The sequence below is a fragment of the Hordeum vulgare genome, chromosome 5H (assembly GCF_904849725.1).
Source record: "Hordeum vulgare subsp. vulgare chromosome 5H, MorexV3_pseudomolecules_assembly, whole genome shotgun sequence".
Lineage (NCBI taxonomy): Eukaryota > Viridiplantae > Streptophyta > Magnoliopsida > Poales > Poaceae > Hordeum > Hordeum vulgare.
The window spans coordinates 394,166,252-394,238,340 of record NC_058522.1 but is presented as its reverse complement, the minus strand read 5'-3'; positions in this window follow the sequence as shown (position 1 = coordinate 394,238,340).

Genomic DNA, 72,089 nt, shown 5'->3' with positions numbered 1-72,089 from the left:
GAGTTTATGTTCAGATCCTTGATGCTACTCATTACACCTCTGATCATGATTATGATTATGCTTTTTGAGTAGTTACTTTTGTTCCTGAGGACATGGGATAGGTCATGCTAATAATAGTCATCTGAATTTGGTATTCGTTCGGTATTTTGATATGTTGTATGTTGTTTTTCCTCTAGTGGTGTTATGTGAACGTCGACTACATAACACTTCACCATTATTTGGGCCTAGAGGAAGGCATTGGGAATTAATAAATAGATGATGGGTTGCTAGAGTGATAGAAGCTTAAACCCTAGTTTATGCGTTACTTCGTAAGGGGCTGATTTGGATCCACTAGTTTAATGCTATGGTTAGACTTTGTCTTAATTCTTCTTTCATAGTTGCGGATGCTTGCGAGAGGGGTTAATCATAAGTGGGATGCTTGTCCAAGTAAGGGCAACACCCAAGCGCCGGTCCACCCACATATCAAACTATCAAAGTAACGAACGCGAATCATATGAACATGATGAAACTAGCATGACAGAAATTCCCGTGTGTCCTCGGGAGCGTTTTTCCTCCTATAAGACTTTGTCCAGGCTTGTCCCTTGCTACAAAAGGGATTGGGCCACTTTGCTGCACCGTTGCTACTTTTGTTACTTGTTGCTTGCTATGAATCATCTCACCACACAATCACTTGTAACCGATAATTTCAGTGCCTGCTGATTTTTCCTTGCTGAAAACCACTTGTCGAAAGGACTACGATTGATCCTTCTGCTCCTCATTGGGTTCGATACTCTTACTTATCGAAAGGACTACGATTGATCCCCTATACTTGTGGGTCATCATGTCTATGATGGAATATTAATGAGAAGTCTATTGGTTTCTTTGCTGCACTTGGTATCCTCTTCATGCAATCCATCTTATATGTTGATTCTTATGGGATTATTGATCTTACACATCACGTATGGCTTTGAAAATTTTACTTAATCTTGGCAAACATAGCATTGGTAATAATAACAAGCATCAGTTTTTGTAGTAGCGATATAGCCAAAACCTTTATGTTCTTATGCTTGAAGTGTTATGCTGACAAGGAAGACAACTTGATGTTTTATGCCAATTCTTTATGTTAAACTTTATATTGTTTTGCATCCAAGTCAACATTATTTTTCTGCTGTCAAAAGCCTTTGCTAGCCAACCCTTGCATTAAGCGGGAATACTGCTTGTGCATCCATACCCTGAAACCTCAACCTTCCCAAGAGTCCACCATATCTCCCTATACGTGGCATTTCACCGCCACTCCTAAAGTATATTACTCATGTGCCATCTTTAAACCTTCAAATATTGCTCCTTGTTTTGTGCCTCTGTTTAGCTCATGAGGAAGTAGTAGATAATTCATGATCTTCTCATACTGGACAAGTTTTATCTTGGGTTTGCATGTTATCTGCGAACCACTAATACGAGGAGGGACTGGCATGAGCGCGCCCAGCTCGTAAAAGATAATAACAACAAACAAAACCTCCTTCATGCTTTTTTGATGAGAAATCAGAAAACTTTGGTAGTGATAAACAAAGGAGACTAAGGGGATGTGATCGTCCCCACTTTGGGAGCCGTTCCTCAAAACTTGTCCAGCATGAGAAGTATTGGGCTATCTACTAGCATTCGTTGACAAATCATGCACCTCTCAAAAGCTTGTTTTACAATCTTGTTGATCTCCAAAAAGCTCTAGCACATGAGTTTTCCATACCTCCCTCTGCGAAGGGCCAATCTTTTACTTTTATGTTGAGTCAGTAAACCCACTTCTTTCTATCCTAAAAAGAGCGGACACCTTATGTTGACAAAGATGCATGCATTTATATTGACCCATTGAGAGTTGTCATATCACACCTTTGTTGATGTTATCATTAAGTTAAGTAAATTGTTTGTTAAAGCCTAGATAAAGCAAATATCTTCCTTTGTGTTAGCATTTTCACTTCTTGACTAATAAAATGTTATTTCAAAAGAGCTTCAATTGATCTCATCAAAATATAAGAGGAAGAACAAAAGGTAAAAGTTATTAGTTGTTCTTTGACCAAGGACATGTTTGCCATGGTTTGATGAGTTTTCTTAGCTCTACTTTTGATTCTAATTGATATTACTCTTTCATAAGGGCCTTATGAGTAGAGATTGTTGTTGGGGATTGTTGAGTTTAGTGGATAAATTATGATGCTTCTTGTGTGTATTCTTGTTTATCGACACTTCACTCTCTAAACTTGTGGACAGGTTTACCGAGCTTAGTATTCGCTTGGGGAGAAGCGAGGTCTAAGCTTGGGGGAGTTCATACGTCCAAAATGCATCACTATTTTGTATCATAATTTGTCTTTATTCATGGATATATTTCACATTATGATGGCGTACTTATAGTGTTTTGGCTTATTTTACATAGTTTACAACTTACCGGTGCCGAAACAGCGGACGCAAGATTCAGCGGAGAAAATAGCACGAAGAGTTGCAATATCAGAATATCTCCAATTGTGCAGAAATTTTGAGGGAAGAAGTTTCCGAACAGGTCCTGAAGATAGGCCAAACAAGAGCCGGAGGGGGGCCACAGGTCACCCATGCGACCTGCTGGCGCCCCCCTAGGCCACGCCAGGAGGCCGCCTAGGTGATGGGCCCAGCCTCCGGTGCTTTCCTTTGGCCTATATGTCCCTCTTGACCTAAAAATTCTGTGAACAGAAGAGTTTTCGCGATTCCGCCACCGCTCCGTGAAAGAAACCTACAAAGAAGAAAAGACCTTTCCGGCGGGCAGATTCCGCTGGGGAGAACTCCTCCCCGAAGGGGATATCGTCCTCATCGTCAACACCATCGTCACAGGCATCATCAAGATCATCATCACCATGATCAACAACACCAACACCATCTCCATCTACTTCATCATTGCAATCGGAGTTGTACCTTGCACTATTCATCCCTTCTACTCTACCGGTGTTGATTACTCTTTTGTGGTGAATGCTATTGACTTTTGTTGGAGGATTATTGCTATGACCAGATTGTTAATCATATTTTCGTCACCTCTGATCATGATCTCTTTTATGTCTTGTGAGTAGTTCAATTAGTTCTTGAGGACATGGGAAAAGTCTAGATTTTAGTAGTCATATGATGTTGAAGTAATATGTGTTGATTGATATTTAACTTATGGTGTTATTCTTCTAGTGGTGTTATGTGAACGTCGACTACATAACACTTCGCCTTTTTAAGTAACTAGGGGAATGCATCGTGTATAAAGAATGCTTATGGTGGGTTGCCGGAGTGACAGAAACCTGAACCCGAGTTTGCATACTTTTGCATGAGGGAGTATTGGATCCTAATTCTTATTTCTATGGTTAGGCTTTGCCATAATTTCTCTCTTGTATTTGCAGATGCTTGCAAGAGGGATTAATCATAAGAGTGTACTTGTCTTAGCCTAGACGGTTGTAACGCCCCGGACACACCCGCCGGCGGTCCTTACTCCTGGCGGGATCTAGACTGGACCCACATATCAATACTAGTCTTTTCTGCGCACTTTGTCCTCACTCATGCGCACCCGGGATCAACTTCTCGGTCGGTCACCCATCCTAGAAATACTCCAAGCCAAGCACGCTTAACCTGGGAGTTCTGTTCGAATGGGCTCCCGGAAAAGAAGGAATTCCTTATTGATATGAGTAGTCTATCATCCCTAATAAGTCAGGCTATCACATACACCACCACTCAGAGGAACCGACGTCCTCGTCGGGCCACAGGAGCGTTCCCTCTTGGTACAAACGTCTGTGCATCCGGTCCAGTACATGTACCATGTAGTGTGCCACGACGGGTCACAAACGTAATGAACAACATGACCGCACACCTGTCCGCAAACACCCGTGTAACCGCGAGGGTCGGCTTTGATACCAAATTTGTAACGCCCCGGACACACCCGCTGGCGGTCGTTACTCCTGGCGGGATCTAGAGTGGCCCCACATATCAATACTAGTCTTTTTTGGGCACTTTGTCCTTACTCATGCGCACCCAGGATCAACTTCATGGTCGGTCACCCATCCTAGAACTACTCCATGCCAAGCATGCTTAACCTGGGAGTTCTATTCGAATGGGCTCCTGGAAAAGAAGGAATTCCTTATTGATATGAGTAGTCTATCATCCCTAATAAGCCAGACTATCACAACGGTGCACTAGTTAAGATCCACCCACATAACACTTACAATACAAACCATATTAGTAGACAGAGTATGGCAAAAACACTAGACTATCTCTCCCGTGTGTCCTCAGGAACACCTTAGTCTTCATAAGTTTGGTCCCTCGGCTTATCCTTTGCGTTCAAAAGGATTGGGCCACTTGCTGCACCTCAGCACGATTTACTTTACTTGCATTTATTTCCTTGTTGCTTATACTAGAAAACCCATAAAAAGTTACCTTTCAGTACTTGCAGTTATTCCTTGCTCAAGATCACTTCTCAATACCTTCTGCTCATCGTTGGGTTCGACACTCTTACTTATCAAAAAGTCTACGATAGATCCCCTACACTCGTGGGTCATCAGACACCGATACCCAAACTCGGAAATTCTGATTTTGTGTACCGAGGCAACCAAAAGTTGGTCACCTAAACTCGGTAGCACCGATATGGTGGGAAATGGCTAGGGTTCTGTCTCAGATCAAACTCGATGAGGTCGAAATGGAAAACTTGGTGGCATCGATTTTGAGTATGTGGTGGCTAAATTAGACCACTTGAGAAATCACTTCATTTGAATATCTCATGCCCTTTTAATAATATTTTCTTTCGTATGGACTCAAAAGTGATTTCTTACAAATATGAAATGAAGAGTCTTCTACCTTGAAGCTTGAGCCAATCTTATTCCTTTCTTGCATCAAGGGGCATCTCCACATAAGCCTTTACCCACAACATCTTGTGAACTCTTCTGAAATATGCTTAGATAAACGTATTAGTCCAATGATGCATATGTTGTGATCAATTATCAAAACCACCCTAGGGAGCAATTGTGCTTTCAATCTCCCCCTTTTTGGTAATTGATGACAACATATGGATCAAAGCTTCAACAAAAGACATAATCAACGATTAGCATGAATGCTTTGAGAAGTATGTGAAAAGCAAGAGCTCCCCCTAAATTTGTGCATTATTTAAAGTTTGTGTTTGAATGCAAATGCACAATCAACTAGGATTATGGGTCACTCTTCCATGTCACATACATCTTGGTGGTGTGCAAACAAGATAAGAGTGAATAGTAATGCACATGACACCAACAAGATAATTGTATGATCACATACAGGGAATTGGATAAAGTTATCCAAAAGATCAAAGTTTTAAAACCAAATGAGAGCAAATAAAGTCAAAAGCTCTCTCTCACTCGAAGCCCTATGATCTACACATTTCCCCCCTTTGGGAACAAGTTACCAAAAACTTCAAAAGTATAGAGCTAATCGTCTCTCTCGGCAACTGATGACGGAGTTGGCAGGAGAGCGTCCAGGAAGTTTTTTGCTGAGTGTCCTCGAGCTGGATGAGTGGATACTGGAGGTGCTTGAGCTGGAGGTGGAGGTGAAGGTACACGTGCAGATGCTTGAGCTGATGAAGTCTGTCTTGTCTCCGGAGCAGGTACAACAGCTGACCTACACATAGTGCTGAACTAAATAGTAGTGCGAGTAGGTGACTCTTCATCATCCTCATCATCATCTGAGCATGGAATTAGCAACGAGTCAGCTTCATGTTGAAGCTGTTTGACTATAGTGGTCAATTCTGTAACCTTCACATCCATGTGATGGAACATTGTTTACATGTCCCCCTCTAGGCTTTTCTGATTTTGCGGAATCTCCGTGATTTTCTTCTCAATGCTTTGGACAGAGCTAACTAGAAATGAAATTTTCTCAGCTTCAGTTCTTAGTTGTGGTACTAGTGGTGGAACATTCCTAGCAGCCTCAGCTTCTACTGCCTCTGCTGCCATTCTGCTTGCAGCTGAGCTGGAATCATTATCATCCATCACCACTCCACTGTCTTCAAACTCTGGCTGAAAAGGTAAATGGGGACGATCAAGGAGATATACATGCTTGCCTATCTTGGCATTGATAAGCATCTGAATGTATAGGGCATATACAAATGGTCTCTTCTGATCAGCAGCAGTCGTTCGGATAGTCTCTACTATCAAGTCCATCACTCGGAATCTGGTGTGAGTGTCCAAAAGGTGCAGCAAGTTGATGGAGTGACCTCTGATCATCTTATCATCACATGATTTAGGCATCAAGGTGTGTCTCAGAATGGTGTTAGTGGTGGGTATTCCTGCTTGAAAGAAGTACACTGAGTCCATCTTGTGAGTTGCCAAATACTTTTGAGCAATTGGCTTGTACATGTTGGCCATAGAGTTGTGATTCTTCTTTGCTTCAGAATACACATCAACATCACTCTCTTTCTACTTAGGGGCACCAATGAGAGTGGCCCACTCATCAATTGTTGACTCATATTTGTGACCATCAATCATCGAGACAATAGAACCATCTCCATAGAAATGAACAGTTGGGTAGAATTGCATGATCAGTTTATCATTCCATGGGGTCGTCTCTTTTCCAACAAAGTCTTCAATATCCATAGACTTGAAGTTGTCTTGCACATGGGGAAATAAATCTTCATTCGCTTTGATGTAAGACCAGTCAACATATGTCATGTCTCAAACCTGCATCTTTTCTCATCTTCATGTCTTCAGCTACTGGATGAGCATCATTATGAAGTGGCAGATTTTGTCGGAGCTTTCTGAGAATGGGTGCATTCTCATCTGCTTCTTCCTCTGCAGCAAAGGCAAACGAAGCAGGGCCTTTCTCCTTAGCGTCTGCAGAAATGTCCTTTGTAGTCCTCTTGGGAGCTACAGACTTCTTAGCCTTAGGAGGAGGCTTAGAAGCACGCTTCTTGGGCATGGCATCAGCCATGAGCTTCTTCTTCTTAGGAAGAGGACGGGCATCAGCTGGGATCTCATCTTCTCCAGCAGGATCTTCCGGGTCCTCATACATGGAAGTAGGTATTCCAACAACATGAATCACCCTCTTCGTGGCTCTCTTTGCACCAGCCTTCTTAGGAGCATTGTCAATAGAAAGTGTTGTACTTTTCCTTGCAGAAGCAGGTGCTCTAAGATCAGCAGGATTAGCATACTCCTTTCTGACAGTCTTCCTTGGAGCCTTTGGAGGAGCTGAAGTTTCCTCTAGCACAAAATGTGAGTCCTCTACATCTGGGACAAGCTTCTTTCTCTACTTGGTGGCTACTTTGGGCAAGCGATGGGAGCTAGGAGAACTTGGGACTTGTGCGTGAGTCCATCTCAACACTATGTTCTTTGTAGTCATTGTGCATATCATCATATCCTCACATCATGACAGACAACACAAGCAACCAACAGACCAGCAGACAAGCAGACCTATGAAGCAGATATAGAAGAGCTGAAGGGGTTGCGCATCACAAAACACAAAAGTTTTTCAAAAACTTTAACAAAGGAATCCTTAGTTTTAACTTTCTGCAGATCACATTTCGGTAGCACTGAGTTTCAACTTTTGGAGTAATCGAGACAAATGAACTTCTTCACAGAAACTTTGCCATCACTTCGGTGGAACCGAAAGTGACAACTCAGTTTCACCGAGTTCATTCTCACGAACCCTAGGTTCAAAATCGGTGGAAACGACTTTTGCAAATAGGTGTCACCTAGATGAGTTGTGCGTATGGCTAAATATAAAAATTTCGTGTTCACTAATCTACGGGAACTTCTAGTGGAAGAGGAGGTTTGCACATCGTGGCTCATAGATAAAATTTCTAATGCATGTGAGATTAATCCATGGAGCGCAAGAGAAAAATGGATCCGCACCCTAACTTGGTGGTGGTCTGTCTATGAAGGCGATGGCGGCGAAGATTCCATCGACGGCGGCAAATCCCAGCGGCGGAGGTGCTCGAGGAGGTAAAGGCGACGACCAGGGGTCCTATGACGGCAGCTTAGAGTTTAGGAACAAAGTGTTTGAAGAGTGGATTTCAAAACGTTCGGTCTGCAAGACTTTATACCCGTCGTTGTCGGTGTCACCGAGTTCCTCTACTATCAGCTCACACGGAAACTCGGTGTAATCAAGTTGGTGATTTCGGTGGTACCGAGATTGAAAACTCAGATCAACTTTGGAATTCGGTAGAACCGAGTTTGTGGAGTTGGTTTCACCGAGATTCACAAAGAGGTTTTGGAAGGCATCCTTTGACGATACGGAACTCCGAGTACTCCTTCACACACAGGGATCGACAAGTGCTTGTTCAAGTTTTGTGATGAAGCATGAATAGAACTTGATATGATAAAGCATAGATAGCTCGAGGACGGTCCTAGGCATTCTTGTCCATCCAATTGGCAAAAGATAAATCAAGAGCCAAATAACAACAATTGGATGTCCTCGAATGAGCAAGAACATGCAGACCAACATACTCACACAATAAAATGATAGATAAAATATGGTGAACATGCACAAACATCCTATCATCTATCAAGGACTAGGGCTATGACAAAGTGTAAGTGCATCTAGTGCCCCTTAGTGATTTTGGTGGTTTGAAGACTTATAGGTTAAGTATCTAATGTGTTCATAAGTGTACACAGGATCTATAAGTCATTGAGGAGTTTGTGATATTTGAAGAATATTGACCCCTAAAAATGTATATCTTCAGTTGAAGAAATTTGTCTGAAGCTGAAGAAATGAATCGCGAGGAATCTGCGATGAAATTGATATTCCTCATGAAGATATTGATATTGAGAAGATCGGTGGTTCCTGATGAAAATCTTTCTGAAGAAATTGAAGCGTGAAGATTTACGTTTTCTGTTTTACTTTCTTGGCAATTGATGAATAGGAACACCGTACTGTTAAAGGGGGTCAAAGTAACACTATGGAATGGATTTCCTCATGATGCTCAACCCATGCCAAATCCTACCAAAAGCCTCAAGTGAGGAATATGAGTGACATGAGGACTCTCACAGTTGAGGGTCCCGACCGTTTCGATAGCCACGCCAAGTCACTGGTCTTATCCACTCCAACGGTCATATTATTTAAGGGCATTAATGTCAAATCATGTCGGGATGCTCCTAGGCTATAAATAGCCGCCCCCACAACCACTAGCTGGTTGGCTGCTCCGTTAGAAACTGACACTTGTCATAAGAGCAACCCAAATTCCTCAGAGCCTACGAGAGTAAATCATCAGTGACGAAATACACCACCCACCGAAACCACAAACCAAACCTAGTGATTGAGCATCACTGAAGAAGTTGTTCCTCTGTGGGACTGAAGCCTTTTACCTTTGAGGACTAAGCATCCGCCAGACGGTTAGGCGTCATGGTCTAGAGCAATCCAGCAGTCAATTGTGGATCGCCGGGTGACCGAGTTTGTGAGGGTTTGGAAGTCTGCCCTGAAGACTTACCACGAGTCTTGGGCAAGGACTGTGTGTCCTTAGCTCAAGGAGAATACGGTAGGGACTGTGTGTCCCGAGACTGGGTGTCCTTTGGTTTCAATACCAAGCCACTCCAAACCAGATGTACAACTGTCATAGCAGTTGGAACTGGGTCATCAACAACAGTCTTCACCAAGAATCGGGTTCTAATTCCTCAACTCTTTACATTCTCTGTATTATGTGTTGATGACATTCACTGTGACTGTTTGAAGAATTTGCTAAAGACTTTCTCTGAATTTCCTCAACCCCAAATTCTTCACTTGAGTTAATCATCATCTGTATTCTGCGTGCCTGCTTACTGTACAATCTGTTTTCACAATCTTCACTCTATAATACTACTGTTGTGAACGTTTGCACGACTAATACTTAATTGTTTCCGCTGTAAGTTAGTCATCAGTGAGGAATTTCCTCAAAAGGAATTTCCTCAGTGATGAAATTCTAAAAATCTCCTATTCACCCCCCTCTAGTCGATATAACGCACTTTCAATTGGTATCAGAGCAAGGTACTCCCTTGTTCTGTGTGATTTTGGTTTAACCACCTGGAGTTTTAGTTATGTCGACTCCACGCATGTTTAAGGTGACTGCAGCATGTCCTACCTATGAGGGAAAGAACTTTCCCTTTTGGAAGAACAAAATGCAAATGCATGTACAAGCTATAGACAATGATCTCTGGTATATTGTGAAAATGGTGTCCCCATCATTTCTGCCAGTGTCACTGCAGCTGATGTGAAGAAATTGAAGCAACTCGATTCTCAAGCGAAGAACGTCATCTATGGTCATCTGAGCCCTGGCCAGTTTGGAAGAGTAAGTGCCTTAGGCTCTCCAACACTGATCTGGGAGAGATGTGCAAGGTAAATGAAGGAGTATCAACCCAACGTGACTCTCGTGTTGATATTCTTCACAATCTCTTCAATCGCTTCAAGAGACATGACAATGAAACCTGCCAAGACACCTTTGATCGCCTCACTGACATATCAAATGAATTGCAAGCACGGGGAGCTCGTGACATCACTAATCACGAAGTTGTGAAGAAACTGCTGAGATCTTTGGATTCTTCATTTGACACTCTAGTTCTGATGATTCAAGAAAGACCAGACTACAAGATGCTAGATCCAACTGATATCCTCGAAAGGCTAAATACTCATGAATTCCAGCTAGAAAAAAAGAGAGATCTATATGGACAAAGCTATTCCAGACCACGTGCACTGAAGGCAAGAGCAATTTCCTCATCTGAAGAAGAAGACACACATGGCAGCAGTTGTGACCCTAAAGAATTTGGTCAGGAGCCTGCAATGCTTGTGAGGAAATTCCAGAGATTTACACGACGAGGCCAGTTTGGTAAATCATCAAGAAGAGACATGAGGAAATCAGAATCTGCATCTGAGGACTACAAGAAACGGACCTGTCACAAGTGCAAGAAATCAGGTCATTACATTGCTGATTGTCCCCGCTGGGAAAGGAATCAAAGAAGAAGAAATACAAGGATGACAGTTCTGATGACTCAAAGAAGAAGAAGAAATCTTCAAAATCCTCATCTTCAAAGTCCTCCTCACACAAGAAGACTAGCTTCACAAAGGCTTGGGCACTTATTGGCAAGGAAATGGATTCCGAGGCAGAATCAGAGGAATGTGATGAAGAAGAAGGCTCTGGAGAAGACTCAGAATCCGGACAGGCTAGTCTTGCACTAGCAACCAATTTCGTCAGCAAGTCAATCTTCCATTTTGAAGAAAATGATTGCACCATCCATACTGATGACTATGCTGATGACTTCGCTCCAACCTATTGCTTCATGGCAAAAGGTTCAAAGGTATCTAATAATGCCTCCTCCTCTGATTCAAGTGACTGTGAACATGATGATTACAAAAAACCCAGTTACAGTAAACTTGCCATCATTGCCACTAAACAACAAACTGCTCTGGAAAATCTTCAAAAACTGCTAGACAAAAGTGATGATCTGTTGAATGATGAAATGAATCTTAATCAAATCCTCGCTGATGACATGAAAAATCTTCAGTCTAGATTTGATAATCTTCAGGATAGTCATGATACACTCCTCACTGATCATGAGAAGCTTTCCTACGAATTCCTTCAAAGAAAGCTTGATCTTGAGAAGCTGAGGATGTCTCATGATGATCTTCGTATGGAAAATGATTCATTACTAGCTCACCAGATTAGCGCTAGTCAAGTTGAATTTATTCCTCCATGCCTTAAATGCATTGAACGTGAAACTGCTAATTCCTCACCAGAAACATCAGATGCTACAAATTCTTCAACTGCACCTGCTGTGTCTATTTCCTCACTTGAGGAAAACACAAATGTTACTGATGAAAATGCAGGGTTGAAGGAATTGTACGTGACAGGCATGTACAAAAGCCTCAAAGGACACCAAACCCTTTGTGATGTGCTCAAAACGCAGATCTTGAACAGGAACCCGAGGAAAGAAGGAATTGCCTTTGAGAGGAAATTGAATGCTGATGGATCTTATTGGAAACCTGAGCAGTATCACAAAACCTCATGGGTTGCTGCTACTGGGCGTCCTTTTGATCCAACTAATCTAACTGGCTTCTCATGTGAATTATCCTATTCCTCGTATGAGTCATTTGATTCCAACTATAAACTGTTCAAAAATCAATCTGGTGAAGTATTTGCTCGATATGTTGGAACTAACTGCAGGAATGGCCCTCCTCTGAGGAAAATCTGGGTTCCCAAAAGTTGTCTTGAAAATCTTCAAGTGAATGTCCTCATGACATCAACTCTGAAGAATCTGAACACCATATCAAACTCCTCAGGAGCACCAAAGTCTTCAAGAGGATCAAAAATCCTCAGCTGATCAAAACTATGCTCATACCCATGCTCATGCGTCTAACATGCAGGGAAACTACAAGGAATATGATTATGAGCGCTACTCCTCAAATCATTATGTTCATAAATCCTCAAACCAGTTCTCTGCATACTCATATGAGTACTTTAACCCCCCTACTGTTAAGAGAAGTGCATTAGCTTCAATGTCACCTTTCTCATATGGTGCTCGCAGGATGATGAACGCTTTGCCACCCCTTCAGATGTGGGTGGTGAAGAAATCAAACTAATCACTCTGCAGGTCAGGTCTCCAGATGAAAATCATCATTTGAAGAATTTGCTGGAGACCTGAGGAAATGCTTGATAGGACGCAGGCTAATGATTGATGAAATAGAAATATTTCACACGTCCTTACATTTCTGTTATGATGAAATCACTGAACTGATGAAATTAGTATCATATTCTTCAAATCTGAAGCATATGAGATGGTAAGCTGTACTAATTCATCTGCAGGATGACAAACCCAAAAATACTGAGTGGGTTCTCGATAGTGGCTGCACACATCACATGACTGGTGATAAAAGCCTACTGATGAATATGCCACTAACTCCATCACCTCTGAAGCAAATCACATATGCTGATAAAGGTAAAAGCAAGGTATTGGGACTTGGCAAAGTAGCTATTTCCAAGGATAGGCATATGGACAAAGTGATGCTTGTTGAATCCCTTGGTTTTAACCTCATGTCAGTCTCGATGCTTTGTGATCTTGATATGATTGTTATCTTTGGTAGATATAGATGTGTAGTCATCATGGAATCTGACAGATCCAAAGTCTTCGAAGGTGTAAGAAGAGGGGATTTGTACATTGTTGACTTCTCTACAGGTCCTCAACCAGCCACTTGCTTACTAGCAAAAACTTCAGAAGGATGGTTGTGGCACCGAAGACTAGGTCATGCAGGCATGAGGAATTTGCATACACTTGCAAAGAAGAAGCATGTCATTGGCATCGAATCAGTCAAATTCCTCAAGGATCATCTCTGCGGTGCTTGTGAATCTGGGAAAATGACCAGATCCAAGCATCCCTCCAAAACCATCAAGACCACTACACGTCCATTTGAATTGCTTCATGTGGATTTATTTGGACCTACTCACTATGAAACACTAACCAATGCAGCATCTCTATATGGCTTTGTCATAGTTGATGATTATTCCAGATACACTTGGGTGCATATTATAGTGTATAAAACTGAAGTGCAGGAAATCTTCAAACGATTTTCTTCAAGGGACTCGACGAACTTCGGCATCAAGATCAAACATATCAGGAGTGATAATGGAACCGAGTTCAAAAACATTGGTCCTGATGATTATCTTGATGAACTTGGTATTACTCACGAATTGTCTGCTCCTTATACTCCTCAGCAGAATGGTGTCGTCCAAAGAAAGAACAGGACTATGGTTGAAATGGCAAGAACTATGCTTGAAGAATATCAGACTCCTCGTTGCTTCTGGCCTGAAGCAATCAACACTGCATGTCATATCATCAACAGGGTATATCTTCACAAATTCCTCAAGAAAACCTCATATGAACTCCTCACTGACAAGAAACCCAATGTAAGTTATTTCAAAGTCTTCGGTGCAAAATGCTGGATTAGAGATCCTCATCATAGCTCAAAATTTGCACCTAAGGCACATGAAGGTTTTATGCTCGGTTATGGAAATGACTCGCACACCTACAGAGTCTTCAACAACTACCACAACAAAGTTGTTGAGACTGTAGATGTGCGGTTCGATGAAACTAATGGCTCGCAAAGAGAGCAATTGCCTTCTGATCCAGATAAGCTGTCTCCTGAGGAAGCAATAAAGCTTAAGCCTACTGAAGACATTGTCCCCACTGAGGAAATTGGTGAAGGAACGATCCCCATCGCTGATGAAAACCAAGAAGATGCTCCTGAGGGAATTGCAACAGCACCACTTCCTCAGCCCAGACAAAATCCTCAACCAGCTCATCCGAGGATTGCAAATGAAGTAGAACTTGATAAAATCCTCAACGACATCAACGCGCCAGGTCCTCTCACTCGCTCAAAAGCTTCACACTTAGTTAACTTTTGTGGGCATTTTTCCTTTGTATCCATCACACAACCCTCAAAAGTAGCCGAGGCTTTTCTGGAACCGGAGTGGATCCAAGCCATGCAAGACGAACTTCTTCAATTCAAGCTGAATGACGTATGGGAGCTCGTCAAACGACCAGATCCTCGCAAGCATAACATCATCGGCACCAAGTGGATTTTCCGAAACAAGCAAGATGAGGACGGTCAAGTGGTGAGGAACAAGGCACGACTTGTAGCCCAAGGCTACACCCAGGTTGAAGGAATAGATTTCGATGAAACTTTTGCACCTGTTGCTAGACTTGAAGCTATTCGAATTCTACTTGCTTATGCTAATCATCATAACATCACCTTATATCAAATGGATGCGAAAAGTGGATTCCTCAATCGTAAGCTTGAGGAAGAAGTATATGTTGCTCAGCCCCGAGGTTTTGAGGATCCAAAGAATCAAGACAAAGTCTTCAGACTCAAAAAGGCTCTGTATGGCCTCAAGCAAGCCCCTCGGGCATGGTATGATACATTGAAGGAATTCCTCATGAAGAAAGGCTTCAAACCTGGTTCACTCGATCCAACTCTTTTCACAAATCTTATGATAATGAGTTGTTTGTATGTCAAATATATGTTGATGATATCATATTTGGCTGTACTGACAAAAGATACAGTGATGAATTTGCGTACATGATGAGTGAAGAATATCAAATGTCCATGATGGGGGAGCTGAAATTCTTCTTAGGTCTTCAAATTCGTCAACAAAGCAATGGAATCTTCATATCACAGGAGAAATACCTCAAAGATGTTCTGAGGAAATTCGACATGCACGAATGTAAAGGTGCCAAGACTCCAATGCCTACCAACGGTCACCTCGGCACTGATGAAAATGGTGAAGATTTCGATCAGCAGGTATACCGTTCTATGATTGGCTCTTTATTGTATCTATGTGCATCTAGGCCAGATATAATGCTTAGTGTTTGCATGTGTGCACGTTTTCAAGCAAAACCGAAGGAATCACACCATAAGGCTGTGAAACATATTCTTCGATACTTAGCTCACACACCAACACTAGGATTATGGTATCCCAAGGGCTCCAATCTTTATCTGGTAGGGTATTCTGATTCAGACTATGCTGGTGACCGTGTGGATCGCAAGTCAACTTCTGGCACATGCCATTTCCTCGGAAGATCACTAGTTTGCTGGTCCTCAAAGAAGCAGAACTGCGTATCACTCTCCACTGCCGAAGCTGAGTACATTGATGCTGGTTCTTGCTGTGCTCAATTACTATGGATGAAGCAAACCCTCAAGGACTACGGCATCAACATGAAGAATGTGCCTCTCTACTGTGACAATGAGAGTGCTATCAAGATTGCATATAACCCAGTACAACACTCGAAGACCAAGCACATCCAGATTGGTCATCATTTTCTTCGGGACCATGTCCTCAAGGGCAATATCCTCATCGACCATGTGAAGACTGATGATCAACTAGCTGATATCTTCACTAAGCCCTTGGATGAGAAAAGGTTTTGCAAGTTGCGGTGTGAGCTAAATATCTTAGAGTCTTCAAATATTTTGTAAAAATATGCACACATCCTAACACTTATGCAAAGTTGATGACTTAGATGTGCAACACATGATGAAACGATTTTCTTCAACTAATGAAGAAAGTCACTCTAAATGTGAAGAAATTAACGAAGAAATTGATTCTCAGGGCCCTACGACAATTGTACGCGGCGTCTGTAATCAACATTCTTATATGGTGGGTAACGCCACCGCCCAATGTGAAATTCCTCAAGTTGATTTTCTTCAAATGATCAATTACCTCACAATGCATTTTTTTCAAAATAGTTATTCTTCATTGTGATGATCTATTACAAAATCTTCAAAAACACTTGATGACTTTCATTTGCCTAGGTAGACTGTGATTTCTAGTCCTCAACAGCATTCACTTATTGCTATTTCTTCAAGTTGATGTTTCTGCTAAGTGAATGTGATCGGACCCTACTTTCCCTCTATGCTATACTTATCCAGTCTATTCAATTCTTCATATGCGTTCTACTTGAAACTTTGTTCAAAATCCTCACTACATCCTTGTCAGCTGATGATTTTGTAACAAAAATCCTCAAATCTTCAAAAATTGTTTCCTTCAAAGGAACAGTAACTGAACCCCCACTTCCCACGATCGGATAACCACGATCTCCACTATCTCCACCGCATCGTACGGGAGCTACACGTATCCTGCGGAGACGTAGAGGCAAGGGCTATTCGCTCCGAAACTTTCGAGCCAAACAGTAACTTTCGGGCTATAAATAGGTCCTTATCCCCCTCGCTATCTTCTTCTTCGCCTCATCGCTCTCCTGCCATCACACTCTCCATCGAACCTTAGCGCCACCGCTGGTTGTCTTGTCGCCGGCAAGGAAGAGCTTCACTGCCTCAACCTTTTCGCCGCCAGGAACACGCCAGAGTCGGAACATCTACGTCCGCCGCCGCCGTAGACGTCCTCTGCTGCCAAGTTAGGGTGCATTGGACACTCGACCGAAGAGCCTCTCCAACACTACTTTATGTGTTCTTCGTTCGCACCTTCCAGGGTAAATATATCCCATTTTTACAGCAGATTAGATCTGAAATTTTACCTCTCCCATGTGAAATCTGTTTTTCCTCAAGATACGATGCGCACATGATTCCTCAAACACTATCTATCACCACAATCATTGATGAACTAGCTAAGCATCTAAGATTTTCACGAGATTCCTCAATTGTGCGAATTTTCGGATCTGTACAACTCTGGAACCCAAGAACAGTATGCTTAGGCAAATTCCTCAACCACTGGTTATATTCCTCAAACTGTCAAACTTTTTCATTTTCTTCAAATCTAAGAACGCATATGACCTCTCCAAATTCCTCGCAACTATACTCTGTTCACAGGTACACACATGTCAGCTGATGAATCTCTCGGTTCTCATCACATTAACTCATTTGCAGCGTTTCTGGAAGAAACTCTTCAAGGCTCATCAGAATCCTCAAGAGTTCAAAATCATCAGAAAATTCCTCGTCTGAAGAAAATGGAGGAAGAGAGGAAACAGAAGGGAGGAAAGAAACTGGAGCAGAACACAGCTGCTGATATTCCTGATGACATATACTTGGACTATTGTACGCCTGATGAAGAACCTGAGACAATGGCCAAGAGAAAGATTAGGCTGCAGAAAATTGAACGCAGATGGGCAAAGGAGTGGAAGGAGTACAGGTTTGTGACTCCAAAATATGCGAAGAAATTCGTTTTGAAGCCTCCTGGCAGAAGGGCTCCACTTGAGGATCATCAAGTAGCACATCCCTCAAGTCTTATGACACTTGATGACTACCCAGATGAAAAAGAAAGGCATATGGCCAAGCTCAAGAAGCAAGCTGAAACAACAGTGAAGAAATTTCATGAATCCTCAGCTGCTGCCTCCGGTGCTGCTCATTCCTCAGCAGCAGAAACTTCAAGCTCAGAGATTCCTCAAAAGCAGTATGCGCCCACAAAGCCAAATGCTTCAAAGCCTCAAGAGAAGTCTGCACCGGCTTCTGTCACAAAACCCTCAGCTTCAAAACCCTCGGTTCCAAAACCGTCAACACCAAAACCATCAGCGCCAAAACCCTCAGCACCCATCTCATCTACATCAAAGTCCTCAGCTCCACCTCCAAAGCCAGTACAGAAGAAAGTCGTGAAGACTACGACAGCCAGCTCCAGCTCCTCACTCCCAGCTGCAACTAGCTCGGAGACAAAGTCTTCAACACCACTTATGAAGACTTTGGCAACTACTGAACGTGCACCTCTGCCAAGCCCCAGCAAAATCATCACAGTCCCGTCTGCATCAGAGGGAAGTGATGAGTATGATGATGAAACCCTGCAAGCCATCATGAGAAACAAGCAAGAACGGGTAGCACAAGCATCAGGCAGTGCTATTCCTCTGGCCACGGACCCCAAGGTCCTCCTCGACTTCATCAATGTGTGGTATAAGGACCCAAACACACCCATTGATGATTTGAAACTTCCTCCTGGCATCAGCCACATGGTGGCCACCTTCATAAACGAAGCCAAGTGGAAGGAATAGAAGGCCAAGCAGGCAAAGATTGCAAAGGTCAAAAAAAAGAAATTCTCAGGCAAAATCTCCTCAAACTGACGCCTGAAGCACTGGTGTCAACCCAGGCAGAGCTGCAAGTCTTGACTGACAAGTGTGACAAACTGTCAGACCACAAAGGAATCAAACGCAATTTCATCAAGCTAGCCACTAGTGTTGTTGATGACTACAACAAACGACACCCACCACCAGCACCAACTCCTCAGCCCCTGGTTGAGCAGCCAGAAGATGCATCTCCTGATGAGGAGGAAATTCCTCAAGCTGAGGAACAACACCAAGAGCGCCGTGCTGATGAGCCGGCCATTGAAGAAATCATCACAGAGATCGCCACTGATGAAATTACAACCCCTGATGCAACTGCTCCTGATCCAGCTGCTTCTCCAAAGCAGGCTGAGGACTCTGTTCCAGCTGGTTCCTCACTATCAGTTGAAGAATCTGTAGAGAAAACACCTTCACCAAAAGCTTCAAAGGTGAAGAAGTTAATCCCGTCTGCATCAGGCGCGAAAAAGACAAGAGCTGCTGAGAAGGAAGCGAAGAAGAGAAAAAGCTTCCTCAGCAGAAGAAAAGATTGAGGCAAAACGCCTCAAGAAAACTGAAGAATCTGCCCCTCTGGACCCGGTGCCTCTAAATGTTGCACCTTCATATGAAATGGTCGTCATTCGTGACCAAACTACAAGGGCAGATGAGGAAATGAAGGATGTTGCCTCTAAGGAGCATACTGATGAGGAAATCCAGATTGATGACAGTGCTCAACCTCATATTCCTCAGACAGAGACTACTCAAGCTTCAGCTGCAGCAGCTGATGAATCTTCTTCTGCAACAAAGCCAGCTGAAGAAGAACAAGCTGATGAAAATGCACAGTCTGAGCAGGCTCCTCACTCTGAACAGGCTGATCAAACTCCTCAAGCTGAGAAGGAAGCAGAAATTCCTCAACCTGAAGCTTAGCCAGAGCAAGAAATACCAGCTGATGAAATTCCTCAACCTGAGGAAACTGCTGAATAAAATGTTCCCGCCCCTGACAATGACTTCATTGTGCTCAACCCAGAGACTGCCATGGTTGTTTCCCCTCCCATTCCTCAGCACAATATCAAGCTAGTTCAACGCCAACCATTCTTGAAGCGGCCAAAGTTTCAGAAATAAAATTTCTTTGAGGAACGCATGTATTTCATCGGAGAGAATCCTTATGACAAGCCTCAAATGAGGCATCTGAAGTTTTGGACAAGGACTCAGATGAACTACTATGCTTCTATGCTCTGTGGACGCAACAAGATATTCTAGCACAGGCACATTCCTCATGATGAGCTTGAAGAAATTCCCTGCATGGAACCAGTCCTCAGTGTACTTCATGATGCAGGTTTGCTCCCTATGTGCTCAGATATATCAGACTGGAATAGTTAACTTATTCTTCAGTTCTATGCAACTCTGCACATCTTGGGCAACGCTGATGACATCAACACTTGGGTGTTCGACTGGATGACCCAAAACACTCACTACAAGGCTCCAGCGTCTGAACTCCACAGAGAACTGCCCGTACCAATTCCTTCAGACGGGGCAGTGAAGCTTTATGGTGAGCGAGAGCTGCCAAATGGAATGATGGAAGTCCTCATGAAGCCTTTGGCTGCAGGCAAACCCTCAAGAACCACATTCCTCGTCCATGAGCTCAAGTACACACCCCGGTCTGTCTACCGCATTCTCTGCAGTGTGCTCGCGCCAATCAAAGGCCATGACGATGAAGAAGATGTCATCGGCCTCATGAAGAATATCCTCTTCAACATCATTCACGGTATTCCTATGAATATCCATGATTTCTTCTTGAGGACTTTGGCTGACAATGCAATGTGCCCCTATGATCACAAAATTTATGCACCATGGATCATGAGATTCCTCAGGACAAGGACAGGCATCAACTTCCACGCAGATTTCTAGAACCATGTTGGTCATATGCCTCCTATCCGGGTCAACAAGAAGACTTTCGAGCCCATTGAGGGAAAAGGAAAGTCTTTGATTGATGAAGGCAGCAGGCCTCTTGATGGTCAGTTTAAAGAACCAGACGCTTATTTTTCATGGGACGATACCGAGACTCGTCCACCCAGCCCTATTCCTCCTCGCGTGCTAAACACCAGAGAGCTTCTCCTCAGTCTTCATCAGAAGGTGGATCACAACCACAAATGGGTCAAACGCCAGTTTGGTGCCATTGTGAAAACCCTCACTGAGACACAAAACTCTGTGAAACTTAATCATCACTATCTGCATGAGGTTTTTGATCGCACCTGGGCTACTCTTGCACATCTGAAGACCCAGACTGAGCTTGAAGAAATGAACTTTGAGCAAGACTTTGAGTGGTCGTGGCCTCCCAAGAAGAAGTTCAGGCCCATTCCAGTGCCAGATCTTGAAGACAGCTCCTTCTCATCATTCCGCACCGCCGAATCTGATGAGGAACAACTCGACACCGCAACAGGCCCAAGGAAGAAGACTACACCCAAGAAGCGTCAAGGATCTTCATCAACCGCCAAGAAATGAAGTCTTCATGGGCGTTAGTCCTTAGTTTGTCCCTTTTTTGTCACTTGATGACAAAGGGGAGAAACTTGAGAGTTAGTCTTCAAAAGGGATTTATTTTTGGGGCCTATGAACTATATTTAAGTTACAAACTCTTGGCTCTTCTGAAGTTTTTTATGTAATGAGTTGTAACTTAAGCCCGATGGTACTCTGACGCTTTTTGAACGTTTTTCTTTGCATGCTTATTCCTCAAGTTTTTAATGCACGCATGCTGGAATTCGTCAGATACCATTTGCCATCATGCATCTTCATTTTTTTCATATGATATGTTATATGTATGCATGATTTACAAGATTCAGGGGGAGATCTCCATGATATAAATCATCAATGTGCATCTGCTATAAAAGCAAAATCCTCAAGGTATGCACATCTTCAGGGGGAGTCTCTGTGAATCTTGTTTTCAAATTCCTCAATTGAGTATTTACACTTCATATTTTTGATCCCTGTTGAAGACTTAACCTAATTGTCATCAACCACCAAAAAGGGGGAGATTGTAAGTGCATCTAGTGCCCCTTAGTGATTTTGGTGGTTTGAAGACTTATAGGTTAAGTATCTAATGTGTTCATAAGTGTACACAGGATCTATAAGTCATTGAGGAGTTTGTGATATTTGAAGAATATCGACCCCTAAAAATGTATATCTTCAGTTGAAGAAATTGGTCTGAAGCTGAAGAAATGAATCGCGAGGAATCTGCGATGAAATTGATATTCCTCAAGAAGATATTGATATTGAGAAGATCGGTGGTTCCTGAAGAAAATCTTTCTGAAGAAATTGAAGCGTGAAGATTTACGTTTTCTGTTTTACTTTCTTTGCAATTCATGAATAGGAACACCGTACTGTTAAAGGGGGTCAAAGTAACACTATGGAATGGATTTCCTCATGATGCTCAACCTAAGCCAAATCCTACCAAAAGCCTCAAGTGAGGAATATGAGTGACATGAGGACTCTCACAGTTGAGGGTCCCGACCGTTTCGATAGCCACGCCAAGTCACTGGTCTTATCCACTCCATCGGTCATAATAATTAAGGGCATTAATGTCAAATCATGTCGGGATGCTCCCAGCTATAAATAGCCGCCGCCCCCCACAACCACTAGCTGGTTGGCTGCTCCGTTAGAAACTGACACTTGTCATAAGAGCAACCCAAATTCCTCATAGACTACGAGAGTAAATCATCAGTGAGGAAATACACCACCCACCGAAACCACAAACCAAACCTAGTGATTGAGCACCACTAAAGAAGTTGTTCCTGTGTGGGACTGAAGCCTTTTACCTTTGAGGACTGTGCATCCTCCAGACGGTTAGGCGTCATGGTCTAGAGCAATCCAGCAGTCAATTGTGGATCGCCGGGTGACCGAGTTTGTGAGGGTTTGGAAGTCTGCCCTGAAGACTTACCACGAGTGTTGGGCGAGGACTATGTGTCCTTAGCTCAAGGAGAATACGGTTGGAACTGGGTCATCAACAACAGTCTTCACCAAGAATCGGGTTCTAATTCCTCAACTCTTTACATTCTCTGTATTATGTGTTGATGACGTTCACTGTGACTGTTTGAAGAATTTGCTGAAGACTTTCTCTGAGTTTCATCAACCCCAAATTCTTCACTTGAGTTAATCATCATCTGTATTCTGTGTGCCTGCTTACTGTGCAATCTGTTTTCACAATCTTCACTCTGTAATACTACTATTGTGAACGTTTGCACGACTGATCCTTAACTGTTTCCGTTGTAAGTTAGTCATCAGTGAGGAATTTCCTCAAAAGGAATTTCCTCAGTGATGAAATTCTAAAAATCTCCTATTCACCCCCCTCTAGTCGATATAACGCACTTTCACAAAGTCATCTATATATCAGTATATTAACATAGGATCCAAGTAAGAATACTTGATCATAGGTCATACTCATCGTTCAGCACAAGTGGGGATTACCACTTTTACATAAGCATTAATGTGTTCATATCCTTAGAAGGTGCTTATACTCAAGATTAAAGTAAATATCCCCCTTGATATGACATCCCCCCTAAGAGGGACAAACTAGCCTTGGGTTTTGTCGTAGAAGACTTCAAGTAGGTGAAGTAGTGGTGGATGCTCAATGTTGATGAAGTTCATCTTGATTTGGGAGCAATTCTTGTTGTTTCTTACTCTTCTTGCCTACATGGGTTAGTACCAAAGCACGAGGAACATATGCAAGCATATCTATGGACATGGAATGAAACACAAATGTGATGATGTCCAAAGATGCATTAATTACCTTGTTCCTTGATTACCTTTGAGGGAATGTGTGACTCATTGAACTAATGCATATGGTTGAGGTTGATTGCATATAGTTCTTGCCAAAATGAATGAGAGTAAATTTCATTGGCGGAGTCACCCCTCAATAACTTTCAAGTTCTTCCTCTTGGGAATCCACATCAACTTCATGGGGATCCTTGGAGTTGTGGTAGCACTAGATGAGGTAGGGCTAGAAGTATCCTTGGGAATCCACTTGACCTTAACTTGAGGTTCCTCTTCAAATAAGTCAATGTATTCTTGAAGTTTTCCCTTGCCCTTGTGGTCTTGTGGTAGAAGGTCATCTTGTGAGCTTGTTCCCTTGGGAGGAGTAGGATCATACTTCTCCTCTTGATGAACAGACTTAGAAATGGGGGTATGGACCTTCTTCCCAATCATCTCTGTTGACGTTGAAGTAGCAAACACCTTGTTTCTTTTGATATCCTCCTTGCTTGCGCACAATATCCTCAAATTTCTTACTTGCGGCAAGACTCTTGAAGACACCTCTCTCTATAACCCCTTTCAATAAATCGTTTCTTGCTCAAGTGTAACTTGGCTAAGAGAATCATTAGTGGAATCAAGAGAGCTACTAGCAATAACATCATTAGATTTAGCTTTAGCATGGTTGTTACTAGATAAAAAACTTTCTTGCCTTTGTTACTAGTGTTCCTAGGTTTAACTAGTGGAACAAAAGTAGACAAGAGTTATCGTTTGGCTAGATAAGAAGAACTCTTCTTTCGAAGATCATCATTGATCGCTTTTATGAACTCATGCTCTTGCTACAAATTGAGCTTCTCCAAGCGTAGCTTCTCATAAGTTATTGCAAGCTCTCTATGATCTTCTAGAATAGTTTCATGAGCTAACTTAAGAGTGTTTAATTCTTGGGTTAGTCGTTTAATCTCTTTCTCATCATCATCATTCGATTTCTCTTGACTAGCATGATAATTAGCAAGTTAATTTTTAATGCAATCACTAGTTTTATCAAAGAGCAAGTCATCTTCTCCTAACATGTCATCCTCATTACTATTGAAATCAAGATACTCAGGGTGTAATACCTTGGGGCCTTTGGACATGAAGCGGTTTTCGAACCCCTCATTTGGTGAATCAAATAAGCCATAGGAGTTGGAGGAAACAAGTGCAATGCCGGCAACACCTTCATCTTGACTATAGTAGGAGTTGGAGTGGTAGCTTCTCTCGGATTGGTTGTCAGAATCGAAGGCAAAAACCCATTCACCAACATGAGCTTGATGTCTTCTTCTTGAGCTATCTTGGTGTATTTGTCCTTCTTCTCCGATTCCTTTCCTCTCAGTGAGTGTCTTCGTTCATAACGATCTTCTCTACCCCTTCTCTCCCTGTGAGGTGACTCGTCTCTTGAGCTTCGTGTTGGAGGTGACTCTTCTCTTTGTTTGTAGGGAGCCGAGCACTCATTGGAGTAGTGTCTGGGATTCCTACAGTTGTAACAGTTTCGGTCACGACTGGACGAACACGTCTCATCGTGTCTTCAGCTTGAGCTTCTCTCTTTGCCTCTACTCTTGTAAAACTTGTTGAATTTTCTGACCATGAGGCTTATCTCTTCATCAGTAACAAGATTGTCTTTGAAGTAGCGGGGGCATCACATGAAGCTTTGTAAGCATCGCTTGACTTGTTGTGCAGCTCATATTTGTCTTTGAGTGACATCTCATTAGCAACAATCCTACCAATGACTTCAGTTGGCTTGAGATCTTTATAGTTTGGCATCATTTGGATCAATGTGCACACGGTGTCATACTTTCTGTCAAGAGCTCTAAGTATCTTCTTGATGATGAATTTGTCGGTCATCTCTTTGCTTCCTAAGCCAGCAATATCATTGGTGATGAGAGCTAGCCTAGAGTACATTTCAGCGACACCTTCACCATCCTTCATCTTGAACTTGTCGAGATGACTATGAAGCACATCTAACTTAGATTCTCTAACAGAATCAGTACCTTTACGCATATCGATCAAAGTATCCCAAATTTCTTTTGCATTCTCAAGGCGGAAAATTTTGTTGAATTCTTCAGGGCATAGAAAGTTGAAGATGATGTCACATGCTTGTGCATTGAGTTGCATCATCTTCAGTCCATCGGCTCTCGCATCACGATCCGGTTCACACCTTCTTCGAATAAACCACCTTGCACACCAACACGAATAACATGATGATTAAAGCCAATAATATGCTTTTTCATCGTATGCTTCCAACTAGCAAGATTAGCGCCATCGAAGTATGGACCTCTACGGTGATAATTTCCCTAACTTGACGCCATACTATCCTAGGTTGTCAAACCAATGCAATGGAGACCAAAGCTCTGATACCACTTGTAGAATCGAAAGTATGTCTAGAGGGGGGGTGATTATACTACTTGACAAGATACTTCGAAGAAATCACCTTGCACACCAACACGAATTACAGCCCAAACATGAGGACTAAAGCCAATAATATGCATTTTCATCTTATGCTTCCAACTAGCCAAATTAGTGCTATCGAATATGGACCTCTATGGTGATAATTTCCCTCACCAGACGCCATACTCTCCTAGGTTGTCAAACCAATGCAATGGAGACCAAAGCTCTGATACCACTTGTAGAATCGAAAGTATGTCTAGAGGGGGGTGATTAGACTACTTGACAAGATAAAAACATAGACTTTTCACAATTTTAGTGAGGGGCAACTTTGGCAATTAGGACAAGTCAATTACACCCTACACATGCAATTCTAAGAGTGTAACAGCAGAAAGTAAATCATGCAAGTCTAAAGTAAAGGTGTAAGGTAGGGAGATCAAACACATGAGGTTGACACGGCGATTTTTGGCATGGTTTCGATAGCTGGCGCTATCATACGTCCATGTTCGCGGAGACTTCAACCCATGGAGGGTAACGACTGCGAGAGTCCACGGAGGGATTGATACATCCCAAACGTATCTATAATTACAGCTTTTTCCATGATCTTTTGGGTGACAATGTTATATGTTTTGCTACACTTTTATATAATTTTACATATATTTGGACTAACCTAATAACTCAGTGCACCCAGTGCTAGTTTCTGTCTGCTGATATCTATTTTGCAGGGGTTTTACCCAATTTTCCGAAGCCTGAAAAAATCCAGGAAAAATATATAAAAAATCAGCGAAATAGAAGCTTGGGGATCACCGAAGGAGGGCCACAGGGGGGCCACGGGCCTCCCAGGCGGCGTGCTGGCGTGGACAGGCCCTAGGCCGCGCCATGAGGTCGCCTCAGTGGGTCCCACCTCCTCTGGTGCCCTTCTTTGGCCTATATTTAGTGTTCCATGAGGAAACCCTCGCAGACTTCCTGGAATCGCGAATTTCTCCATCGTTCCGCCGCCGCAGCGCTTCCAAGATGGGGAGCATGAGGAAACATCTTTCCGACACCTTGTCGGAGGGAGGATTCACTTCTAGGAGCTTCTCCACCATCATGGACGCCTCCCGGACGTGTCGTGAGTAGTCCTCCTTGGACCATGAGTCCATGACCAGTAGCTATGTGATGTCTTCTTTCCAATCTTGTCACACCCTGTTTTTCATCACAAGTATTTTATGTTGCAAAAATCAGAGCTTGTTAAAACTTTTTCTAATAATATTGTGAGTGCCATGTCAGCCCTTGTATGAGTAAATGCTTGCTTTATTGATGACTCAAACCCATGAAAAACTTATTATTTTGCTCTCTTCAAAAACCCTTTTTCCTTTATATCAAGATCACCTTCATCATGTTGGGATACACTACTAGCTCATGAAGCCAAGTGGCACTTCCAACCAAAGTTGGTGATTTAAAATATTATTTTCATTCATTAAAAACATTAATTGGTGATCCAGATATTATTTTCATTCATTAAAAACATTAATTGTTGATTTAAAATATCATTTTCCTATTTTATATTTATGTCTGTTTCTAAGGCCAGGAATGATATTCCCACAAGGAAAATTGCTTTCCTGCCTTAGAAAATTCTGAGTAAATTCATGGAAGCTCAGAAGGACATATATTTTCCATATATAAGATTTTCAACCCTATTTTATATTAATATTATTTGAGTAAAACCCTGAAAACCTTTTCTGTCTATTTTAGCTTTTTGAGATGTTTCCAAAGGAAATGATCTCAATAAATTCCCATAAAATTACAGGAGCCCTCCCAAGCCATATTAGGTGCTCACATAAAATCTCACCTTGATACAAGGTGGGGAAGTGCACCTAATGAGCCCAAAACCCTCTCTGTCCAGAGAAGAGTTGGAACAACTCTACATTGCAAAGTTTCTCCAATGGAGCTGAAACTTTGCACAGGTGTTTGACACCCCAAATGAGGACTCCACACCAAAGATGGGATTTGTGAGACTCTGTTTGGCCACACTTCCTTTGTAAAGGACAGTACTGGTCATTTTGAGGCATTTTCAAGTTTACAAAGCTAAACTTGTTCAATGGAGTTCAAATTTGGCGAAACCCCATGTTTTTACCCCAAGACCAAACCTGTTAAGTTTCAGTTCCAGTGGTGGAGTGGAAGCACCCTAAATCACTGTCGAACACCTACTGACAGGAAGGTAAAAACCCTCCTAGCCACTATTTTACCCAATGTCAAAGCCCCAAACTTGGTGAGTTAGAGCCCCAGAACACCCTGAGCACCCAGTCAACCAGCCCCTCTCCAACTCCAAGCACTAGTGACAAGATCTTCAATTTGAGCCGCAGGCCAGTACTCGCAACACTGATGTTCCTTGCCTCCTTTGACCAGCTCGTGCTCCCACTAGCACACAACGGCTAGGCACACTCCCAGCAACACTCAGGACATGGAGGACACGTCCCAAGTGCCCCAGCGCGCGACAGCGTGTCATGGCATGCCAAAACTGCGCTCTGGGCGCCCTACAGAGAGCCTCCAGCAAGGGGACGTCGCCCCGGCCAGTTCCAACCCCTCCCCCCCAGTAATGTCCAAACACTCCCCCGACACACACTCTGTGCAAAGCTACCATCAGGGGCCCTTCTCTTCGCGCCAGAGCTCAGGCGAAGCGTGCCCGCGTGCGCCCGACGCGGCCGAGCATGCACGGTCGCTGCGGCTCGACCCCACTCGCTTTCCCTCTGCGGACGATGCACCAGGAGGTCCTAAACCACGTCCCGAACCCGTGGTTTCGCGGCCAGCACCTCACTGTGCTCGCACGCGCGCCACGGTGAGTCACCGGTGCGCCCGAGTCGGCTCACCGCCGCTGGCCTATAAACAGGTCCCCCCGGCACCCCAGCACCTCCCAGGCAGCTTCAGCACAACCACTAGACCCCCTAGCCGCCCAATCGAGCTTGCAGAGCCCCGGTGCTCGAGATCGACCGAGGCCCCTCCGCCTCGGAGCTCCAGTCGATCTCCGGCTACACACCGGCTCCCGCGCCGCCCGACCTCCCATTGCACTCCCCTTGACGCCAGGAACATTTCCCCCAACTTCCTCGAGCGAATCCGTGCCCCTAGCCACTAGCTCGACGCCAGCCCGAAACCTTTCCGCCACGATCACCTCGTCGCCGACGACCCAGACCACCTCCGGTGACGTCCCGACCACGAGCAGGTAGGCGGAGGAACGAGGGACCCATTCCCACTCCTAGATTGGCTTGAGGGCAGCGGTAGCCTCGCTGACGTCCGTCTCCACCTCTTTGGCTGGAGGTAGGAGAAGAACCCGACAGGTGGAGCCCACCTGCCGGTGTCCTGGGGCAGCCAGCGCGCGCAGCCGCTGACACTGACCCCAGGGGCCCGCAGGTCAGGTTTGAACCTGGCCCGCACGCGCCTGGTGGCCGGTCTGCTGGCTGGGCCGACTGGGTCTCCCCCCGTGGCCTTTTTCTTTTATTTTTAACCTGCAGCCTAAATGATTTTTATAAAAATATTTAGCCAGTAGAAAAATACGATTCTTCCACCAAATTTTTTCTAAAAATGTGTAGTAATTGATTCTGTAGAGTTTGACATTTATCAAAAACATAATCTGTTTTGGTATAATAAAATGATATTAAAAGCATTTGTTTGCTCCTGTTTGCTTTTAAATAAATATGCTTAGCTAATAAAAACCATAGGAAACATTTTCCAAAATGATAAACTGAATTTATTCAAGCTTTGCAACATTTTTAAAAGCACCTTGTGATCTGTTTTGGTGTGAGCTATTATTTATTTATTCCTTTCTCGACAGTAGAGTTACCGAGTGACGGAGGATCCGAAGCGGAAGACCCCGGATACCTAGGTGACCAAGGAAAGCATCCCTTTGACCATGACTTGAGCACAAACATTGTTGCATGCTAGTATAGCAAGTATTTTCCCGTTGCATGTGATCACGATGCCGGTTCATCATTGTGGTGATGGCACCGGAGGCTTCTTCAAAGCCCTTGCATGTTGGTGATGTTATTCATGTGGCTCCTCGGAGCACAAACATGATGAGCTTGACCCTACCACTTATGAGGATCATGCTACTGTCATGTTGACTAGTAGAGTAAGATCATTGCATTGAGCTTGACCCTACCCCTTGAGGGTCATGTTATTACCATGTTGACAAGTAAAGATAGAAGCATATTATCATGAGCATGTTGATGAGTTAAATAAAGAGTTTATGAAAACCCCGTCGGGTGCCACTAATGCCCGAGGGTGATGATGAGTTGGTGATCAGTTTTGGTGAAGTGATGCACCGGTGTTTTTGTGTGAGTATGGTTTCGGAAATGGGATTAGATTTATGATGTGTCGACCGTCCCAACCTTACCAGTACGACCACGTTACCCCCCTTTATGGGACGGGGCTTTGTTGATTACTCTGGTCGGTACTAGCAAAGAGCCACATTACTAGTGGCGGGAGTGATCGATGTCACTCTCGTGATGGGGTCGTGCCAGATAGGACGACTATGCCATTATTATGAGTTCCAGGCACACCGTTGGTCCCTGCATGGTTGATACTGTCCAGAGTCAGTGCTCGTAAGACGTACAACATGTGGGCTGGGTACCAATCGAGTGGACCTCTTTGTCTAGTATCGTCAGGGGAAAGATGATGATCGGGTACTTACCTCGGGTATATGTGATATACCGCGAGTCATGGATGACACGGAAGTTTCCCGTTTCTCGTGGGTCCAGCGTACTACCTCTGTAGAGTGTCAAACTATTCGAATAGCCGTGTCCACGGTCAAGGACAGTTGGGTGGTGCTGCTTAAACTACGTCCAGCGTTTCCGCATAAACCAAGTGTAAGTGTGTGTGTGTGGTGTTAAAAAGGTGTTGTTATGAGAGTAATAATATGACCAAGTTCGATGACTTGGCATATAGGGTAAACCCGGATGGTTTAGCCCTTATTAATACATTGAGGTTATGACAAGTCCGATGACTTGGCATATAGGGTAAACCCGGATGGTTTAGCCCTCATTAATACATTGAGGTTATGACAAGTCCAATGACTTGGCATATAGGGTGAACCCGGATGGTTCAACCCTTAGCAGATATGTTGATGTCTGTAACCTGTTCTTCAAAAGTAGTTCTTTAACTTGTTGCATATACATGATCATTCCACCAAATTGCATTCCACCATAGATACATGTTACTATTATTCTTCACTATCAATGTTCATACCATGGGCTATTTGCGAGTACATTCAAAGTACTCATTGGCTTGCCACTGGTTATATTATTGACCAGACATGGAAGGACCAGAGTTTGGCGACGAGTACGCCGTCGGAGACGAACCTGCGATCTAGGACGCTTCCAAGTGAGAATGCCTGTCGGTGTAGGCTTGATGGCATGGGCACCGCTTAGCCCAGTTTCCGCTACTCAGTGTATCTGTTTAATTTGGCTTTACGGCTCGCTCTTGCACCCGACCTTCTGGTCGTTTCATGTAATAATTTCGGTACTTTGATGTAAGACTCTATTATTCAGTATCTGCGTTCAGTGAACATTGATCCTTGGGGTCACTGGGCACGGCGAACTCGACTTGCTAGTCGGGGTCCCCACAAATCTTGTGCTTGAATGGTAAGTCCTTGTGAGCTGTCGTACATGATCAAGGCATCTATGTAATCCTCTTGCTTTTGCTATGCTCGGTTTGTTGGGATCCGATGGATTATGAGATTATCTTCAGATTGTTATGAGTTATATATTTTATTATCCTTTTATATTATGTTCCTTAATGATTCTTGCATGTTCTCCGTTGCTTTTCATTGCTTTGCCCAAGTAGTTGATCGTAACTCCAAGAGGGAGCGTTATGCATGATTGTGGGTTCGGGCCACTGATGTCTAGCTTGAGTGACAGAAACATGAGACTAGGGGATGTGCTTGTTGCCACCAAGGAGAAAACAACGGTGCTTGTGACCATGGTTGCTAGGATTGTTTACCTTACGCATAGTTCGTTAATGCAGTTGTCCGTTGCTTTGAGTTTACACTTTGGGTGGGGCTCGCAACTTAATACCGGAGAGATGTTCTGGATAGATATCTCAAGCTGGATGATTAGTAAGTAGATGTTGATGAATAAACGGTCTACGTATCTTGGCGTACTGCCCATTACTATTGAACCTCTAACTATCAAGGAGCATAATTAGCATTGCGGTGCGATCATAATTCTGTCAATTGCCCAACCGTGATTTGTTTACCCTAGTTGTTTATCATCTTTTGGGAGAGAGACACCACTAGTGAACATCATGTGACTCCGGTCCATATCGCCATCATTGTTTACACCTCCATCATTTACCACTTTCATTTACTTTTCCGTTGCAATCACTATTACCTTCCCGCTTGTGTTTTGATCCTTTGCAAACTACAAGGACGGAGAGATTGACAACCTTTGTGTACTCGTTGGGAGCAAAGTTATTTGGTGTGTGTGCAGGTCAACGTCTTCTGTTAGCGCCAGGGTGGAAGACACCTACTTGTTGAGCCTAGGAGTCCTCTTGGTTCGGTAAACCTTAGAGCTTCCGTGTAAGGGAAATTTGTTGCTGACTACATCTTCACCTTCCACTTGGGATAACCAACGAGGGGTGAGAAGTATATCCATCAACTCGTCATCAGGGATCCACCCACGAAGGGTCCATGAAGAAGCGGCCTTCTCTATTCCACCACGGCTTCCGTCCACGAAGGACTAGCCTTACTCACGGTAGATCATCACGAAGTAGGTGATCTCTTTGTCCTTACAAACATCTTGGTTCAACTCCACAACACGAAGTAGGAGGCTCTCAAGCGACACCTAACCAATCTAGGAGGCACCACCCGCCAAAAGCTAATAGATGGGGTAGAACAATGAACTCTTTGCTCTTGTGCTTCTAATGATAGTCTCCTCAACACAAGATCACTCTCTCACATAATAGGCATGGGTAAGAGAGATTGATTTGGTGGAAAGAAGTTTGCGGAGGGTAGAGATCAAGTTTCAAATGATTGGAATGGAATATCTTGGTCTCAACACATGAGTAGCTGGTTCTCTCTCAGAAAAATGAATCTGGCAATGAAGTGTGTGTTCTGAGTGCTTCTCCCATGAATGAGAGGTGGATGAAGGGGTATATATAGGCAGGACACAACATCCAACCGTTAAACCAAAAGTGGCAAACTCGGTGACACTGAAGTGGCAAACCGGTGGTACCGACTTGTACTGAAGGCAACAACTTTTGAATCTCGGTGAGACCGATATACACAACTCGGTGGCACCGAAAAAATGAATAAAAGTCAGATGAGCAAACTTGGTGACACCGATACTCAAACTCGGAAATTCCGATCTTGACTACCGAAGCAACCGAAAGTTGGTCAGCCAAACTCGGTAGCACCGATATGGTTTCAGTTGCACCGATTTGGTGGGAATGGCTAGGGTTCTGTCTGAGATCAAACTTGGTGAGGCCGAAATGGAAAACTTGGTGGGACCGATTTTGGGTATGTGGTTTTGGACAGAATAGTTATGTGGGGAAAAATGACTAAGTATTTTGGTGGCTAACTTAGAGCACTTGAGCAACCAGTTCATTTTAATACCCCAACCCTTTTAATAGTATTGGCTTTCCTATGGACTCAAAAGTGATTTATCACAAATATGAAATGAAGAGTCTTCTAGCTTGAAGCTTGAGCCAATCTTATTCTTTTCTTGCATCAACGGGCATCTCCACATAAGTCTTTAGCCAAAGCATCTTTTGAAATTTTCTGTAGTATACTTGGATTAACATATTAGTCCAATGATGCATATGTTGGGATCAATTATCAAAACCACTCTACGGAGCAATTGTGCTTTGAGACGGGCTCGACGCGGGGAGCAAGGCCAGGGACCACCGAGTTATACACGAGATCCAAACCCTTCACGACGTAGGAGTTGATCTCCCGATCATAGAGGGGAGCGTTGCTGGTGGCGATCTCATCTGCCAAGGCCTTGATCTTGCCAAGGTACTCCGCCATGGTGGAGTTCCCTTTCTGAAGATTGGAGAGGGCGATTGTGTTGCTGATTTCTTATGCTTTGTTTTGGGCACCGAAGGTAGCATGGATAGTTGTCCATAGTTCAGCCGGCGTCTACAGGGTTAAAACATGTGCAAGAACCTCACGATAGAGTGAAGCCATCATATATCCTTGTACCTGTTGCTGTTGGGCGCACGAGATCGTCCGAGCGAAGTTGGCAACCTGCTCCTCTTTCACATAGTTGGTGATGGTGAGGGTGGCAGGCGACATCGGGCTTGTGGTGTCGAGGAAGTGCTCCATCTGCGCCCCCTTGATTTGTGGGAGCACGATTGCCTTCCAGAGGGGGAAATTGTTCCTCGTAAGTTTTTATGCAGGTGGAGGGTCGAGAGAGAAGCTACTGCTGCTACTAGATGATGAAGCGAAGGTGGAAGCTGAGGATTGGATGGCTAGAATTGCCATGGTGGATACGAGCGATAATGTGGTGGATGTAGTGGTGCCAACCATGGTTTCTCTCGGGGTTTCTCTCTGAACGCTAGATTGGAAATCCCTCGAGAAGCTAGATGCGAGAGGAAGAGGATCTAATGACCTTAAAGGAAAGCAGGAAGCGTTAAACCCTTTTCTCGGGCCCCATGTATATTTATAGGAACATTGTCATGGCTTACCAGACTTGGAGTGTCGCTAGGATTCCTCGAGAGAGATTACAACGATAGGGAGAGATATTAACACAAGAGTAGATAGACCACAGTTTAAACAAGAATATATGATCTATCTCTAACTGAAACTATCTAACAGGGCAGGCCTGGCCGGAGCATGCGCTGGAGGCCGGTGGCCGGTAGTGAAAGCAAGCAACCAATCAATGGAGGACGGGGTCGAGATCCCCATTGCAAACGTGTCCAATGCAGCCCATCAATGGAGGACGCAGGGGGGGGGGGGCGTAATCGAGGGACAGTTATCCAAGGAGGATGAGGGATTTGCCGCGTGGTAGAACACAGGAGGGCGGGCCGACTAGGAGCCCCCCACCCCGACGACCGTCCGGCATCGGCGGGACAACCGAGACCAGTGATGCGCCCCGCCGCCACCATCCTGGGCACTTGCAGGAGCTTTGTCTGGAGGAGCCTTTGATGACGGCACGACGAGAGGGAGGCGGCTGGTTTCCCGTGTCGCGTTGGGAGGGCGATGTGGGGTCAGAAGTATCGACGAGCATCTTTGTACACTTACACACTTTATGCGTAGTAATGTACACTCTGTTCACATTAGTATGTGAGCATCTTTTTACAAAAATGCGAGCACTATGGAAACTGCAGAAATACTTTTGATAGCACACCTGCCTCCTCCAACTCGTTCATTAGTTGTAGACCATCTCACAGGAAATATCGTCGGTTTCCACTGCATCTCACCCGCCGGGACCATTGATCAATCAATCAAGACATATGGAGTATGTTTCTAACAATAAACAGTAGTACGAGTACTAACTAACCCAAAAAGTAAGCAATGTACTCCAAACGGCGGTTACGTATATATACTTGCTAGCTAGCTAGGGGCACCGAGCTGCAGATGTATCACATGCGCGCTAAAACATACTCTACTCTACCACTCTCCCATTGGCTGCAACATGCAAGTGCCAACTTGCTGTCACGCTACCAGCTAGAGTTGGCTAGAGTAGTATACTCCGTCGGGCCCTTGCCGACTGCAATGATCACCTCCGAGACTCTCACGAAACCGGCCCCAGGTTTTGGATGCACCATCGGTCGTAGCCTCGTAGGCTTGGGCGTTTAGCTGATTATTATAGTGACAAATCAAAAGATACAGTTACCGCGTACGGGTCGGGGCGCATGCATCGTGCACTTGCAGAGTGATTCTGATTTCCTCATTTGCACAGCTGCAAGTGGGGGCACGGACGTACTACGCGGCGAGAACCGCGTAGGGTTAGGCGATGGAAAATGGCACGCCACGACGCCGTCTTCTTCCTGCGGGTTGCCTTTGCCTTTCGCGCACATGCATATGCCGTGTGTTGCGCGCTCTATCTTTTCTCTTGTGGTTCCCCCTTCGGGTATTTGTGTTAGAAACGAACCAAGTTCAAGCTGTACCTATTGCCGTCGATGATGCTTTCTCTCGGTTAAGACGGTGACCCTTCTCTGTGTGTGTTGACAGGTCACCGACCATCGTTGGCGCGACACCCGTCAATGAAGAAGCGCAAGCCCATAATCAAACAAACATGCCCCCTCTCATCTAGAAGAAAACCCTAAGAGCATCTACCGTTAGACCCCTCAAGTCTGGCCCCTCAAAAGTCCACGGACGCGTCAGGGCACGTTAGAGGACGCAATCGGACGGTCTTTCATATTTTGTTCCGTGCATCCACATACCTTATATATCCGGACTTCCAAATTCATACAAGGCCATGCACGTCGATCATCCGATACAAATTATTCAAATTCAAAAGTTTTAAACAAAAGCAAACGATAGCATAGTTCAACCAAACGGACATGTCAAAATGAAATCAATGTCCGACCCACAAGTTTGTCGGATCACTCGCCGGACGAGTTTGTCCCTGCGTCCTGCTCCGCCTGGGCATCCATCTCCGCCTGCATCCGCGTTGGCTCCTCCGCCTGTATCCTCGCAACGATCGCTGCCTGCATCCTGGCATCCTGCTCCAATACCGCAGCCGTCATGGCCGCCTCTTCAACGCTCTACGGTCGTTGATTTTCTTCTTCTTGTCCACAAGCCATTTTTGGCATGTTCATTCAAAGTGGATTCATTCATCCGCGAGCATGATTTTTTGCATCCTCCACGTCGCGTGAGAGTTGCAACCTCTTCCTCTCGAGCTCAATATCTCCAAATGTCTTGGCCTTCCAGAGCTCAATATCGATCTTCGTTTCCAGACCATTCCGGAAACCCTAGTGACGTCCGTGATCTCATCCGGGACTCCGAACAACATTCGTTAACCACACACATAACTCAACTATACTAAAACATCATCGAACCTTAAGTGTGCACACCCTGCGGGTTCGAGAACTATGCAGACATGACCCGAGAGACTCCTTGGTCAATATCCAATAGCGGGACCTGGATGCCCATATTGGATCCTACATATTCTCCGAAGATCTTATCGGTTGAACCTCAGTGTCAAGGATTCATATAATCCCTTATGTCATTCCCTTTGTCCTTCAGTATATTACTTGCCCGAGATTCGATCGTCGATATTCGCATACCTATTTAAATCTCGTTACCGGCAAGTCTCTTTACTTGTTCCGTAATACAAGATCCCGTGACTTACACTTAGTCACATTGCTTGCAAGGCTTATGTGTGATGTTGTATTACCGAGTGGGCCCCGAGATACCTCTCTGTCACACGGAGTGACAAATCCCAGTCTTGATCCATACTAACCCAACGGACACCTTCGGAGATACCTGTAGAGCACCTTTATAGTCACCCGGTTACGTTGCGACATTTGATGTACACATGGTATTCCTCCGGTGCCAGTGAGTTATATGATCTCATGGTCATAGGAATAAATACTTGACACGCAGAAAACAATAGCAATAAAACGAGACAATCAATATGCTACGTTCATAGTTCGGGTCTAGTCCATCACATGATTCTCCTAATGATGTGATCGAGTTATCAAGCAACAACACTTGGACATAGTTAGAAAACCTTGACTATCCTTGATCAACTGGCTAGCCAACTAGAGGCTTGCTAGGGACATTGTTTTGTCTATGTATCCACACATGTATCTATGTTTTCATTTAATACAATTATAGCATGGATAATAAACGATTATCTTCTAACAGGAAATGTAATAATAACTATTTATCATTGCATGTGGGGCATATTTCGAACAGTCTCCCACTTGCACTAGAGTCAATAATCTAGTCCTCACATCGCCATGCGATTTACATTGTAATTAATCTAACATCCATACAGTTCTGGTGTTGATCATGTTTTGCCCATGGAAGAGGTTTAGTCAGCGGGTATGCTACATTCAGATCCGTGTGCACTTTGCAAATATTTCACGTCCTCTCCTTCGACGTAGTCGCGGATGAGGTTGAAGCATCGTTTGATATGTCTGGTCTTCTTGTGAAACCTTGGTTTCTTTGCTAAGGCAATGGCACCAGTGTTGTCACAGAACCGAGTTATTGGATTTAGTGCGCTCGGCACAACTCCAAGATCCGTCATGAACTGCTTCATCCAGACACCCTCCTTTGCTGCCCTCGAGGCAGCCATGTACTCCGCTTCACATGTAGAATCTGCTACGACGCTTTTCTTGGAACTGCACCAGCTTACCGCACCCCCATTAAGAATAAATATGTATCCAGTTTGAGACTTAGAGTCATCCGGATCGGTGTCAAAGCTTGCGTCGGCGTAACCCTTTACGACGAGCTCTTCGTCACCTCCATAAACGAGAAACATTTCCTTAGTCCTTTTCAGCTAGTTCAGAATATTCTTGACCGCCGTCTAGTGATCCACTCCTGGATTACTCTGAAACCTGCTTGCCATACTTATGGCCAACCTGACGTCTGGTCTAGTGCACAACATTGCATACATGATAGAACCTATGGCTGAAGCATAGGGGACGAAACTCATTTGTTCTCTATCTTCCGTAGTTGCTCGGCACGGAGTCTTACTCAATTTTATACCGTGTAACACTGGCAAGAACTCTTTCTTGGACTATTCCATTTTGAAGTTCTTCAAAACTTTATCAAGGTATGTGCTTAGTGAAAGCCTTATCAGGCGCCTCGATCTATCCCAATAGATCTTAATGCCTAGAATGTAAGCAGCTTCTCCTAGGTCCTTCATAGAGAAACTTTTATTCAAGTAATCCTTTACACTCTCCAAAAACTCCACGTTGTTTCCAATCAGAATATGCCATCCACATATAGTATTAGAAACGCCATAGAGCTCCCACCCACTTTCTTGTAAATACAAGATTCTCAAACCACTTGTATAAACCCAAATGCTTTGATCACCTCATCAAAGCGCTTATTCCAACTCCGAGATGCTCGCACCAGTCCATAAATGGATCGCTGGAGCTTGCACACTTTGTTAGCATTCGTTGGATCGACAAAACCTTCGTGTTGCATCATATACAACTCTTCCTTAAGAAAACCGTTAAGGAATGCTGTTTTGACATCCATTTGCCAGATTTTAGAATCGAAAACTGCAGCTATTGTTAACATGATTCGGATGGACTTATGCATCGCTAGCGGTGAGAACGTCTCATCGTAGTCAACTCCTTGAATTTGTGAAGAACCCTTTGCCACAAGTCGAGCTTTGTAAACGGTCACATTACCGTTTGCGTCCGTCTTCTTCTTAAAGACCCTTTGCCACACTTTGTTTCATATACAGAGATCCTATCTCGGACTTCATGGCCCACAGCCATTTGTTGGAATCCGGGCCCACCATTGCTTCTTCATAATTTGCAGGTTCATTATTGTCTAACAACATAATTGGTAAGACAGGATTACTGTACCACTCAGGAGTAGTACGTGATATTGTCGACCTGCGAGGTCCGATAGGAAATTGATCCGAAGTTTCATGATCATCATCATTGACTTCCTCCTCAACCGGCGTTGCAATGACAGAGGTTTCCCCTTGCCCCGCGCCACCATCTAGAGGGGTTAGAGGTTCGACCACCTCATCAAGTTCTATCTTCCTCCCACTCGATTTTGAAAACTCTTTCTCAATAAAATCTCCGTTTTTAGCAACAAACACTTTGCCCTCGGATTTGAGATAGAAGGTGTACCCAACTATCTCCTTTGGGTAACCTATGAAAAAGCACTTTTCCGCTTTGGGTTCCAGCTTTTCAGGTGAAGCTTTTTGACATAAGCATCACATCCCCAAACTTTAAGAAACAACAATTTCGGTCTTTTGCCATACCACAATTTGTATGGTGTCATCTCAACGAATTTTGATGGTGCCCTATTTAAAGTGAATGCAGTTGTCTCTAATGCCTAACCCCGAAACAATAACGGCAAATCGGTAAGAGACATCATAGATCGCACCATTCCTAACAAAGTACGATTACGACCTTCGGACACACCATTACTCTATGGTGTTCGAGGCGGTGTCAACTGTTAAACAATTCAACATTGTCTTAAGTGAGCACCAAACTCGAAACTCAGATATGCACCCGCACGATCAGACCATAGGAACTTGATCTTCTTGTTACGATGATTTTCAACTTCACTCTGATATTGCTTGAACTTCTCAAACGTTTCAGACGTGTGGTTCATCAAGTAGATATATCCGTACCTACTTAAATCGTCAATGAAGGTGAGAAACTAACGATATCCACTGCGCGCCTCCACACTCATCGGACCGCACACATCGGTATGTATGATTTCCAACAAGTCACTTGCACGCTCCATTGTTCCGGAGAACGGAGTCTTAGTCATCTTGCCCATGAGGCATGGTTCGCACGTGTCAAGTGACTCAAAGTCAAGTGACTCCAAAAGTCCATCGAAATGGAGTTTCTTCATGCGCTTTACACCAATATGACCTAAGCGGCAGTGCCACAAAAACATGGAGCTATCATTCTTAACTCTAACTCTTTTGGTCCCAATGTTATGTATATGTGTATCATCGCTATCAAGATTCAATATGAACAATCCTGTCACATTGGGTGCATGACCATAAAAGATATTACTCATAGAAATAGAACAACCATTATTATCTGACTTAAACGAGTAACCGTCTTGCAATAAACAAGATCCAGATATAATGTTCATGCTTAACGTAGGCACTAAATAACAATTATTTAAGTTCATAACTAATCGTGATGGTAATTGAAGTGAAACTGTGCCGACGGTGATTGCATCAACCTTGGAACCATTTCCCACGTGCATCATCACTTCATCCTTCGTCAGCCTTCGTTTATTCCGCAGTTCCTGTTTCGAGTTGCAAATATGAGCAACAGAACCAGTATCGAATACCTAGGCACTACTAAGAGAGCTGGTTAAGTACACATCATTAACATGTATATCGAATATACCTGATTTTTCTTTGGCCGCCTTCTTATCAGCCAAATACTTGGGGCAGTTGCGCTTCTAGTGACCCAGTCCCTTGCAATAATAACACTCTATTTCAGGCTTAGGCCCAGCCTTAGGTTTCTTCGTCGGATTGGCAGCAGGCTTGCCACTCTTCTTCGAGTTACCCTTCTTTCCTTTGTCGTTTCTCCTGAAACTAGTGGTCTTATTGACCATCAACACTTGATGCTTTTTCTGGAGTTCTGACTCTACGACTTTCAGCATCGCGAAGAACTCGCTGGGTGACTTGTTCATCCCTTGCATGTTATAGTTCAAAACAAAGCTCTCGTAGCTTGGTGGCAGTGATTGATGTAGCGACCCTACTCAAGACGAGTCAAGCCTCTAGTGTTTCCGTACCATCCCAAGATCATGCTGGTACACACTCAGTACATAATGTATATATTCAAGAGTTCAATCACACAACTTTATTAATTGAAATCTCATAAAGAGTACTTTATTACAATAAAGGATTACAATAAAGTGGCTGAAGGCCATCTCATGAGATATCTAACGAAGACTAGCGGAAGCATCAGGTAGACGAGTCCATCCGACTCCAAGGGCATGTCGCTGAGCGTAGAACGTAGCCTCACTCCTGGTCGGAAAAGTACTCTGCAACATGATACGTTGCAGCCGTGTAGGTCAGCATATTGAATATGCCGGCAAGTCATCAAAGAGAGGAGTAAAATAATAATCAACTATCTCTACATGCATATTTGGCCGGTGGGGCTATGAGTTTTGCATAAAGCCAGTTTTATCCTACAACAAGAGGGGCTGGAAGCAAAATGTTACTACATAGTTTGTTGTTAAAAAGATGGTTCCGCCAACCAATTCTCGTACCCGAATAGTTGTTAACACCCACATCATTATTAAGTTGTGTCGAGAGTTCAGGGGAAATTCAATGCCTTCGGCTCAAGTTGTCCATGACCGTGGACACGGCTAATCGATTAGGTTGGGCACTCTGCAGAGTTTTGCACACGTTCCCCACAAGATTTGATCGCCTCCGGGTTTGTCCTCGCACTTCAGGGTGTTTGAAGACCGGATGATCAAAACATGGTCTTTCAACGGGTCCCTCTGAATCCCTGTCGGTGCCCATCCATTCCTACCGTTCTTCTACATCTGCTAGCACCGCCTGTCCAGAGTCGCCGCGTTGTCCAACCAAGCCAGAGCCCATAATGACTTGTGGCTGTGCAGGTAAGCCTTGAGTCTTGAAGTCTCCGTCCGTCTCTTCGAGCCTGGGTGAAGCTTTCCGCAGGATGTCATGGCCTCTCCAGCATCCCGGGCATCCACTGGGTTCTCCAGGGAGCCGATCAACCGTCCTTCGCCCAGAGTTGCATTGCGTCCGAGGTCTTGAAAATCTTGTCTTAACCGGTCTTGATTATTTAATCAACCTCGCATCACTCGTGTTATGCACTCAACCGAAAACCCGTCTACTCAAGCATAGCAATAAGAAATTGTCGTCCCGGGGCCAAGTATCGGGGTTGTTGTGTGCCTACCACATGATACTACAACTTACACTAAAATTTCCAAGTACCTAGGCAACATGCAAATTGGGCAAAGAAAGGTGAACTACCATGCATCGAAAACATAGGAAAAATAACATGATCAAAATGACTTGGCTTGATGATAGTTGTCTTGATCGAGCGCTTCTAAGTAACACGCTTCGCACTCCGGATGATCTACCGATACAAACACAAAACACACCATAAGCACTACAATCAAGCAACAAGTAAAAATAACATCACAAGTAAGGATTTCCTCAGGCCTAAGTAAAACAATTCAACACGCGTCACTAAGGCAGAAACTTGTTTCTGTTAAAAACACCAGTAAAAATACTGTTAAATTTTTGAAACTTCTAGCACAGTAAGATAGAATCACTAGGAAGCAGTAGCAAAAAGAATCAACTCAAAATCATTTTTTTAAACTCCTGGAATAGGCAAAACAAGGTTTAAACTAAATCTGCTCTAACTTATATTTGAAAATTTCAAACATAGACAAATTATATGTTTTTAAAAACTACAGAAAAATTGGAATCTACCGGAACAAGAATCAACATCATTGGACTTCGGGATCAAAAGTTATGGCCAAAACAAAACAGAAACTTTGCTGTTTTTGCAACTAGACAGAAAAAAAAGAAGCTAACTTGCTAACAGACAGGGGTATACGTGGCGCGCTGTGATAGGCTAAGGGGGTGTTTGCTGCTAACGTTAGGAGCAAACGGCCGAGTTCTAACCGAAACTCGCTGGCTAATAAATAAGTGAAATAAAACCGACGGTTTTCTGAGCTAAACCGAACAGGTATCCTACTTCTAATCTACACCATCTAACTACAATCTAACGGATGGGAAGAGAGGAAGAACTCACAGGGGGAGGAGGATGCTCCGGCGAGGTTGACTCCGGCGAGGCGAGGGAGACCGGCGATGTGGAGGGGCTCCGGGGGTGGCGACGGGACGGGGAGGCGGCGGCGGCTTCCCTCCGGCACGTGGTGGCGACGGCGGGGTGAGGGAGGCGGCGAGGTGGCTGCCCTAGGGTGCGGCCGAAGGTGGTGAGCTCGGGCTCCGGCGGCGAGGCTGCGGCAGGGGCTCGGGGAGGCGGCTTGGCGTGGAGGTGGGAGGAACGGGGTGCGACAGGGGCTCGGGCTATTTATAGGCGGGGAGAGGAGCTGCGGAAGGAAAGGGAGAGGGGTCCGAGAGGATCCCGGGTTCCAGGGAGCTTGGGCTGGGGTCGGGCATGGAGTAGGAAAGAGAGGAGGGAGGCGAGGTGGAAGGTGACCGGTGGGAGAGGGGGTCGGCCAGGGGGGGGGGCAGCTGCAGTGGGTGGGAGGGGGCTCGGAGGGGTAGGGTGGCCGGTATTAAGGGGATTTGGATCCCGGGCTGTGGGGGTGGCGGTCCACTGCCTATTAAGCGCTCGGGCGGCTGCCTTAAAAAAAGACTTTCCTATTGTATATCTTTTCCGAAACAGAAAAGAAAAGGTGAATAAAAGGAAATAAATCAAATATTTAATATAGAGTATTATATACCAAAAAAATCAGAAAAATATTCTCTACCCGAATAACATTTTTCCAAAGCAAAAATAAAAACTTAAAAAAAATGTTTTTTCAGAAATTCCCCAAAATGCTTTATTTTCTTTTTGCAAATATTTTTGCAAATAAACTTTGGATTTCTTGGCTCCAAATATTTCAGAAATTGCCCGCACTTTGGAGGGTCATTTTCCTCCGCTCTCTCTCTCTTGCGTGCAAGAGAGTATTTTCCCGGCATTTCTCGTGTGAGGAAAAAGATGGAAATGCAAAATCAAAAGACGAAAGAATTCCAGTGCCAAATTTATTTCAATCAATATGCATAGATGCTTAGCTACAATGTAAAACATTCCCAATTAGGAAAATTGGGATGTTACAATTGAAGAATTATGTCAGTGATAGCCTCTTGCGGGAGTTCAATCCCCAACTCAGCTAGACGGCTTGAGTACCCAAACATTTTGACCACATGTTCACTAACAGACGAATTCTCCTCCATCTTGCAAGCATAGAATTTATCGGAGGTCTCATACCTCTCGATCTGGGCGTTCTTCTGAAAGATAAACTTTAACTCCTGGAACATCTCATATGCTCCATGACGCTCAAAGCGACGTTGAAGTCCCGGCTCTAAGACATACAAGACTGCACATTGAACTACTGAGTAGTCCTCCTTACGTGTTAACGAGGCGTTCTTAACATCTTGGTCAGCCGTAGCGGGTGGTTAATCTCCTAGCGCAGCATTAAGGACATAATCCTTCTTCCCAGCTTGCAGGAGCAACTTAAGATTATGAGCCCAGTCTACAAAGGTGCTTCCAACATCTTCCAACTTAGCTTTCTCTAGGAACGTATTAAAATTCAGGGTGACAGTTGCGTGAGCCATTGATCTACAACACAAATATTGCAAAGTGGACATAGACCATGTTTAAGATATTTAGAGTTTAATAAATCAAATTACTAACAAACTCCCACTCAAAATGTACATCTCTCTAGTCATTTGAGTGGTACATGATCCAAATTCACTAACTCAAGTCCGATCATCACGTGAGTTGAGAATAGTTTTAGTGGTAAGCATCTATATGCTAATCATATCAACTATACGATTCATGCTTGACCTTTCGGTCTCATGTGTTCCGAGGCCATGTCTGCACATGCTAGGTTCGTCAAGTTTAACCTAAGTGTTCCGTGTGTGCAACTGTTTTGCACCCGTTGTATGTGAACGTTGAGTCTATCACACCCATCATCAGGTGGTGTATCGAAATGACGAACTATTGCAACGGTGCACAGTCGGGGCGAACACAATTTCGTCTTGAAATTTTAGTGAGAGATCACCTTATAATGCTACCCTGGTTCTAAGCAAAATAAGGTGCATAAAAGGATTAACATCACATGCAATTCGTAAGTGACATGATATGGCTATCATCTCGTGCTTCTTGATCTCCATCACCAAAGCACCGGCATGATCTTCTTGTCACCGGCACCACACCATGATATCCATCATCATGATCTCTGTAAATGTGTTGCCATTGAGGTTGTCGTGCTATCTATGCTATTACTAATAAAGCTACGACCTAGCAATATAGTAAACGCATCTGTAAACACAAACGTTATTTTAAAGACAACCCTATGGCTCATGTCGGTTGCCGTAGCATCGATGTGCAAGTCGATATTAACTATTACAACATGATCATCTCATACATCCAATATATTACATCACGTCATTGCCCATATCATATCACAAGCATACCCTGCAAAAACAAGTCAGACGTCCTCTAATTTGTTGTTGCATGTTTTACGTGGCTGCTATGGGTATCTAGTATGATCGCATCTTACTTACGCAAAAACCACAACAGAGATGTGCAAATTGCTATTTAACCTCTCCAAGGACCGCCTCGGTCAAAACCAATTCAACTAAAGTTGAAGAAACAAGCACCCGCTAGTCATCTTTATGCAACGAGGTTGAATGTCAATCGATGAAACCAGTCTCTCGTAAGCGTACGAGTTATGTCGGTCCGGGCCGCTTCAATCCAATAATATCGCCGAATCGAGAAAAGACTAAGGAGGGCAGAAAATCAAACATCACCGTCCACAAAACCTTTTGTGTTCTACTCGAGATAACATCTACGCATGAACCTAGCTCATCATGCCACTGTTGGGGAACGTTGCATGGGAAACAAAAAAATTCCTACGCACATGAAGACCTATCATGGTGATGTCCATCTATGAGTGGAGATTAAATCTACGTACCCTTGTAGATCGCACAGCGGGAAGCGTTAAGAAAAGCGGTTGATTTAGTGGAACGTCTTCAAGTCCCTCGAACCGTCCCACGAACAGTCCCGCGATCCGTCCCACGATCTGTTCCGATCTAGCGCCGAACGGACGACACCTCCGCGTTCAGCACACGTACAACTCGACGATGATCTCGGCCTTCTTGATCCAGCAACCAAGACGGAGAAGTAGATAAGTTCTCTAGCAGCGTGACGGCGCTCCAGTGGTGGTGATGATCTACTCCTGCAGGGCTCCGCCCATGCTCCGCAGAAATCCGATCTAGAGGTAAAACTATGTGGTATAGGCTAGAGTTGCACGTGGCAAAGTTGTGTCTCAAAAAGCCCTAAACCACCACTATATATAGGAGGGAGGGGGAGGGGCTAGCCTTGAGGGACAAGGTCCTCAAGGTGCGCCGACCACCAGGAGGAGGAGGACTCCTCCTCCAATTCGGTTTGGGAAGGAGGAGTCTTCCTCTTCCTTCCCACCTCCCTGTTTCCTTTTCCTTTTTCTTTTCTTTAGGTATTTTCTTTATGTGGCGGCATAGCCCTCTTGGGCTGACTCCACCAGCCCAACAAGGACTTGTGGCGCCACCCTAGGGCCTTGGGATCACTCCCGGGTGGGTGGGCCCCTCCGGGTGAACACCCAAAACCCATTCGTCACTCCCAGTACACTGCCGGAATTGCCCGAAACTTTCCGGTGACCAAATGAAACCATACTATATATCAATCTTTGTTTCAAGACCATTCGGAAACCCTCGTGACGTCCGTGGTCTCATCCGGGACTCCGAACAACATTCGGTAACCACACATATAACTCAACTATACTAAAACATCATCGAACCTTAAGTGTGCAGACCCTGAGGGTTCGAGAATTATGCAGACATGATCCGAGAGACTCCTCGGTCAATATCCAATAGAGAGACCTGGATGCCCATATTGGATCCTACATATTCTCCGAAGATCTTGTCGGTTGAACCTCAGTGTCAAGGATTCATATAATCCCGTATGTCATTCCCTTTTTTCTTTCGGTATGTTACTTGCCCGAGATTCGATCGTCGATATTCGCATACCTATTTCAATCTTGTTACTAACAAGTCTGTTTACTCGTTCCGTAATACAGGATCCTGTGACTTAGACTTAGTCACATTGCTTGCAGGGCTTGTGTGTGATGTTGTATTACCGAGTGGGCCCCGAGATACCTCTCCGTCACATGGAGTGACAAATCCCAGTCTTGATCCATACTAACCCAACGGACACCTTCGGAGATACCTGTAGAGCACCTTTATAGTCACCCAGTTACGTTGCGACATTTGATGCACACAAGGTATTCCTCCGGTGCCAGTGAGTTATATGATCTCATGGTCATAGGAATAAATACTTGACACGCAGAAAACAAAAGCAATAAAACGACACGATCACTATGCTACGTTCATAGTGCGGGTCTAGTCCATCACATGATTCTCCGCATGATGTGATCGAGTTATCAAGCAACAACACTTGCACATAGTCAGAAAACCTTGACTATCCTTGATCAACTGGCTAGCCAACTAGAGGCTTGCTAGGGACATTGTTTTGTCTATGTATCCACACATGTATCTATGTTTTCATTTAATACAATTACAGCATGGATAATAAACGATTATCTTGTAACAGAAAATATAATAATAACTATTTATCGTTGCCTCTTGGGCATATTTCCAACATATGCATGTGATGTGATATGGTGTGACAGCCCGAGATCGGCGCTCCAGAAGATTCCCCTCTTTTTCCTTGCGGGCGTGTGTTTATTTTTATTTGTCGCATCATCATCGCATAATTCGCATCATCTGCATTGCATCGGCATCCCGTTGTCGCGAGTTTTTCATTCTTGCATCCATTATTAGTTGTCGGTTCTCTCTGTTCTCGTCGTTACCCGTTCTAAAACCACCCACACACGCACGCGCCCGCGACATCGTCTAAACCTTGTTTTAAAAGTGTGTATAAAACTTCCTCTAATTGGGTTGAAACTTGGCGTGCTGTCTTATTTTGTTATAGGTAGGCCGCCTACCAATTTTCGTCGCAATCGGAGTCCGTTTGGTACCCGAACGGTCGACCATAGTGGCACCCTCTTCGGTTATTCGTCGGACGGTTTTGTCGGTTTAAAAACTCGTTGTCGGGTTGCCTTTTTCCCCTCTTGTCCCCGTCTAGCCACTCTACACAGCCACTTAGCCCGTCCCCGCGTTCGAGACCATCCGATTTTGATCGCGCTGTTGAAACCGGCGCAAAATTCTACTAACCCTAGCCCCGTTTGCCTATAAATATACGCCTCCCATGGCAAATCTGGCCTTCTCCCACCTCTGCCACGAAATCCGCGCCGCTCAACTAACCCTAGCCGCCTCCTGTCCGTGTCTCTCTCCTCCAGCCGCCCGGGCCCACGAGCCCAGATCCGGCCCGCCGGGCCCGAATCGCCGCCGCCGCCAGCCCATGGGACGCGTAGCCAGCCCCGAGCCACGCCCTCCTCCCATGGTCCAAGGGTCTGTGTCGCCTTGGCCTGCCTTCCCCGCCTCCGCATCGAGGTTGCGGGAACCCCGCTCCTCGCCGGCCAAAGCTCGTCGGAGCCCCGCCGCCTTGTGCATCCGCCGTCGTGCTCCGCCTTGCGACCCCCGCCTCTTGCAGCCGTCGGTTGCCGCCCCTCACCAGATCCGGTGGCCGCAGGCCGGATCCAGCTGTCCGCCGGGCCAGGGGCTCGCCGGAGCGTGCGAGCTCGCCGCTAGCAGTGGCGCGTCGGAGGGCCTCACGCCGTTGCAGCCACGGCCTACTGCCCGAGCGAGGAGGAGGACGACGCCGCCAGGTGCCATCGGTAGTCGGCCGGCCCAGCTTCGGCTTGACCGAGCCTAGCCTCCCGCATCGGCCCACAGCCTCCTCAGCCCAGTGCCCCGAGCCTCTCCGTCGCCCTTGGCCAGGCCCATGGGTGAGCCACCTCTTCCGTGCTATCCAACGCCTAGTGCACCACTTTGCTATATTGCGCCATGCCCAGTTTAGGCCCAGTAGTATATTTTTAGGTTTTCTCGGTCTTATTAATTTCAGGGAAATAGGCATATTTCAAACGCTCGTAGATTTCAAACCGTGCATCGGATCGCGACGTATTATATATGTAACTCGTGTAGAATTTCACGTAGATTATGATTTTACAACTTGCATGCATGTTTGAAGTGGTTTGACCCGCCGTATGCCGAGATTTGCGTGCTGTCCTAATAGGAAATTATTTTGTAGCTTTTTTATGTGTGTCCGGATTGTTCAAATACCAAATGTGAAATGTTCGTGTTGTTCGGGACCCTTTTCCTTGTATAGAGTAGTTGTTTGCATTTTTGCATGTAGGTTCCGTCGCTAGTTTGTTATATCGTGTTTAGGACATATTCTCGCATCTACGTGTGGCGATATTTTTGATTTGCAACCCCACATACTATATATGTTTTCGGGGTAGAAAAACCCATAGAATTTAACTTTGCATTTAGTTTTAGCTTTTGAGAAAGTTAGTGCGCGTGATATTTTGCCATGTTGCCCTTTTGTTTATTTTGTGTGATTTATTCCGTACATTATATGAATTAGTTTTGAACTAGAGATATGCCCTTGGAAATGCAAGCTAGCCCCTGGTAATTTTGGTTGCAATAGAAATCCATGTTTAGGTGTTGTTTGTTTGTTGTCAACATGCTAGAAAATAGTGCTGATTTGGAGATGCTGAAATATTTGGTTGGCATGGATCAAGACTGGGATTTGTCACTCCGTGTGACGGAGATGTATCTCGGGGCCCACTCGGTAATACAACATCACAATAAGCCTTCCAAGCAATGTGACTAATAAGTTAGTCATGGGATCTTTTATTACGGAACGAGTAAAGCGACTTGCCAGTAACGAGAGTGAACTAGGTACAGAGATACCGACGATCGAATCTCGGACAAGTAACATACCGAAGGACAAACGGAATATCATACGGGATTATATGAATTCTTGACACAAAGGTTCAACCGATAGAGATCTGCATAGAATATGTAGGAGCCAATATGGACATCCAGGTCCTGCTATTGGTTATTGACCGGGGAGTGTATCAGGTCATGCCTGCATAGTTCTCGAAACCGCAGGGTCTGCACTCTTAAGGTTCAGTGATGTTTCGGTATAGTTGAGTTATATGTGTTGGTGACCGAAGTTTTGTTCGGAGTCCCGGATGAGATCCTAGACCTCACGAGGAGTTCTGGAATAGTCCGGAAAGGAAGATTGATATACAGGAAGTTGGTGTTTGGATTCCGAAAGGTTTTCGGGGATTGCCGGGAGTGTACCGGGAGTGACGAATGGGTTCCGGGGGCCCATTGGGTGGGCCCACCACGCCCAAAGGGGTCCACATGGGTTTATTGGATGCGCAATAAGGCATAATGGGCTGAAAAAGTCATCCAAGGAAAGCCCATGAGGAAAAAGTGGAAAATCCAAAAGAGGTGGGAAATTTAGGAAGGAGTCCTAATCCAATTGGGATTGGACGAGGACTCCTCCCTCCTCCACTCCGGCCGACGCCTTGGAGGATCCCTTGAGCCTCATCGCTATCCCCTCCCCTCCTCCAATATATACTAGAGGTTTTAGGGTTTTTGGGACACAACTTTGCCACGTGCTGCCCTCTCCTCTAGATCATAGTTCTTCCTCTAGATCGGTTTTCTGCGGAGCTCGGGCAGAGCCCTGCAGGAATAGATCATCACCATCACCGGCGCGCCGTCACGCTGCCGGATAACTTATCTACTTCCCCGCCCCTCTTGCTGGATCAAGAAGGTGGAGATCGTCATCGAGGTGTACGTGTGCGTAACGCGGAGGTGCCGTCCGTTCGGCATTTGATCGGGACGGATCGTGAGACGGTTCGTGGGATGGATCGTGGGACGGTTCGTGGGACGGATCGTGAATATGTACCACTACATCAACCTTGATTATTAATGCTTCCACTTAGCGATCTACAAGGGTATGTGGATCCGATCTCCCTCTCGTAGATGATCATCACCATGATAGGTCTTCGTGTGCGTAGGAGAATTTTTGTTTCCCATGCAACGTTCCCCAACACTATTTTGATTCAAGTATCCTGAGATGTTTTCTCATAGTCATCTCCAAATATTTTTTATAACCAAATATATTTTTATTTCATTTTTGTATGATAAATCTTTCAATATGAAAATTGTTATTCACGATGTAAGATGATCCCCATTAACCATCCCGATGCCATGACCACCTTTGCCTCCACCTTTGCTCGCTACAAGGGGCGATGAAACAGGAACCCGTCATCATCTCCTCCTCTCCAGCCATGAAGCCCATATAGGCTATGTAGGGACCCCTCTGTTCCTCCTCTCACACCGTCCATAGGGGACACTTTGGCGCCACCATTCTCGACTCTCTATGTTTCTACTACCATGAAGGGTAGGAATCCTCTATCATCCCTCCTCTTTCAACACCCTTGTACCCAACCTCCTCAGCGATTCACCCGCTCTCCTCTCCATGTCACACATTATACCACCTCCATTATTATGCGTGTGTGAACTTGATTACCTGGGGTGTTCACTACGATGGCGCAAGCTATGATGATATTCCGGTTCTGTGTGGAAGAACCGTTCAATGGCACCCTCAATGAGAACCTCCCTACCACAATCCAAGCATGTCCTTCCATACCCTCCTCTCCGGTCTTGGTAGTTCTACAAAATCAACCTAATATCCCAATTGAAACATTCTGTTGACCGAAGTAGATGATACTTCGAGACGAGATTACAACAAACTGTTCGAAATATGCCCTAGAGGCAATTATAAAATAGTTATTATTATATTTCCTTGTTCAAGATAATCGTTTATTATCCATGCTAGAATTGTTTTGATTGGAAACTCTAATACATGTGTGGATACATAGACAACACACTGTCCCTAGTAAGCCTCTAATGGACTAGCTCGTTGATCAAAGATAGTCAAGGTTTCCTAACCATAGACATGAGTTGTTATTTGATAACGCAGCATATGATTGTGTAAGTTTACTACTACTGTTTTCTGCATGTCAAGTATTTGTTCCTATGACCATGAGATCATGCAACTCCCGGACGCCGAAGGAATGCCTTGTGTGTATCAAACACATGACATAACTAGGTGGCTATAAAGGTGCTCTACAGGTATATATCTTCGAGGGTGTCTGTTGGGTTGGCGTGAATCGAGACTGGGATTTGTCAGCCCCTATGACGAAGAGGTATCTATGGGACCACTCAGTGATACACCATCACAATGAGCTTGCAAGCAATGTGACTAAGGAGTTGGTCACGTGACCTTGTTTTACAGAACGAGTAAAGAGACTTGCCGGTAACGAGATTGAGCCAGTATGGAGATACCGATGATCGAATCTCGGGCAAGTAACATACCGATGGCAAAGGGAATAGGATATGGGATTGATTGAATCCTTGACATTGAGGTTATGATGAAGATATTCATAGAATATTTAGGAACCAATATGGGCATCTAGGTCCCGATATTGGTTATTGACCGGAGAGTGTCTCGGTCATGTCTACATAGTTCTCAAACGCGCAGGGTCTACACACTTAAGGTTCGGTGAGGATATAAGCATAATTGAGTCATACTGTTTGTGACCGAAGGTTTTTCGGAGTCCCGGATGTGATCCCGGATATGACGAGGAACTCCGAAATAGTTCGGAGGTGAATATTGATATATAGGATGAAGCTCATCGGAGTCCGGAAGTGTTCCGACGTGTACCGAGGGATCCATGGAGTACCAAAACCTGTTTCGGGAGGTCCCGACAATTGTTGGGGGGCATCATGGGCCAAAGAGAGGGGGCACCGTGGCCCACCAAGGGGTTGGGCGCATCCCCTCTCCCTAACCCACTTCCTCCCCCTATATATAGAGAGGTAGAGAGAGGGCAGCCACATGACAATCTTGCCGCGGCGCTGCCCCTCCTCTCCCTCGTAGTTCTCTCCTCCAAAACCCCATGGAGAAGCCCTACTGAGCTGTCATCACCAACACTCACCATGCCGTCGTGCTGCCGGAGGACTCGGGCTGCTACTTCACCATCACTAGCTGGATCGAGGAGGTGAAGGCGGCACCAAGCTGTACGTGTGTTGAACACGGAGGTGTCGTCTGTTCGGCACTTGATCGGCAGATCGCGGGACGGATCATGATTGGATCACAAAGACGTACAACTACATCAACAACGTTCTTGAAGGCTTCCAATTAGCAATTTACAAGGGTATGTAGATTCAATCTCTCCTCTTTTAGATGGTCATCACCATGGATAGTTCATGTTTGCATATAGGATTTTTTTTGTTTCCCATGCAACATTACCCAACAGTGGCATCATGAGCTAGGTCTATGCGTAGATGACATCTTGAGTAGAACACAAAGGAGTTTGCGGGCGTTGATATTCAGATTGCTTCCCTCCTTAGTCTTTTCTTGATTATACGGTATTGATGGATGAAGCGGCCCGGACCAACTTTACTCTTCCATGTACGAGAGACCGATTCCATCGACTGACATGCAACTTGTTGCATAAAGATGGTTGGCGGGTGTCTCTCCTACTTTAGTTGAATCAGATTCGACAAAAGGTGGTCCTTGTAGAAGGTTAAATAGCAACTTGCATATCACCGTTGTGGTTTTGCGTAGGTAAGAAATGTTCTTGCTAGATACCCATAGCAGCCACGTAAAATTTGTGACAACAAAATAGAGGACATCTAACTTGTTTTTGCAGGGTACGCATGTGATATGATATGGCTAAATACATGATGATGTATATTTCATGTATGAGATGACCATGTTGTAATAGTTAATATTGACTTGCATGTCGATGCTACAGCAATCGACAAGAGCCATAGGGTTGTCTTTAATTATTGTATGACATGCGTTTCACTCATTAAGAGCTATGTAATGCTTTATTTTATCGCTAAACGATACAAATAGTAGTAGAAGCATGGTTGACTCGACAACCTCGATGGAAGCACAATGTTGGAGATCATGATGATGGAGATCACGGTGTGGTGCCGATGATGATGGAGATCATGCCGTTGATTTGGAGATGGAGATCAAAAGCACAAGATCATGGCCATATCATGTCACTTATGATTTGCATGCCCGAATCGAGAGGTATGAGAGCTTCGGTAAGTTATACGCTTGCAAGATGGAGGAGAACGGGTGTGTCAGTGAGCATGTACTCAGAATGTATGGGTATGCCAACCGTCTGGCTGAGTTGGGAATTGTTCTCCCGCCAAAGGTAATCACCGACAGAGTTCTCCAATCACTGCCACCTATCTACAAAAGCTTTACAATGAACCAGAACATTCCAGGGATGAATAAAATCAGTCGCCGAGCTATTTGCGATGCTCAAAGTCGTTGAGTTATAAATCCAGAAGGAACATCAAGTGTTGATGGTCAATAAGAACACCAGTTTCAATAAAAAATGGCAAGGGCAAGAAAGGTAACTTCAAGAAGAGTGGCAAAGCTGTTGCCCCTCCCGTGAAGAAACCCAAGGTTGGGCCCAAGCCAGAAACTGAGTACTATCATTGCAAGGGGACTGGTCACTGGAAGCGGAAATGCCCCAAGTATCTCGCAGACAAGAAGGCGGCCAACGCCAAACAAGGTATATATGATATACATGTTATTGATGTGTACCTCACCAACTCTCGTTGTAGTTCCTGGGTATTTGATACCGGTTCAGTTGCTCACATTTGCAACTCAAAACAGGAACTGCGGAATAGATGGAGGTTAATGAATGATGAAGTGACGATGCACGTGGGAAATGGTTCCAAGTTTGATGTGATCGCCGTCAGCACGCTCTCACTTCAGTTTCCATCGGGATTAGTGATGAACCTTTATTTGTTATTTCGTGCCTGCGTTAAGCATGAACATTATATCTGGATCTTGTTTATTGCGAGATGGTTACTCATTTAAATCAGAGAATAATGGTTAGTCTATTTATATGAGTAATGTCTTTTATGGTCATGCACCCAATGTGATGGGTTTGTTTCTATTGAATCTCGATAGTAATGACACACATGTTCATAACATTGATGCCAAAAGATGTAGAGTTGATAACAGTACCACTTTCCTGTGGCACTACCGCTTGGGTCATATTGGTGTAAAGTACCTGAAGAAGCTCCATGGTGATTGATACGTCTCCGTCGTATCTACTTTTCCGAACTCTTTTGCCCTTGTTTTGGACTCTAATTTGCATGATTTGAATGGAACTAACCCAGAGTGACGCTGTTTTCAACAGAATTGCCATGGTGTTGTTTTTGTGCAGAAATAAAAGTTCTCGGAATGTCCTGAAAATTTACGGAGAATTTTTCTGGAATAAATGAAAAATGCATGCGCAAAGATCCACCGGAGGAGGTGTGCCAGTGGGCCACAAGCCCAGGGGCCGCAACCACCCCCTGGCCGCGTCGTGAGGGCTTGTGGGGCCCACGTGGTGCCACCGCCTCCGAACTCAGTTCTATATATTCCGTTTCGCCCGGAAAAAATCAGAGAGAAGAATTCATCGCATTTTACGAGACGGAGGGGCCGCCACCTCCCGTTCTTCATATGGAGGGCAGATCTGGAGTCCGTTCTCGGCTCCGGAGAGGGGAAATCATCGCCATCGTTATCATCAACCTTCCTCCATCGCCAATTCCATGATGCTCTTCATCGTTCGTGAGTAATCTCATCGTAGGCTTGCTGGACGGTGATGAGTTGGACGAGATCTTGTAACATCCCAAATTTTGGAATGTTAATAAAATTATTAGATTTATTGTTTGTTTGCTTGAGTGGTTGAAACTTGAGTGAAATTTGAAACTTTTCAAAAACTTTTGAATGAGAGGGAATAAAATGACTTTCCCCATCTCCGATGAATTCAAATTCAATCTTTTAAAAGCAAAGAGAGAAGATGACATGACTTCTTCAACTAATGAGAATTTGAACGGAGTTTGCATTTGAATCCTTTCAAAATATTTGCCCTTGCTTCTTTAATTTTTCTTCCCCGAGAAAATGCCCCGACAAAATTCTTTCACGCAAGAAAGAGCGGAGGAAAATGACCCTCCAAAATGTGAGGCATTTCTGAAATATTTTGAGCCAAGAAGACCCGAGTTTTATGGAGAAATTAATTGCAAAAAGAAATAAAGCTTTTAGGGGATTTTCTAAAAAACATTTTTTTAAAAGTTTTTATTTTTGCCGTGGAAAAATGCCCATCATTTAGATTTTATTTTTCTGACAATTTTAGGATATAGAAACTCTATTTTCGGAATTGATTTGATTTCCTAAATTTTCCTTTTACCTTCCTGTATTATTTAAAAGGAAAATCTTCCTATATTAGGAAAATCGCCAGAGGCCCAATAGGCAGATTTGGGCCCGATCCCCTTTCTTCCTCCCCTGATCTTCTACTTCCATCTGCGTTCCAGGAACCTTCCATCCATGGAGGAAGGAATCCTCTCCTTCCCGATCTCCCTCTTCTTTCCTTCCGGACGGCATCCGAGGCCGCCTATAAAACCCTCAGCACATCCTCTCTCCGTTTTTCCCTTTCCCCAACCCCATCTCCCCTGCCGCGTCGCCCCGCCCAAACCTCGCCGGAGCCGAACTCTGGGAGCTTGCTGCTGCCCCTGCCGCGCCACCCCACTACTTCTGTTGCCGCAAGGAACTTCCCCACCCCATCGCACCCCGTTTCCCCCCAAACCCCGCAACACCTCCCTCCACCTCGCCCCTGCAGGACCACTCGCCGGAGCCCCTGTCCAGGACGAGCCAGGAGACCTCGCCACGAGCACGCCCCCTCGCCCCTGCTCGAGCAGGAGCTCCTGGAGCCTCGCCGCCACTCCCCCTCCATCGCCCGCACCATCCTCCGCCGCGCCACCCTCGGCGGCGACCTCGCCCCTCGCCGGAGTGCCCCCTCCTCACCGCTGCTCCTCCCTGCCATCGTGCCTCCTGTGTAGCACGAGGTAACTCCCTCTCCCTTCTGTTTTTTTTGTTTTACTTTCTACCGTTAGATATTTAATCAACGCGTTAGATTAGATCCTAATACCTCTTCGGTTTTTAACCAAAAACCGAAACGCTTTTTCTTTACTTATAGTTTAGCCGGAGGACTTTCGTTATATAGTGGCCATTTGCTAGTTAGTTGTAGCAGCGAACTGTTTTCATCAAATCAGATCGTGCCACGTCATCGGTTCTCTTTTCTATTATAATTCTGAGACAGAGAAAGTTTCAATCTTGTTATGATCGTAACTTTTGATCCGCAACTCCAATGAAGTTGATTCTTTCTCCAGTAGATCACAATTTGTCTGTAGTTTTTAAAAACATATAATTTGTATATGTTTGAAAGTCTCAAATTTGAATTAGATCAGATTTAGTTTAAACCTTGTTTTGCTTATTCCAGGAGTTTAAAAATAGCTTTTAATTTGATTCTTTTTGCTACTGATCACTAGTGATCTTAGTTATCATTGGTAAAAATTTCAGATTTGTTTAAGTATTTTAGATTATTGTTTCTTGTGAAACAATTTTTGTTTCACCTCTTTTAGGATTACGGCTAATTCCTTTTCTATAATTGTTTTTAAATTATTTTCTTTTATTTTTCAGAAAGATTATGTTTTGTTTCTTTTATTTACCAGTAGGTTTGCAACAAGTTTTGATTTTTATTTTTATATGTTATCATGAAATCAATTCTAGTTCCCTAATAACTTGCAATTGGTTTCTCCACTGTTTCAAATCCCGTTTGGAAATACTTTCAAAAAGTTTTGTGAAAAATACTTTATTTTATCTTAGTTAAATTTATATCTTAGTTCCCTTTTATTATTTTCCGTTGGACAAAAACTATTTAGTGTTTGATGTAGTAGAAGACTCCCTAGTCTTATTTGAAGTTTCCTTCGGATTCCTATTCGCTCTCTCTTTTGTTTTGATTGCTAGAATGATTGCTAGTATGAGTGCTTATGTGAATGACATGTTTGTTATATAGATTTCATCGAGAGTGAGGAGTAGTCTATCAAGTTAGTTCTCGAGAAATTCTTCTTCGTCAACATCGCCAGGCAAGTCATTTGATCATGTATCACCTATGTTTTATGCATCGTAGTTCTACCATCCTATGCCCAATTGCATGTTGAGTAGGTACTTGGAAATTATGGTTACATATTGTAGTATCATGTGGTAGGCACCCAACAACCCGTTACTTGGCCCGGGACGACAAATTTCATATTGCTATTCTTGAGTAGACGGGATTCTGGTTGAGAGTTTATCACGAGTGATGTGAGACTACTTTAATAACCAAGACCGGTTAAGTCAAGACTTTTCAAGACCTCGTGATGCAGTGCAACTCTGGGTGAAGGACGGTTGATCGGCTCCCTGGAGAAACCAGTGGATGACCCGGGATGCTGTAGACGGCCATGACATCCTGCGGAAAGCTTCACCCAGGCTCAAAGAGACGGACGGATATTTTCAAGACCCAAGGCTTACCTGCACAACCACAAGTCATTATGGGATTTGGCTTGGTTGGACAACGCGGCGACTCTGGACAGGCGGTGCTAGCAGATGTAGAAGAATGGTAGGAATGGATGGGCACCGACAGGGATTCAGAGGGACCCGTTGAAAGACCATGTTTTGATCATCCGGTCTTCAAACACCCTGAAGTGCGAGGACATACATGGAGGCAATCAAATCTTGTGGGGAACGTGTGCAAAACTCTATAGAGTACTCAAACCTAATCGATTAGCCGTGTCCAGGGTCATGGACAACTTGAGCCAAAGGAACTAAAGTTATCTGAAATTCTCAACACAAATAATAATATTGATGTGGGAATTATTGACAACTCGGGTACGAGAATTGGTTGGCGGAACCATCTCGTTAACAACCAACAATGTAGTAACATTTTGCTTTTAGCCCTCTCTTGATGTAGGAGAAAACTTGCTTTTCGCTAAAAACTTATAGCCCCACCTGCCATATATGCATATAGTATAGATGATTACTTTTCACCCCTCTCTTATGTGACTTGTCGGCATATTCAATATGCTGACCTACATGGCTGCAACGTCTTATGTTGCAGATATTTTTCTTTGACGAGTAAGAGTACGATTCAGGGTTACGGTCTACACTCAACTTGCCGTTGTTGTTTATTGGGACTCCACTCCCTTGACTGCTTCAGCTGAAATATTTAAGGTATACATCAGTTCTACGCTATTTACATGTGATTGCACTTTGGTATATACATTGATGTACTGTGTGTGCCAGCATACTGATCTAGGGATGGCACAGAAACACAAAGGCTTGACTCATTTTGAGTCGGGTCGCTACAGATCTATCGTGTAATCGAGTTAGTTTTCACGGGGATTGATCCCTAGTATCCACTATGTTCTGAGATTGATGTTGCTACTACTTTGCCATGCTTAATGCTTGTCACTAGGAGGTCCGAGTGCCATGATTTCAGATCTGAACCTATTATGTTGTCGCCAATATATGTGTGTTTTAGATCCTATCTTGCAAGTTGTAGTCACCTACTATGTGTTATGACCCGGCAACCCCGGAGTGACAATAGCCGGAACCACTCCCGGAGATGACCATAGTATGAGGAGTTCATGTATTCACCAAGTGTTAATGCGTTGGTCCGGTTCTTTATTAAAAGGAGAACCTTAATATCCCGTAGTTTCCATTAGGACCCCTCTGCCACGGGAGGGATGGACAATAGATGTCATGCAAGTTCTTTTCCCTAAGCACGTATGACTACATACAGAATACATGCCTACATTAGATTGACGGACCGGAGCTAGTTACATATCTCTCCGTGTTATAGCTGTTACATGATGAATCACATCTGTCATACTCATCCATCACCGATCCAATGCCTATGAGTCTTTTACTACTGGTCCTTGCTACGTTACTTTGTCGCTACTACTGTCGCTATTGTTATTACTCTGCTACTACTGGTTACTGCTGTTCCATGCTACTGCTGTCACTACTGCTGTTACTTGCTACTTTGCTGTTACCTGTTGCAAGACTTTTCTAGAGTAGTTGCCAGGAAAGAATAGTCCCCCATCAACATGCTATTTTCCAGGCGCCATTGATACAACAAGTTAGGAATAGTCTGCCGTCAACATATCTTTTCTAGCACCGTTGCTATCATACTACTTTGCTACTGATACTTTGCTTGCCGACACTAATCTTTCAGGTGTGGTTGAAACTGACAAACTCAGCTGCTAATACTTGAGAATATTATTTCGCTTCCCCTTGTGTCGAATCAATAAACTTGGGTTGAATACTCTACCCTCGAAAACTGTTGTGATCCCCTACACTTGTGGGTTATCAACACTATTTTCTGGCGGCGTTGCCGGGGAAGCACAACTATATTCTCTGAGTCACTTGGGATTTACGTCTGCTGGTCACTATGAGGAATACGATAGATCCAAGAACTAAAGTCTTGCCTTCCACTACGAGGACAGGTAAGGAACTACCATCTAGCTCTGCACTTGACTCAGCTTCAGTTATGAGTAAGTTTGCGACATTACCTCCTGCTAGAAATCTTGATATGTCGCCTGGGCTTGATGATGCTACTTCTGCTACCTATGATGCTTATGATGATGCTATGCTTGATACTACGCGTGATGATGCTATGCTTGATACTATGCGTGATGATGCTATGCCTGATACTGCTTTGCCACTATGTACATTCCTTGATGCACAAATTGCTAGAGTTGGTGCCAGATGTGATGATACTTCTGAAACTGCTGATACTATTGAAGTAGAACCTGCTATTTTGCCTTCAAGAACTAGCTCTCCTGATATGCCTGAATTGCCTGATATGCCTGATACGCGTTATGTTATGGAGGGAGAGATAACTGAGGATTTTCTTGCGTGTAAGGATAGCTATGATGTTAAAAAATTACTGCGCAAGTGGAAAGAAAAATCTCTGAACGCTAATATGAAATACGACCCGAAGTTTTCTACTTCGCCTATCTTTGTGACCAATAAGGATTATGAATTATCCGTCGACCCTGAGTTAATCACTCTAGTCGAATATGATCCTTTTCACGGTTATGAGTCTAAAACGGTTGTAGCCCATCTTACCAAACCGCACGATATAGCCACCCTATTCACTAGTGAGGAAAAGATCTGCCACTACTATATCCTCAAGCTGTTTCCTTTCTCGCTAAAGGATGATGCTAAGACCTGGTTCACTTCTCTTGCTCCTGGTTGTGTGCGTAGCCCCCAGGATATGGTCTACTACTTCTCTGAAAAATATTTCCCTGCCCATAAGAAGCAACCCGCCTTGCTGGAAATATACAACTTTGCTCAAGCTGAGGAAGAGAGTCTCCCACAAGCTTGGGTGAGGCTCATCCAGCTACTGAATGCTTTTCCTGATCACCCTCTTGAGAATAATGAAATACTTGATATCTTCTATAATGGACTTACTGATGCTTCCAAAGACCACCTAGATAGTTGAGCCGGTTGTGTTTTTAGGGAACGAACTGTAGAAGAAGCTGAGATCCTATTGAATAGTATCTTGTACAATGAGAATGCTTGGACTATTCCCGAACCACCTCCTAAGCCAACTCCGAAGAAAAGAGGTATTCTATTCCTCAGTCGTGAAGATATGCAAGAAGCCAAGAAATCTATGCGAGAGAAAGGCATTAAATCTGATGATGTCAAAAATCTACCACCTATCGAAGAGATCCATGGTCTCGATAACCCGATACAGGTAGTAGAAGTAAATTCTCTGCGTAGGTTTGATGAGAGTGATATTCCTTTTGATAAACCTGCTAGCCTATGCCTGGATGAATTTGATAACTTTGTTGCCAAACAACAGATTTTCAATGATTATGTTAGCAGACAATTGGAACAGAATGCTCGTATGCTTAGTCATTTAAGTTCTTGTGTGGACAGAAACGTCAACGATGTTAAGCTTCTGAGTAAACATGCCTCTATGGTTACTACTCAGGTAGAACAAGTACTTCAAGCTCAAAATGACTTGCTCGATGAGTTGAATGACAATTCCGTTAGAGTCGTCACTAGAGGCGGTAGAATGACCTAGGAACCTCTGTATCCTGAGGGTCATCCGAAGAGAATTGAACAAGATTCTCAAGGAGTTAGCACTGATGCACCTAGTCATCCTAGAAAGAAGAAGAAAGATGATAGGAACCTGCACGCTAGCAACCCTGTTGCTGCTACACCCGAGAGTCCAAACGATCTCTCTGTCTCTGATGCTGAAACACAATCTGGTGATGAACATGAGCGTAATGATGTTCATGATGATGCTCAACCTAGAAATGATAAGGATGTGGAGATTGAACCCGTTGATCTTCATAACTCATATCCTAAGACTAAAAGATACGATAAGAATGACTTCGCTGCTAGGAAGCACGGTAAAGAAAGGGAACAATGGGTTTAGAATCCTATGACCTTTCCTCCCAAACCATCCAAGAAAAAGGATGATGAGGATTTTGAGAGATTTGTTGAAATGATTAGACCTATCTTTCTGCAAATGTGTTTGACGGATATGCTCAAGATGTGTCCGTATGCTAAGTACATGAAAGATATTGTGACTAATAAGAGGAGGATACCTGAGGTTGAGATTTACACCATGCTCGCTAATTATACCTTCAAGGGTGGAACTCCTAAGAAACTAGGTGATCCCGGAGTGCCCACTATACCTTGCTCCATTAAAGGCAACTAAGTTAGAACTGCGTTATGCGACCTTGGAGCCGGTATTAGTGTTATGCCTCCCTCTCTTTATCGTAGACTTGAACTGGATAAGTTGACACCCACTAAAATCTCTCTGCAAATGGCCGACAAATGAATTGCTTTCCCTATCGGCATTTGCAAGGATGTGCCGGTTGTGGTTGCTAACGTCACTATCTTAACAGAGTTTGTTATCTTGGATATTCCCGAGGACGATGCCATGGCTGTCATCCTCGGAAGACCCTTTTTAAACACTCCAGGGGCTGCTATAGATTGCAACAAAGGCAATGTCACTTTCCATGTAAACGGTAATGAGCATACGGTGCACTTTCCGAAGAAACAATATCGAGTACATTGCGTCAAAGCTATCGAAAAAAATTCATCGATTCTTATTGGGAGCTTTAAATGCCCTATTCCTCCTGTTAAGATGAAGTGTGATTTGCTTGTTGGGGAGATACACATCCCCATTGAGGTGACCTAGTGACTATACAAAACTCTCCGTTCTCTTTTGCGATTCAAAAAGGTTTGTCGAGGAGACTTGATCAACCTAATTGACGGATTTTCTTTCGATGACCATGAGATGGATGAATCCAATCTTTCACTTTAGGTTGCTTAGAAGAAAAATGATAGATTTAGTTTAGTTTTCCCTGTTTTCTGCTTTAGCATCCGGTAGAAAAGTACCCCGAAAATAAAAGTTCTCCGAACGTCCTGAAAATCAAGTACGATTTTTTTGGATTTTTTGAAAAATACTGAGACGAAGAGCTTGTCTGGGGGCTGTACGAGTGGGCCACAAGCCCTGACAGCGCGGGTACCCCCCTAGCCACGCCACCCAGGCTTGTGGGGCCCACAGGCACCCCCTCCACTCATTCTTGCTCTCATCTGGTTCTCCTACCTCCAGAAAAAAATCGTTTCGCAGCTCAAACCCGCGTTCTTGCTCCTCTTGCTGGGATTTTCGATCTCTTTGCTCAAAGCACAATTCTCTGAACTGTTTTGGGTAAATTACTCCTTGGTAAGTGACTCCTCCATTGGTCCAATTAGTTTTTGCTCTATTGCCTTATACTCCGCTTATTTTTGCTGCCTTGGTGACAATGTTATTGAGCTTTGCATGCTGATTTTAGCTGGTCCCAAGTAGTTTTGATGCGTAATATGGCCTCTAGGCACTTGTGGGAGTAGTTGCTACTAGTTTAGTTGAGCCTTGTTCTCTTTTCTTTTGGGTCACTAAAAATTTCAGAAAAGGAAGATGTTCAGGAGAAACTTTCATGGTGGTTCCTCAAGCAAGAGAGGTCCCCGTCTTGCGATTCGGGAGCTTGATCCTTACCAACCAAGGGACGCGCAGGTACAACCATGTGAATGGCCTTCTAATGAATTTATGATTGAGGAAGGTTTCAAAGATCAGTTTGATGCACTTGTTCACAACGTCGGACTCGAAGAATTCATCTCCGATAAATGTGAACAGTATGTTGCTCTCACTGCCTCTTTTGTTCGTAGATTCAAATTTTTAGTTGGCCGTGATACATGAGTACTGTTTGATCTCTATGATAAATCATATAACATGGATTTAGAGGATTTTAATAGAATTTGCAAAATACCTATTTGGGGTAGCCTCAATGATCCTCCTAAATCTTCGGTTACAGATTTTTGCTCGAGTATTACTGTTGGAGAAACTAGAGACATTACGCAAGCTACCATGGGGAGTATTCATTTTCCTGCCTTTCATTACTTTGCCCTCTTCATAGGCAGATGCATTAATGGCAAGATTGAGCATTGTCACCTCTACGCACCCGACCTTAGTAACCTTAAGAGCGTAGTGACGGGTGACAAAAGCTTCAACATGGGAGTTATAATAGCAAGGAGCCTGAATAAGAATGCTAATGAAGGGGATTTCTTTGGTGGGATCTATGCCACTCTCATAGCAAATTTTCTTGGAGTACCCATCCGCGAAGGAGATCCCCCGCTCCATACAGCTTTCCTTGACCGCGTCGCTTTGACACGCTACCAGTTCCTTGAGAGGGATGATGAATCCCTCCTATACCATTTGATATTTAACCGGCAGCGTGTTTTCCATATTACCCTTCCTGCTCCTGCCTTCTTTGACTTTCAAGTAAAACGGAGATATTACATAACCAGAGGAGAGGCGGAGGAGTATGAGAGGGAGTCAAAGGCTGCTCGTCTCCGTGAGGCAGCTATTCAGGCAGTGGCTGCAGCGCTCCCGTATAACCCCCATTATGATTTTGGGTTTTGCCAGGACCATCCTTGGGAGTAGACCAACTTAGGCCAAAAGCCTAAGCTTGGGGGAGTGTGTGTTTCTCACCGACTTTACATTCTTGCTTATGCTTTCAATTTGTTAGCCGGTGTTCACACTTTGCCGCTGTATCATCCATGCTAGTTTATTTCTTTTTCTCGTTTTCTTTTCGTGTGTTTGTCTAGTTTGAGAAAAAACGAAAAGATTTTCTTTTCTTCTTTTGCTTGTTGGGAGCTTTCCCGTGTAAATAGTTTTCTTTTTCTTTGGGTCAAGGTAGAAGACAACATTTACAATGTTTAGTGGCTCTTGCATGCATACCTGTTTAGCTTTCAAAGAGCCATATTACTTTGTCTTCTCCTTTGTGTTTGCCTGCGGATTCCAGCTTTAGTCCAATGCACGAGCACTCTTATTATTGTTCACATCGTTCGATCGTGCAAGTGAAAGGCAATAATGACGATATATGATGAAGTGATTAGCCTGGAAAAGCTGGTATGAACTCGATCTATTTTGTTTTTGTAAATATGACTAGCTCATCATGCCTGATTCAGCTTTGTTGTGAGAGAAACATGTTTGCAATGACAACTTAGAGATCATAGTTTCTTATGCCATGCTTAATTAGCTAGGAGCTTATAATGGTTTGTCTTGGTTGCCAACATGAATATTGAGATGACTATGATGTAGTATGATAGGATGGTATCTTCCTTTGAATGTTTCAAGTGGCTTGACTTGGCGCATGTTCACGCATGTAGTTGAAACAAAATCAACATAGCCTCTATGATGTTCATGTTCATGGTGATTTATGTCCTACTCATGCTGGCATTCAATGTTAGTTAATCTCAATGCATTTTGGTGACTGTTATCGCTCTCTAGTTGGTCGCTTCTGAGTCTTTTGCTAGCCTTCACTTGTACTAAGCGGGAATACTGCTTGTGCATCCACGTCCATAAACCCAAAGTTGTTCCATATGAGTCCACCATACCTACCTATGTGCGGTATCTACCTGCCGTTCCAAGTAAATTTGCATGGACCACTCTCTAAATCTTCAAGAAATACTCTGTTTTGCATGCCCGAACCGCTCATGTGGTGACAGGGGGCTATTAGCATCTTCCATGCTAGGCGTGTTATCCTCGATATGTGTTTATTCACTATCATTCATGAGAAAGGGGGCGGTAATTGGAATTCCCAGTTCCATGCTCAAATCGAAAAGATAATTGCAAACAAAACTCCCCCAGGATTGATGTTAGTATGGACGGTACCCGAGGATTCGGCTAGCCGTGGAGTGTGATTGATTGGTGGTGGGGGAGTCAAAACTTTACTTTTCTGTTTGTGAACCACCTATAGCATGTGTAGCGTGGAAAATGTTGAGAACTCTTAGTCATTGCGTTGACAATGAAAGCATGCCACCCTAAATTATTATTTCTGTTTTCAAAGCTTGAGCTCTGGACCTCTGCAAATCAATGCTTCCCTCTGCGAAGGGCCTGTCTATTTATGTTCCTGTTGAGTCATCCTCCTCTTATAAAAGCACCAATTAGAGAGCACCTTTGTCATTTTTATGCTTTTGCTTTAACTGTGTTCAGTATGACTGTGACTGGATCTTCTTTGCCATGAATTAGAATGTTTAGTCAGCCCTTGGTCTTTGAAGGTGCTCTGCATTTATGTTTTGCGGTCTTAGAAAGAGCTAGCGAGATACCATCTGTTCGTACTGCTTCATGTTGTTTTGATTGAAGTGTTGACATTTGAGACTTATTATTATTTGCTCGATAGTTGATTATGCCATTGATATGAGTTTACCGCGAGACTTAGATGTCATTTTCTTTTGTAGTTTGCTTGTGATCTTGCCGAAAATCTGGTTAGGAGTTAGACATAGTTGCAACAACAAGATCAAACGGAGTTCGTCAAAGTTTTTGTTTTGTCTCTTTCAGTTTGTCAACTGAATTGCTTGAGGACAAGCAAGAATTTAAGCTTGGGGGAGTTGATACGTCTCCATCGTATCTACTTTTCCAAACTCTTTTGCCCTTGTTTTGGACTCTAATTTGCATGATTTGAATGGAACTAACCCGGACTAACGCTGTTTTCACCAGAGTTGCCATGGTGTTGTTTTTGTGCAGAAATAAAAGTTCTTGGAATGTCCTGAAAATTTATGGAGATTTTTTCTGGAATAAATGAAAAATACTTGCGCAAAGATCCACCGGAGGAGGTGTATCTATGGGCCACAATCCTAGGGGCCGCGACCACCCCCCCTGGCCGCGCCTTGAGGGCTTGTGGGGCCCATGTGGCGCCACCGCCTCCAAACTCAGCTCTATATATTCCGTTTCGCCCGGAAAAAAAAAATCAGAGAGAAGGATTCATCGCGTTTCACGATACGGAGGCGCCGCCACCTCGTGTTCTTCATCTGGAGGGCAGATGTGGAGTCCGTCTGGGCTCCGGAGAGGGGAAATCGTCGCCATCGTCATCATCAACCTTCCTCCATCGCCAATTCCATGATGCTCTTCATCGTTTGTGAGTAATCTCATCGTAGGTTTGCAGGACGGTGATGAGTTGGATGAGATCTATCATGTAATCGAGTTAGTTTAGACGGGGATTAATCCCTAGTATCCACTATGTTCTAAGATTGATCTTGCTACTACTTTTCCATGCTTAATGCTTGTCACTAGGGCCCGAGTGCCATGATTTCAGATCTGAACGTATTATGTTGTCGCCAATATATGTGTGTTTTAGATCCTATCTTGCAAGTTGTAGTCACCTACTATGTGTTTTGACCCGACAACCCCGGAGTGATAATAGCCGGAACCACTCCCAGAGATGACCATAGTATGAGGAGTTCATGTATTCACCAAGTGTTAATACATTGGTCCGGTTCTTTATTAAAAGGAGAACCTTAATATCCCGTAGTTTCCATTAGGACCCCGCTGCCACGGGAGGGATGGACAATAGATGTCATGCAAGTTATTTTCCCTAAGCACGTATGACTACATACGGATTACATGCCTACATTAGATTGACGAACGGGAGCTAGTTAATTATCTCTCCGTGTTATAGCTGTTACATGATGAATCACATCCGTCATACACATCCATTATCGATCCAATGCCTACGAGTCTTTTACTACTGGTCCTTGCTACGTTACCTTGTCTCTACTAATGTTCCTACTGTTGTTACTCTGCTGCTACTGGTTACTCCTGTTCCTTGCTACTGCTGTCACTACTGCTGTAACTTGCTACTTTATTGTTACCTGTTGGAAGACTCTTCTGGAGTAGTTGCAGGCGAAGAATAGTCCCCCATCAACGTGCTATTTTCTAGGCGCTATTGATACAACAAGTTAGGAATAGTCTTCCATTAACAAATCTTTTCTGGCACTGTTGTTATCATACTACTTTGCTACTGATACTTTGCTTGCAGACACTAATCTTTCAGGTGTGGTTGAAACTGACAAACTCAGCTGCTAATACTTGAGAATATTCTTTCGCTTCCCCTTGTGTCGAATCAATAAATTTGGGTTGAATACTCTACCCTCAAAAACTGTTGCGATCCGCTACACTTGTGGGTTATCACTAATGGATTTTTGGAGTCACTTGATTTTGAATCACTTGACACATGTGAACCATGCCTCATGGGAAAGATGACCAAAACTTTATTCTCCGGAACAATGGAGCGAGGAAGTGACTTATTGTAAATCATACATACTAATGTGTGCGGTCCTATGAGCATTGAAGCGAGTGGTGGATATCGTTATTTTCTCACCTTCACCGATGACTTGAGTAGATATGGTTGTATTTACTTAATGAAACAAATGTTTCAAAAGTTCAAGCAATTTCACAGTGAAGTGGAGAATCATCATAACAAGAAGATCAAACTCCTATGATCTAATCAAGGAGGAGAATACCTGAGTTATGAGTTTGGCACTCACTTAAGACAATGTGGAATTGTTTCATAGTTGACTCCGCCGGTAACACCACACTGCAATGATATTTCAGAATGTCGTAATCGTACTTTATTGGATATGGTGCGTTCTATGATGTCTCTTGCCGATTGCCGTTATCATTTTGGGGTTATGCATTAGAGACAGTTTCTTTCACTTTAAATAGGGCACCATCAAAATCCGTTGAGATGACACGATATGAACTATGGTTTGGTAAGAAACCAAAGTTGTCGTTTCTTAAAGTTTGGGGATGTGATGCTTATGTCAAAAAGTTTCAACCTGAAAAGTTGGAACCCAAAGCGGAGAAATGCGTCTTCATAGGATACCCAAAAGACACAGTTGGGTACACCTTCTATCTTAGATTCAAAGGCAAAGTGTTTGTCGCTAGAAAGAGAACATTTCTTGAGAAAGAGTTTCTGTCGAAAGAATTCAGTGGGAGGAAGATAGAACTTGATGAGGTCGTTGAACCTTCACTTCAAACGGCGAGTAGCGCAACATGGAAAGTTGTTTTAGTGGAGAATACATCAATTGAAGAGGAATCTAGATGGCGCTCCCACCTCCCACCTCCGTCTCCATCACCCACCGGCGATCTGCTGATCTGACCATCAACTAGGATCGCTGCTCCGACCATCTTTTCGGGCTTCTCCTTGGGATTCTGGATTAATCCATCTTCGATGAGTCCTTGTGGCGGCTCTACCCTTGGCTTGGATTTCTCCAAGGGGTTAGGTTTTGCCGATGAGATCTACAGATCTACTGGTCTTACGGTTCATCCTATGGAGGGTTTTGGGTCTTTCACATTGATTGTCTCTTTCCCATTGAATAAAGCCTCGATGTGTGCTGCACTTGAATCACCCATTGGTGGTTCGTCCATAGATATTGGAGTGTTACAGGTGCAGGACAAGGTTTTCTCTTTTAACGTTTCATCCAAGCATGTTGGATTTCTAATTACTCGACTGCGTTCATATTCTTGTTCGAATTTCAAATGTTTCTTTCATCTTTGGGGGAATGGAGGACCTAATTGGGCCAGAGAATTCCGCATTTGGAAGAAAGAATGTGACGCTGAATGGATTTTGATAAGTCCTTCCAAGCGACGTGCAACTATGGGATTATTGGCCATGCATAAACCTCCTATGCGTTTATCATTTAAGAAGTGGGATTCTGTGAAGAAAAGGTTATCGTTTGCTATCATTCATAATTATCCTGTATGTTGATGGTACAGATATGGGGCGACTCAGAATGAAATTGATGTGCTCTCTAAGGATGCAGGCTATTCTTTCTCTACCCATGAGCGGGTGATTATTCGTCCTCCTCCACCACCAACTATCAATTAGAAAATATCTCGCCCACGTATTGTGTTTGGGTCTGTTTATTCCCCTTCGATCTCTTCTCCACCGTCGATGGAATCTCCGGCGAGGGTAGCTTCTCCTGTGAGAGAAACGAGAAAGTAAATGAAAATGATAAATGGTGGAGGTGTAAGCAATGATGGTGATATGGACCGGAGTCACATGATGTTCAGTAGTGATGTCTCTCTCCCAAAAGACGATAAACAACTATGCTTGGGTAAACAAATTACAGCTGGGCAATTGACACAATTGTGAACGCACCGAATGCTAATTATGCTACTTGAAAGTTAGAGGCTCAATAGTAATTGGCAGTACGCCAAGACAACAAGATCGTTTACTTACTAATCATCCACCTTGAGATATCTATCCAGAACATCTCACTGGTATTAAGTTGCGAGCCTCACCCGAAGTGTAAACTGAAAGCAACAGACAACTACATTAACGAACTATGCGTAAGGTAAACAATCCTTGCAGCCGTGGTCACAAGCACCCTTGTTTTCTCCCTAGTGGCAACAACACATCCCCTACTCTCATGTTTCTGTCACTCAAGCTAGACATCGAGGGGCATGAACCCACAATCATGCATAACGCTCCCTCTTGGAGTTACAATCTACTACTCGGCCAAAGCAATAAATAACAACGGAGAACATGCATGAATCACTAAGGAACATAATATAAAAGGAGAATGAAACATATAACTCATAACGATATGAACATAATCTCATAATCCATCTGATCCCAACAAACCGAGCATAGGAATAGAAAGAGAATTATATAGATGCCTTGATCATGTAGGGCAGCTCACAAGGACTAACCATTGAAGCACAAGATTGGAGAGGAGACATCACATATCTACTAGTCATGGACTCATGGTCCAAGGAGGACTACTGACGTCACGTCCGGGAAGCGTCCATGGCGGTGGAGAAGCTCCCGAAGGTCAATCCTCCCTCCGGCAGGGTGCCGGGAAGTGGTCTCTTGACGCTCCCGATCTCGGAAGCATTCCGGTGGCGGAACAATGGAGAAATTCGCGGTTCTGGATGTCATTGAAGGGTTTTCTCTTGGAGGAGTAAATATAGGCCGAAGGAGGGCACCGGAGGAGGTGGGACCCGCCCAGGCGGCCTCTTGGCACGACCTAGGGCCAAGCCGCGCCCATAGGTCGCCTGGGAGGCCCCTGGCCCTCCTCTGGCCTACTTCGGTGATCTAGAAGCTTCTGTTTCACTGATTTTTTATATTTTTTTCTTGGAATTTTTCGGGCTTCGAAAAATTTGGTAAAAGCCCCTGCAAAATAGACATCAACACACAGAAACTGACACTGGGTGCACTGAGTTAGTAGGTTAGTCCAAATATGTGTAAATGATATAAAAGCGTAGCAAAACATATAGCAATGTCACCCAAGAGATCATGGAACAAGCATAAATTATAGATACGTTTGGGACGTATCAACATCCCCAAGCTTAATTTCTGCTCGTCCTCGAGTAGATAAATGATAACACAATAATTTCTGTGGTGACGTGCTAACACACATATAAGAACTTCAAAGTAAAGCAAGTGAGATATGCAATTCAAGTCAAGACAATAACAAGCATGAGTCTATATCTAGTATTGAAATTATCAAAGTAAGAATATAAAGGTGCAAGAGCTCTCGCTGTCCGTGCCTCGAATGTCTCTAAATGGTGTTTGTGTGCAAGAAGTGGGAGATGGGTTTAGAGAATAAAATATTTTTTAATTGAGAACTCAATCTACTAAAATTTCACACTTGGTCTCCTTCGGAATCTTATTTTGACTCATCCCCAGACCACTAGTGAGACACAAGTCAAAATGATCCTCTCCCTTTCGACCTTGAGCACTCATGCAATGGATGAGCGTAAGCAAGATATGTTGGCACTTAGAATGGCAAAGAGAATAATGATGGGGAAGGAAGACAAAAAGGGTGTGAAAGGCTCACATCAATGAGGACAACCATAGGCGAGAGAAAGACAAATGATAGATATGATGCGAGGAGTAG